Source organism: Heterodontus francisci, unplaced genomic scaffold, assembly GCF_036365525.1.
Source record: "Heterodontus francisci isolate sHetFra1 unplaced genomic scaffold, sHetFra1.hap1 HAP1_SCAFFOLD_261, whole genome shotgun sequence".
Classification (NCBI taxonomy): domain Eukaryota; kingdom Metazoa; phylum Chordata; class Chondrichthyes; order Heterodontiformes; family Heterodontidae; genus Heterodontus; species Heterodontus francisci.
The window spans coordinates 973611-1041216 of record NW_027141501.1 but is presented as its reverse complement, the minus strand read 5'-3'; the positions used below and the strand labels follow the sequence as shown (position 1 = coordinate 1041216).

The 67606-nt window shown below is 65.9% G+C and overlaps 2 protein-coding genes and 1 pseudogene across 2 annotated transcripts; all 3 read left to right on the top strand.

Annotated features, from left to right (window-relative positions):
• The first annotated feature begins 22868 nt into the window (after positions 1–22868).
• Positions 22869–30014, top strand: LOC137363904 (platelet binding protein GspB-like; annotated as a pseudogene).
• A 592-nt stretch (positions 30015–30606) lies between these two features.
• Positions 30607–53260, top strand: LOC137363903 (streptococcal hemagglutinin-like). The gene is made up of 8 exons (XM_068027411.1): positions 30607–32346; positions 34058–35234; positions 39907–40049; positions 41661–42422; positions 44726–44967; positions 46181–46712; positions 49129–49198; positions 52806–53260. Exons 1-8 carry the CDS (start codon positions 30607–30609, stop codon positions 53258–53260), a joined length of 5121 nt encoding a protein of 1706 aa, XP_067883512.1.
• Positions 53261–54334: 1074 nt separating this feature from the next.
• LOC137363902 (uncharacterized) lies at positions 54335–61299 on the top strand. The gene is given in 8 exon segments (XM_068027410.1): positions 54335–54481; positions 55975–56364; positions 56482–56604; positions 56686–56964; positions 57529–57860; positions 57893–58544; positions 60059–60538; positions 60748–61299. Coding segments are annotated over 8 exon segments (2955 nt in total).
• The last annotated feature ends 6307 nt before the right edge of the window (positions 61300–67606 follow it).

The window sequence follows — 67606 nt, the reverse complement described above, 5'->3', positions numbered from 1 at the left end:
GGACAGGTACAGCACGTGGGTTAGATACAGAGTAAAGCTCCCTCTGCACTGTCCCATCAAACACTCCTAGGACAGGTACAGCACTGGGTTAGATACAGAGTAAAGCTCCCTCTACACTGTCCCCATCAAACACTCTCAGGACAGGTACAGCACTGGGATTGGCTGCTCTCTGATTTGGGAGCCTGAGTGCATCAACGAGGTGCAGCTGACTGTTGCTGTGTGCAGAGGTTGGAGGCTGCAGGCTGTGTGACTGCTGCAAGAGGGAGAGACTGAGACTGAAAGAAGGGTTTTTCCACATTTTCAACAAAGGAAGGAAGGCAGTGAACTGGAAGAACTGGAAGCTCTTTTTGTGAGTTTGCTTGGTACTGAAAGTCTTTTTCATTGATTGTTGGGGGTGGGGAAAGAAGAGACCTGAAGACCTTGGGTGGGGCTGTATTGTTCAATAGGGAGCTCCTGTGTTTAACATCTTTGGATAGGGAGCTCCCTCCCCACCCCAACTATTAAGCCTGGGACAGCTGGAGCTGCCCAGGTGAAGAGACTTATTATCTGAACATCAAAGGAGGCGTGTGCCTGGGCAGCTTACAGCTGACCCAGGTGAAGACATCACCCCACCCCACCCTCCCAACTGGAAGACCAGCTACAAGAATTCTTTAAAATACCAACAAAGACTGATTCCTCTTGGCCTTCCTCTCCCTCAGCCTCTTCCCCTGTGCTACATCCTTTAAGTGTTACATTTTTGATTTATTGTATTTGCTCTTTTCTTTTTTTTTCTCTCAGCAAAGTGCCTGTAACTCTTCCACCCCATGACTTCTCAGTCCTCTCCGGTGGCGGGGCCCTCCTATGCTGCAGCAGCTGCGACAGCTGCTCCTGTGGCCCCGTCACCATTTAAAATCTTAACATCAAAGCATGGGGTGAAGAGTTACACCCATCCTAATATGACTATTGAGGCTTGTGTTAAGGCAATGGCCGTGGTTGTCGGCCCCTCGGCCATTGTTGCAGCCTCAAAGATGTATGGGAAGGCTGTGTTCTTCCTGAAGACCGAGCGGGCTGTGTCCCTCGCCCTAAGTACGGGGCTCACAGTGGGTGGGATTTTCCTGCCAGTGGACCCTCTGGGGGCCACTGCACATCGGGTAACCTTGTCGAACGTCCCACCCTTCATTCCTGATGAGCTCCTCCTCCCCCATCTACACCATCTGGGGGAGGTGAGGTCGGGGATCGCCCCAGTTCCGCTTGGTCTTCGGGAGCACAGCCTCCGACATATCTACTCCTTCCGCCGCCAGCTATTCATGCAGCTGGCGCGGGAGGAGGTCTTGGAGGGCCACTTCAGTATAGAGTTTCAGGGGACGGCCTACCGCGTCTTCTGGATCTCGGATGGAGCGCGGTGCCACGTCTGCAAGGGGGTGGGGCATGTTCGTAAGAACTGCCCCAACCTCCCGGCCGCCAGCTCCACCTCGGCGGCCCAGAGTGGTTCCACAGCACCTCCTCCCACTCCCCCCGCAGATCCAACAGACACCGCTCAGTCGGTTCCGGAGGCTGTGGTTTTCACAGCCTCTGGTGGGGAGGGGAGCGTCCGTCCGAGCAGAAGGAAGACGCGGGGAAAAAAGAAACATCATGAGGCGCGTCCCCTGGACACTTTGACACAACCCGAGCCTGAGCTCAGCCCAAAGCCCATTCCCATGGAATCCACCTGTCCCAGGGCTGGGCTCAGGCCCAGGGAGACTAAAAAGGGAAAAAAGGGTGCGGAGGCGGAGGCCTCTGATGACATGGAGGTCTCTGAGTCTCCGCGCCCAAGTGCGAAAAAGAGGAGAAGGCACCCCTCCACAGAAATAACACAGGGCCCTGAGGTGCAGGGCCCATCTGTTGGAGGGGAGCTGCCTCCTGTTTCTGGTCCTCAGGTTCCCCCTACCGCCACCACCAAGGCTGCAAAGTCCGGGCAGGAGCACTCTATTCCTCAGGATAGAGGGGAGGGGATGGCCCCGGTACATGAGGCCCCTCCTGAAGGAGTAAGTGGGGCCCTGCTTGTGGTGGGGGTGCCTGGGGAAACCGCCCATTCCGCCACTGCTACTGGGTCGGGTGCCCTGAATGAAGGGGAGGGCGAGGCCCCAGAGGGTCGGGCCTCCCAGCCGGAGTCCACCACCAACCAGGAGACACCCGACCCAGTTATAACTGAGAATGCTGCCCCATCTGCTGGGCCTGTGGGTGCTGGCGGAGCGGGAGATGGCCTCCTCTCGCCGCCTCCAGTCTCGGCTCCGGCTGGTTTCCCGGAGTCCGGAACTTCTGTCTCCCCTGGACCAGTCATTGGCCTGGGGATGGAGGTGGAGGGGGGTCCTGAACCGCTGGTGCCTAGAGGCTCCAGTTTCACAATAGAACCCAGAGAGGACTCCTCCGCCATCGATCCTGGGGGTGGGATCGTGACGGAGGCGGGACCAGCTGGCGCGGCCGGGACGTCCGCCCCACAGTGTGTGGTGGATGTGTCAGCCGCTGGCGGTGACGACCCGGAGGAGGATGGGGATTCGGTGCGGGGCACGGAGGATGATCTTGATTCCATCGCCAGTGAGGTGGTGGAGTCCCTCGTGCCTCCCACCGAATCTCCTCTCATCCCCACGGCGGAACTCCGGGATTTCCTCGCGGCTTGCAGAGGTTGCCGCAATAAAGTTCAGCTGGCCTTCGACCGTTGGTCGAATCTGGCGCTGATCATCCAGTCCGTCCGTGCCGCCCTTAAGATAGCGGGCAAGCGCGCGGACGTGAAACTGGTTGAGAGGCGCCGTTTTAATGTGTTCCTCAATGGGTTGCTGGGGGAGTGGAGGGCCAGGTGCACTTCCACTCCCTCCTCACAGTGAGGTGTTGGTGACGGGTTTTAAGTACCTTTGACATGAAGATAACCATAGCCAGCCTCAACATCAACGGCAGCAGAGGGGCTCACCGCAGATTTCACAATCTCTCAGTCCTTAGGGAAGGGAGATACGCGGTGAGCTTTCTGCAGGAAACCCACACCGTTCCGGGAGACGAAGCCACCTGGCTCCTGGAGTGGCAGGGTGGGGTCTACATGAGTCACCTCACCCCTATTTCTAGTGGGGTGGCTATCTTGTTGGCCCCGACTTTTCAGCCGGAGATCTTGGGGGTCAAGGAGCTAGTGCCGGGCCGCTTGCTCCACCTCGCCGTTTGCCTGGGTAGCGTGCCGCTCCACTTTGTGAACGTGTACGCGCCCAGGCCCGGCGCTTTGCAAGCGCGCTTCTTTGAAGAAGTGTCCGCTCTCTTGAGCTCCATCGATAGCGGCGAGTGCATCATCCTCGGGGGGGATTTTAACTGCACCCTCGAGGTGGGGGATCGCTCCGGTCCCCAGCGCGGCCAAGCGTCGGTGGAGAAGTTGAGGGGACTGATCAGCTCCCTTAACTTGGTGGACGTCTGGCGGAATCTCCATCCCGACTCCAGCGCCTTCACGTGGAGGTCTGGAGGAGGGGGGTCGCGAATCGACCGCCTCTACATTTCGCAGGCGTACGTCTCCCGTGTCTCGGCGGCCTCCATGCGGCTGGTGCCGTGCTCGGACCACCGCCTGGTGTGGGCGGAGTTCACTCCGCTCCGCACGCGGGCGGGGTCTGCGTACTGGCACTTTAACAACCGGCTGCTGGAGGACGTGCGATTTCGGGACTCGTTCTGTCGATTCTGGGCCGACTGGAGAAGGAAGCAGGGGGGCTTCCCCTCCTTGAGGCTATGGTGGGATGTGGGCAAGACTCACATCCGCGTCTTCTGTCAGGAGTACGCGAAGGGGTCGACCAAGAGGCGGGAAGCCGAGGTCGGGCGCCTTGAGAGGGAGGTGCTCGACTTGGAGTCCCGCCTCGGTCATGCCGTCGCGGACCCGGCCCTGTGGCAGGCGTACAAAGAGAAGAAGGGCGCGCTGAGGAACCTGCAGCTCATAGGGTCCCGAGGCGCGTACGTGAGGTCGCGGATCCAGATCCTGGAAGATTTGGACCGCGCCTCACCCTTCTTCTACTCGCTGGAAAAATGGCGGGGGGTCCGTAAGCAGCTCGTCGAGCTGCTGGCCGACGACGGATCCTCCATCACGGATCCGGAGGGAATGGGCCTCCTGGTCCGGACGTATTACAGTGCGTTGTTCTCTCCGGATCCGTCCAGCGAGGATGCGCGCAGAGTTTTGTGGGAGGATCTGCCGCAGGTCAGCCCGGAGGGCGCCGAAGGATTGGAGGCTCCGCTCACGTTGGCGGAGCTGACTGGCGCCCTCCACCAGCTCTCGAGGGGCAAATCCCCAGGGCTGGATGGGTTGACCGTGGAGTTCCTCAGGGCGTTCTGGGACGTCCTGGGGGACGATTACGCGCGGGTCCTGGGGGAAAGTCTGGCGACCGGGGAGATGCCCCTCTCGTGGCGCAGGGCGGTCATCGTCCTGCTGCCGAAGAGGGGCGATCTCCGCCTGCTTAAAAACTGGCGTCCGGTCTCCCTCCTCAGCACGGATTATAAGATCTTTGCCCGGGCTATGTCTACCCGCCTGGGCTCCGTGCTGGCCCACATGATCCACCCCGACCAGTCCTACACGGTCCCGGGCCGGTCCATCCAGGACAACATCCACCTGGTCCGGGACCTGATCCATCTTTCCCAGAGGACTGGTCAGTCGGTCGCCTTTCTCTCCCTCGATCAGGAGAAGGCGTTCGACAGGGTGGATCACGATTACCTTTTCGGGACTCTGCGCGCTTTCGGACTCGGGCCGCATTTTGTGGCCCGGGTCCGACTTTTATACGGCGCCGCAGAGTGTCTAGTCAAAGTTAACGGGTCCTTGACGGCGCCCCTTCGATTTGGGAGAGGAGTGCGTCAGGGGTGCCCCATGTCCGGCCAATTGTATACCATCTGCGTGGAGCCCTTCCTGTGCCTGCTTCGCAGGAGGTTGACGGGATTGGCTCTGCGCGAGCCGGCCATGCGGGTCGTCCTCTCGGCTTACGCCGACGACGTGCTCCTCGCAATCACAGATCCCGTTGACTTGCGGAGGATGCGCGACTGCCAGCAGACCTTTTCTGCCGCGTCCTCCGCGAGGATCAATTGGGAGAAATGTTCCGGACTCCTGGTTGGTCAGTGGCGGGTGGACTCCCTGCCGGAGGAGATGACACCTTTTGCGTGGAGCACCACGCACCTCCTCTATCTGGGAGTCCACCTTAGCCCCGCTGAGGAAGCCTGGCCGGCAAACTGGCAGGAGTTGGAGGCGAAAGTCACCGCTCGGCTGGGGCGCTGGACAGGACTGCTCCGAGTGCTTTCCTACAGGGGCCGAGCGTTGGTCATAAACCAACTGGTGGCCTCCATGCTGTGGTACCGGTTGGTCACTTTGGCCCCGCCCCCTGTATTTGCCACCAAGATCCAGAAGAAACTCGTCGATTTCTTCTGGGGCAAGAGGAAACACTGGGTCTCTGCCGCGGTCCTGAGTCTCCCGATCGAGGAGGGCGGTCAGTCGCTGGTGTGCGTCCGCACCCAGGCTGCGACTCTCCGCCTTCGGACCCTGCAGAGATACCTGTACGTCGAGCGTCCTCCCAGATGGTGTGCGCTGGCGACGTATTTTTTCCGCCGGTGTCACTGCCTTCAAGACGACACGCAGCTCCCGGTGGAGTCCGTTAGCCGCGCCTCTCTGAGGGAGTTGCCTGTCTTTTACCGGGATCTTTTCCGAGTCTGGAACATGGTCGCCTCCAGTCAGGGCGCTCCCCCGCCGGCGGAGGAGAGCGCCTCGGCTGTCCGGGCGGCCGACTCCGGGGACGGTCCGGCGGGCGGAGGAGTAGCCGAAACCCCCGGGACGCCCCTCACTGCGGGTGGCGAGGGGGCTCGGGAGTGCGGAGCGATCCCGGCCGAGCTGACCCCCGCTCAGCCGGAACTGCTCATCGGACCCAGGCCCCGAAACCCTCCTCGGGAGCCGGTCCCGCACAACCCGAGCCGCCTCTCGGAAATGCCCTCCGTGCCATTCCAATCGGCGCGGAGGGGTTTCCTGTACGGGCTGCTCCTGCACACTCTCCACTTCCTCGCCCTCGTCAGCCGGCCGGACACGCCTTGGCGGTCCGCGTTGCCATCTGGCGGCGAGGGGAAACCCCGATGGAGGTCTCTCTACGCGGGAGTCTTCCCCCTTTACATCGGGGACCTGGGGTGGAGGGTGCTGCACAGAGCAGTCCCGTGCAATAGGCTTTTAAGTAGGTTCACGGACTCCCAGGCCAGCTGTATTTTCTGCGGCCTGGACGAGTCCGTGTTCCACATTTATATGGAGTGTGCGAGGTTGCAGCCCCTATTTGAGTATCTGAAGGGGCTGCTCCTCAAATTCTGGCTGCACTTCAGTCCCACGCTCCTGATCTTTGGGCACCCGGTGCGGAGGGGCTCGGGCCGGGAGGAGGATCTCCTCGTCGGTCTGCTCCTGGGCCTGGCCAAGGTGGCAATTCACAGGTCCAGGTTGCGGGCCGTCGGGGGGTCCGTCCTCCCCGATTGCCTGCCCCTCTTCCGCGGTTACGTTCGCGCCCGGGTGTCCCTGGAAAAGGAGCATGCGGTGTCCGCCGGTACGCTTGAGGCCTTCCGCGACCGGTGGGCACCGCAGGGACTGGAGTGCATCGTCGACGCCGAGAATGGCATTTTAATTTGAGTTTTTTTTTAAAAAAAAAAGAAAAGAAAAAAAAAAAAAAAAAAAAAAAAAAAAAAAAAAAAACTGGGATTGGCAGCTCTCTGATTTGGGAGCCTGAGTGTTGAGAGTCTCAACGAGGTGCAGCTGAGAGTGCTGGTGGCAGTTGGAGGTTGCAGAGGTGGAGAGAGGAGCTGCACTGAGCAAGGGAGAGCAGCTACCAACAAGCAGAGGAAAACCCCAACAACAGTCTCCATTAAAGAGAAGAAAGAGACATTTTTTGGAAACAAGGCTTTGTCTGGAGGTGGGTGCTGAACACCAGTAATTTACTTTGGACTGTTGGGGGAGGAACAAGTGGCTGGAACAACAAGGGGTGGGGCTGCCAATTCAACAGGAATCTGTGCTGCTGCAAAAGCACACAGGGAATCTCCCTCCCCACCCCAATTGCCAAGCCTGGGTCAGCTGAAGCTGCCAAGCTAAACAGACGGAAGGGGATAGATAGTGCCTGGGCAGCTTCAGCTGACCCAGGTGAAGACGACTCCCCCAATAAGAAGACCAACTTCAAAGACTGTTTGTTTTAAGTGTACTGTGAGCACCACCTCCAGAAAGCAAGTCATCCCTTACAGCCTGTCTTTACCTCTCCTCTCTTACCTCAGCCTCTCCACTAACCTGTTGTTTGTTTGTTTGTCTTTTCAAATTTTTCTGTGAATCGCTGTTATTTAGTGTGCAAGTCCACAATTTGGGGTGGGTTTAGCTCTTAGACCCATGGCAATCCCTTCATCACCGGTGGCGGGGCCCTCTACTACCTCCGCAGCGGCAGCTTCTGTGGCTGCCCACGTGGCCCCGTCACCCATTAAATTATTGACATGCAGCCATGGGGTGAAGAGCTATCCCCACCCCAACATGTCTATTGAGGCCTGCGTTAAGGCAATGGCCGTGGTTGTCGGTCCCTCGGCCATTGTTGCGGCCTCAAAGATGTATGGGAAGGCTGTGTTCTTTTTGAAGACCGAGCGGGCGGTGTCCCTGGCCCTGAGTAAAGGGCTCACTGTGGGGGGGACCATCCTGCCAGTGGACCCTCTGGGGGCCACTGCGCATCGGATAATGTTGTCCAACGTCCCACCCTTCATTCCCAGTGAGCTCCTCCTCCCCCACCTGCACCATCTGGGGGAGGTGAGGTCGGGGATCACCCCAGTCCGGCTTGGTCTTCGGGAGCACAGCCTCCAACATGTCTACTCCTTCCGCCGCCAGTTATCTATGCAGCTGGCGCGGGAGGAGGACACGGAGGGCCAATTTTATGTGGAGTTCCAGGGGACGGCCTTCCGCATCTTCTGGACCTCGGATGGGGCGCGGTGCCACGTCTGCAAGGGGGTGGGGCATGTTCGTAAGAACTGCCCCAACCTCCCGGCCGCCAGCTCCACCTCGGCGGCACAGAGTGGTTCCACAGCACCTCCTCCCACTCCCCCCGCAGATCCAACAGACAACGCTCAGTCGGTTCCGGGGGCTGTGGTTTTCACAGCCTCTGGCGGGGAGGGGAGCGTCCGTCCGAGCGGAAGGAATACGCGGGGAAAAAAGAAACATTGTGAGGCGCGTCCCCTGGACACTTTGACTCAACCCGAGCCTGAGCTCAGCCCAAAGCCCATTCCCATGGAATCCACTTGTCCCAGGGCTGGGCTCAGGCCCAGGGTGACAAAAAGGGAAAAAAGGGTGCGGAGGCGGAGGCCTCTGATGACATGGAGGTCTCTGAGTCTCCGCGCCCAAGTGCAAAAAAGAGGAGAAGGCACCCCTCCACGGAAATAACACAGGGCCCTGAGGTGCAGGGCCCATCTGTTGGAGGGGAGTTGCCTCCTGTTTCTGGTCCTCAGGTTCCCCCTACCGCCACCACCAAGGCTGCAAAGTCCGGGCAGGAGCACTCTATTCCTCAGGATGGAGGGGAGGGGATGGCCCCGGTACTTGAGGCCCCTCCTGAAGGAGTAAGTGGGGCCCTGCTTGTGGTGGGGAAGCCTGGGGAAACCGCCCATTCCGCCACTGCTACTCGGTCGGGTGCCCTGAATGAAGGGGAGGGCGAGGCCCCAGAGGGTCGGGCCTCCCAGCCGGAGTCCACCACCAACCAGGAGACACCCGACCCAGTTATAACTGAGAATGCTGCCCCATCTGCTGGGCCTGTGGGTGCTGGCAGAGCGGGAGATGGCCTCCTCTCGCCGCCTCCAGTCTCGGCTCCGGCTGGTTTCCCGGAGTTCGGAACTTCTCTCTCCCCTGGACCACTCATTGGCCTGGGGATGGAGGTGGAGGGGAGTCCTGAACCGCTGGTGCCTACAGGCTCCAGTTTTACAATAGAACCCAGAGAGGACTCCTCCGCCATCGATCCTGGGGGTGGGATCGTGACGGAGGCGGGACCAGCTGGCGCGGCCGGGACGTCCACCCCACAGTGTGTGGTGGATGTGTCGACCGCTGGCGGTGGCGACCCGGAGGAGGATGGGGATTCGGTGCGGGGCACGGAGGATGATCTTGATTCCATCGCCAGTGAGGTGGTGGAGTCCCTCATGCCTCCCACCGAATCTCCTCTCATCCCCACGGCGGAACTCCGGGATTTCCTCGTGGCTTGCAGGGGTTGCCACAATAAAGTTCAGCTGGCCCTCGACCGTTGGTCGAATCTGGCGCTGATCATCCAGTCAGTCCGTGCCGCCCTTAAGATAGCGGGCAAGAGCGCGGACGTGAAACTGGTTGAGAGGCGCCGTTTTAATGTGGTCATCAATGGGTTGCTGGGGGAGTGGAGGGCCAAGTGCACTTCCACTCCCTCCTCACAGTGAGGTGTTTGTGACGGGTTTTAATTACCTTTGACATGAAGATAACCATAGCCAGCCTCAACATCAACGGCAGCAGAGGGGCTCACCGCAGATTTCACAATCTCTCAGTCCTCAGGGAAGGGAGATACACGGTGAGCTTTCTGAAGGAAACCCACACCGTTCCGGGAGACGAATCCACCTGGCTCCTGGAGTGGCAGGGTGGGGTCTACATGCGTAATCTCACCCCTATTTCTCGTGGGGTGGCTATCTTGTTGGCCCCGACTTTTCAGCCGGAGATCTTGGGGGTCAAGGAGCTAGTGCAGGGCCGCTTGCTCCACCTCGCCGTTCGCCTGGGTAGCGTGCCGCTCCACTTTGTGAACGTGTACGCGCCCAGGCCCGGCGCGTTGCAAGCGCGCTTCTTTGAAGAAGTGTCCGCTCTCTTGAGCTCCATCGATAGCGGCGAGTGCATCATCCTCGGGGGTGATTTTAACTGCACCCTCGAGGTGGGGGATCGCTCCGGTCCCCAGCTCGGTGGAGAAGTTGAGGGGACTGATCAGCTCCCTTAACTTTGTGGACGTCTGGCGGAATCTCCATCCCGACTCCAGCGCCTTCACGAGGAGGTCTGGAGGAGGGGGGTCGCGAATCGACCGCCTCTACATTTCGCAGGCGTACGTCTCCCGCGTTTCGGCAGCCTCCATGCGGCTGGTGCCGTGCTCGGACCATCACCTGGTGTGGGCGGAGTTCACTCCACTCCGCACGCGGGCGGGGTCCGCGTACTGGCACTTTTACAACCGGCTGCTGGAGGACGAGCGATTTCGGGACTCGTTCTGTCGATTCTGGGCCGACTGGAGAAGGAAGCAGGGGGGCTTCCCCTCCTTGAGGCTATGGTGGGATGTGGGCAAGACTCACATCCGCGTCTTCTGTCAGGAGTACGCGAAGGGGTCGACCAAGAGGCGGGAAGCCGAGATCGGGCGCCTTGAGAGGGAGGTGCTCGACTTGGAGTCCCGCCTCGGTCATGCCGTCGTGGACCCGGCTCTGTGGCAGGCGTACAAAGAGAAGAAGGGCGCGCTGAGGGACCTGCAGCTCATAGGGTCCCGAGGCGCGTACTTGAGGTCGCGGATCCAGATCCTGGAAGACTTGGACCGCGCCTCTCCCTTCTTATACTCGCTGGAAAAATGGCGGGGGGTCCGTAAGCAGCTCGTCGAGCTGTTGGCCGACGACGGATCCTCCATCACGGATCCGGAGGGAATGGGCCTCCTGGTCCGGACTTATTACAGTGCGTTGTTCTCTCCGGATCCGTCCAGCGAGGATGCGCGCAGAGTTTTGTGGGAGGACCTGCCGCAGGTCAGCCTGGAGGGCGCCGAAGGATTGGAGGCTCCGCTCACGTTGGCGGAGCTGACTGGCGCCCTCCACCAGCTCTCAAGTGGCAAATCCCCAGGGCTGGATGGGTTGACCGTGGAGTTCCTCAGGGCGTTCTGGGACGTCCTGGGGGACGATTACGCGCGGGTCCTGGGGGAAAGCCTGGCGACCGGGGAGATGCCCCTCTCGTGGCGCAGGGCGGTCATCGTCCTGCTGCCGATGAGGGGCGATCTCCGCCTGCTTAAAAACTGGCGTCCGGTCTCCCTCCTCAGCACGGATTATAAGATCTTTGCCCGGGCTATGTCCACCCGCCTGGGCTCCGTGCTGGCCCACATGATCCACCCCGACCAGTCCTACACGGTCCCGGGCCAGTCCATCCAGGACAACATCCACCTGGTCCGGGACCTGATCTATCTTTCCCAGAGGACTGGTCAATCGGTCGCCTTTCTCTCCCTCGATCAGGAGAAGGCGTTCGACAGGGTGGATCACGATTACCTTTTCGGGACTCTGCGCGCTTTCGGACTCGGGCCGCATTTTGTTGCCCGGGTCCGACTTTTATATGCCGCCGCAGAGTGTCTAGTCAAAGTTAACGGGTCCTTGACGGCGCCCCTTCGATTTGGGAGAGGAGTGCGTCAGGGGTGCCCCATGTCCTGCCAATTGTATACCATCTGCGTGGAGCCCTTCCTGTGCCTGCTTCGCAGGAGGTTGACGGGATGGGCTCTGCGCCAGTCGGCCATGCGGGTCGTCCTCTCGGCTTACGCCGACGACGTGCTCCTCGCAATCACAGATCCCGTTGACTTGCGGAGGATGTGCGAATGCCAGCAGACCTTTTCTGCCGCGTCCTCCGCGAGGATCAATTGGGAGAAATGTTCCGGACTCCTGGTTGGTCAGTGGCGGGTGGACTCCCTGCCGGAGGAGATGACACCTTTTGCGTGGAGCACCAGGCACCTCCTCTATCTGGGAGTCCACCTTCGCCCCGCTGAGGAAGCCTGGCCGGCAAACTGGCAGGAGTTGGAGGCGAAAGTCACCGCTCGGCTGGGGCGCTGGACAGGACTGCTCCGAGTGCTTTCTTACAGGGGCCGAGCGTTGGTCATAAACCAACTGGTGGCCTCCAAGTTGTGGTACCGGTTGGTCACTTTGGCCCCGCCCACTTTATTTGCCACCAAGATCCAGAAGAAACTCGTCGATTTCTTCTGGGGCAAGAGGAAACACTGGGTCTCTGCCGCGGTCCTGAGTCTCCCGATCGAGGAGGGCTGTCAGTCGCTGGTGTGCGTCCGCACCCAGGCAGCGACTCTCCGCCTTCGGACCCTGCAGAGATACCTGTACGTCGAGCGTCCTCCCAGATGGTGTGCGCTGGCGACGTATTTTTTCCGCCAGTGTCACTGCCTTCAAGACGACACGCAGCTCCCTGTGGAGTCCGTTAGCCGCGCCACTCTGAGGGTGTTGCCTGTCTTTTACCGGGATCTTTTCCGAGTCTGGAAAATGGTCGCCTCCAGTCAGGGCGCTCCCCCGCCGGCGGAGGTGAGCGCCTCGGCTGTCAGGGCGGCCGACTCCGGGACGGTCCAGCGGGCGGAGGAGTAGCCGAAACCCCCGGGACGCCCCTCACTGCGGGTGGCGAGGGGGCTCGGGAGTGCGGAGCGATCCCGGCCGAGCTGACCTCCGCTCGGCCGGAACTGCTCATCGGACCCAGGCCCCGAAACCCTCCTCGGGAGCTGGTCCCGCACAACCCGAGCCGCCTCTCGGAAATGCCCTCCATGCCATTCCAATCGGCGCGGAGGGGTTTCCTGTACGGGCTGCTCCTGCACACTCTCCACTTCCTCGCCCTCGTCAGCCGGCCGGACACGCCCTGACGGTCCGCGTTGCCATCTGGCGGCGAGGGGAAACCCCGATGGAGGTCTCTCTACGCGGGAGTCTTCCCCCTTTACATCGGGGACCTGGGGTGGAGGGTGCTGCACAGAGCAGTCCCGTGCAATAGGCTTTTAAGTAGGTTCACGGACTCCCAGGCCTGGATGAGTCCGTGTTCCACATTTATACGGAGTGTGCGAGGTTGCAGCCCCTATTTGAGTATCTGAAGGGGCTGCTCCTCAAATTCTGGCTGCACTTCAGTCCCACTCTCCTGATCTTTGGGCACCCGGTGCGGAGGGGCTTGGGCCGGGAGGAGGGTCTCCTCGTCGGTCTGCTCCTGGGCCTGGCCAAGGTGGCAATTCACAGGTCCAGGTTGCGGGCCGTCGGGGGGTCCGTGTTCCCCGATTGCCTGCCCCTCTTCCGCGGTTACGTTCGCGCCCGGGTGTCCCTGGAAAAGGAGCATGCGGTGTCTGCCGTTACGCTTGAGGCCTTCCGCGACCGTTGAGCACCGCAGGGACTGGAGTGCATTGTTGACGCCGAGAGTGGCATTTTAATTTGAGTTTTTTGTTTATTTATCTGGTTTTAATAAAGTTATTTTAAAAATATAAGTATTTATATAAAGGGGGCCTGAGGAATAAAGGCCCCCTCGACATAAAAAATATATGAAGGGGGCCTGAGGAATAAAGGCCCCCTCGACATAAAAAATATATAAAAGGGGCCTGGGGTATAAAGATCACCTTAAAAAAAAAGAAAAAAAAACGTGGGGAAAAAACAAAAAAACAAAACGGGGGTTGGCTGTTCTCTGATTGGGAAGCCTGAGTGTTGAGTGTCTCAACGAGGAGCAGCTGAGAGTGCTGGTGGCAGTTGGAGGTTGCAGAGGTGGAGAGAGGAGCTACAACTAAGCAGAGGTGAATCTTCAACAACAGTCTCCATTAAAGAGAAGAAAGAGACATTTTTTGGAAACTTTGTCTGGAGGTGGGTGCTGAACACCAGTAATTTACTTTGGACTGTTGGGGGAGGAACAAGTGGCTGGAACAACAAGGGGTGGGGCTGCCAATTCAACAGGAATCTGTGCTGCTGCAAAAGCACCCAGGGAAGCACCCTCCCCACCCCAATTGCCAAGCCTGGGTCAGCTGAAGCTGCCCAGCTAAACAGACGGAAGGGGATAGATAGTGCCTGGGCAGCTTCAGCTGACCCAGGTGAAGACGACTCCCCCAACCAGAAGACCGGAAGACCAACTTCAAAGACTGTTTTAAGTGTACTGTGAGCACCACCTCCAGAAAGCAAGTCATCCCTTCCAGCCTGCCTTTGCCTCTCCTCTATTACCTCAGCCTCTCCACTAATCTGTTGTTTGTTTGTTTGTCTTTAATATATATTCAATATTTTCAGTTAATCGCTGATGTTTGGTGTGCAAGTCCACAATTTGGGGTGGGTTTAGCTCTTCGACCCATGGCAAGCCCTTCATCACCGGTGGCGGGGCCCTCTACTACCTCCGCAGCGGCAGCTTCTGTGGCTGCCCACGTGGCCCCGTCACCCTTTAAATTGTTGACATGCAGCCATGGGGTGAAGAGCTATCCCCACCCCAACATGTCTATTGAGGCCTGCGTTAAGGCAATGGCCGTGGTTGTCGGCCCTTCGGCCATTGTTGCGGCCACAAAGATGTATGGGAAGGCTGTGTTCTTTTTGAAGACCGAGCGGGCGGTGTCCCTGGCCCTGAGTAAAGGGCTCACTGTGGGGGGGGATCTTCCTGCCAGTGGACTCTCTGGGGGCCACTGCGCATCGGATAATGTTGTCCAACGTCCCACCCTTCATTCCCAGTGAGCTCCTCCTCCCCCACCTGCACCATCTGGGGGAGGTGAGGTCCGGGATCACCCCAGTCCGGCTTGGTCTTCGGGAGCACAGCCTCCAACATGTCTACCCCTTCCGCCGCCAGTTATTTATGCAGCTGGCGCGGGAGGAGGACACGGAGGGCCAATTTAATCTGGAGTTCCAGGGGACGGCCAACCGCGTCTTTTGGACCTCGGACGGGGCGCGGTGCCACGTCTGCAAGGGGGTGGGGCATGTTCGGAAGAACTGCCCCAACCTCCCGGCCGCCAGCTCCACCTCGGCGGCCCAGAGTGGTTCCACAGTACCTCCTCCCACTCCCCCAACACAGCCAAGAGACACCGCTCAGTCGGTTCCGGAGACTGTGCCTTTCACAGCCTCCGGCGGGGAGGGGAGAGTCCGTCCGAGCGGAAAAACGACGCGGGGAAAAAAGAAACATCATGAGGCGCGTCCCCTGGACACTTTGACTCAACCCGAGCCTGAGCTCAGCCCAAAGCCCATTCCCATGGAATCCAAATGTCCCAGGGCTGGGCTCAGGCCCAGGGTGACTAAAAAGGGAAAAAAGGGTGTGGAGGCGGAGGCCTCTGATGACATGGAGGTCTCTGAGTCTCCGCGCCCAAGTGCGAAAAAGAGGAGAAGGCACCCCTCCACAGAAATAACACAGGGCCCTGAGGTGCAGGGCCCATCTGTTCAAGAGGAGCTGCATCCTGTTTCTGCTCCTCAGGTACCCCCTACCGCCACCACCAAGGCTACAAAGTCCGGGCAGGTGCTCCCTATTCCTCAGGATGGAGGGGAGGGGATGGCCCCGGTACATGAGGCCCCTCCTGAAGAAGTAAGTGGGGCCCTGCTTGTGGTGGGGGAGCCAAGGGAAGCCGCCCATTCCACCACTGCTACTGGGTCGGGTGCCCTGAATGAAGGGGAGGGCGAGGCCCCAGAGGGTCGGGTCTCCCAGCCGGAGTCCACCACCAACCAGGAGACACCCGACCCAGTTATAACTGAGAATGCTGCCCCATCTGCTGGGCCTGTGGGTGCTGGCGGAGCGGGAGATGGCCTCCTCTCGCCGCCTCCAGTCTCGGCTCCGGCTGGTTTCCCGGAGTCCGGAACTTCTGTCTCCCCTGGACCACTCATTGGCCTGGGGACGGAGGTGGAAGGGGGTCCTGAACCGCTGGTGCCTACAGACTCCAGTTTCACAATAGAACCCAGAGAGGACTCCTCCGCCATCGATCCTGGGGGTGGGATCGTGACGGAGGCGGGACCACCTGGCGCGGCCGGGACGTCCGCCCCACAGTGTGTGGTGGATGTGTCGGCCGCTGGCGGTGACAACCCGAAGGAGGATGGGGATTCGGTGCGGGGCACGGAAGATGATCTTGATTCCATCGCCAGTGAGGTGGTGGAGTCCCTCGTGCCTCCCACCGAATCTCCTCTCATCCCCACGGCGGAACTCCGGGATTTCCTCGCGGCTTGCAGAGGTTGCCGCAATTACGTTCAGCTGGCCCTCGACCGTTGGTCGAATCTGGCGCTGATCATACAGTCCGTCCGTGCCGCCCTTAGGATAGCGGGCAAGCGCGCGGAAGTGAAACTGGTTGAGAGGCGCCGTTTTAATGTGTTCCTCAATGGGTTGCTGGGGGAGTGGAGGGCAGGTGCACTTCCACTCCCTCCTCACAGTGAGGTGCTTGTGACAGGTTTTAATTACCTTTGACATGAAGATAACCATAGCCAGCCTCAACATCAACGGCAGCAGAGGGGCTCACCGCAGATTTCACAATCTCTCAGTCCTCAGGGAAGGGAGATACGCGGTGAGCTTTCTGCAGGAAACCCACTCCGTTCCGGGAGACGAAGCCACCTGGCTCCTGGAGTGGCAGGGTGGGGTCTACATGAGTCACCTCACCCCTATTTCTAGTGGGGTGGCTATCTTATTGGCCCCGACTTTTCAGCCGGAGATCTTGGGGGTCAAGGAGCTAGTGCCGGGCCGCTTGCTCCACCTCGCCGTTCGCCTGGGTAGCGTGCCGCTCCACTTTGTGAACGTGTACGCGCCCAGGCCCGGCGCGTTGCAAGCGCGCTTCTTTGAAGAAGTGTCCGCTCTCTTGAGCTCCATCGATAGCGGCGAGTGCATCATCCTCGGGGGGGATTTTAACTGCACCCTCGAGGTGGGGGATCGCTCCGGTCCTCAGCGCGGCCAAGCATCAGTGGAGAAGTTGAGGGGACTGATCAGCTCCCTTAACTTGATGGACGTCTGGCGGAATCTCCATCCCGACTCCAGCGCCTTCACGTGGAGGTCTGTAGGAGGGGGGTCGCGAATCGACCGCCTCTACATTTCGCAGGCGTACGTCTCCCGCGTTTCGGCGGCCTCCCTGCGGCTGGTGCCGTGCTCTGATCACCGCCTGGTGTGGGCGGAATTTACTCCACTCCGCACGCGGGCGGGGTCCGCGTACTGGCACTTTAACAACAGGCTGCTGGAGGACGTGCGATTTCGGGACTCGTTCTGTCGATTCTGGGCCGACTGGAGAAGGAAGCAGGGGGGCTTCCCCTCCTTGAGGCTATGGTGGGATGTGGGCAAGACTCACATCCGTATCTTCTGTCAGGAGTATGCGAAGGGGTCGACAAAGATCGGGAAGCCGAGATTGGGCGCCTTGAGAGGGAGGTGCTCGACTTGGAGTCCCGCCTCGGTCATGCCGTCGTGGACCCGGCCCTGTGGCAGGCGTACAAAGGGAAGAAGGGCGCGCTGAGGGACCTGCAGCTCATAGGGTCCCGAGGCGCATACGTGAGGTCGCGGATCCAGATCCTGGAAGATTTGGACCGCACCTCACCCTTCTTATACTCGCTGGGAAAATGGCAGGGGGTACGTAAGCAGCTCGTCGAGCTGCTGGCTGACGACGGATCCTCCATCACAGATCCGGAGGGAATGGGCCTCGTGGTCCGGACTTATTACAGTGCGTTGTTCTCTCCGGATCCGCCCAGCGAGGATGCGTACAGAGTTTTGTGGGAGGACCTGCTGCAGGTCAGCCCGGAGGGCGCCGAAGGATTGGAGGCTCCGCTCACGTTGGCGGAGCTGACTGGCGCCCTCCACCAGATCTCGAGGGACAAATCCCCAGGGCTGGATGGGTTGACCGTGGAGTTCCTCAGGGCGTTCTGGGACGTCCTGGGGGACGATTACGCGCGGCTCCTGGGGGAAAGCCTGGCGACCGGGGAGATGCCCCTCTCATGGCGCAGGGCGGTCATCGTCCTGCTGCCGAAGAGGGGCGATCTCCGCCTGCTTAAAAACTGGCGTTCGGTCTCCCTCCTCAGCACGGATTATAAGATCTTTGCCCGGGCTATGTCTACCCGCCTGGGCTCCGTGCTGGCCCACATGATCCACCCCGACCAGTCCTACACAGTCCCGGGCCAGTCCATCCAGGACAACATCCTCCTGGTCCGGGACCTTTTCCATCTTTCCCAGAGGACTGGTCAGTCGGTCGCCTTTCTCTCCCTCGATCAGGAGAAGGTGTTCGACAGGGTGGATCACGATTACCTTTTCGGGACTCTGCGCGCTTTCGGACTCGGGCCGCATTTTGTGGCCCGGGTCCGAATTTTATACGCCGCCGCAGAGTGTCTAGTCAAAGTTAACGGGTCCGTGACGCGCCTGTTCGATTTGGGAGAGGAGAGCGTCATGGGTGCCCCATGTCCGGCCAATTATATACCATCTGCGTGGAGCCCTTCCTGTGCCTGCTTCGCAGGAGGTTGACGGGATTGGCTCTGCGCGAGCCGGCCATGCGGGTCGTCTTCTCGGCTTACGCCGACGACGTGCTCCTCGCAATCACAGATCCCGTTGACTTGCGGAGGTTGCGCGACTGCCAGCAGACCTTTTCTGCCGCGTCCTCCGCGAGGATCAATTGGGAGAAATGTTCCGGACTCCTGGTTGGTCAGTGGCGGGTGGACTCCCTGCCGGAGGAGCTGACACCTTTTGCGTGGAGCACCAGGCACCTCCTCTATCTGGGAGTCCACCTTCGCCCCGCTGAGGAAGCCTGGCCGGCAAACTGGCAGGAGTTGGAGACGAAAGTCACCGCTCGGCTGGGGCGCTGGACAGGACTGCTCCGAGTGCTTTCCTACAGGGGCCGAGCGTTGGTCATAAACCAACTGGTGGCCTCCATGCTGTGGTACCGGTTGGTCACTTTGGCCCCGCCCCCTGTATTTGCCACCAAGATCCAGAAGAAACTCGTCGATTTCTTCTGGGGCAAGAGGAAACACTGGGTCTCTGCCGCGGTCCTGAGTCTCCCGATCGAGGAGGGCGGTCAGTCGCTGGTGTGCGTCCGCACCCAGGCTGCGACTCTCCGCCTTCGGACCCTGCAGAGATACCTGTACGTCGAGCGTTCTCCCAGATGGTGTGCGCTGGCGACGTATTTTTTCCGCCAGTGTCACTGCCTTCAAGGCGACACGCAGCTCCCTGTGGAGTCCGTTAGCCGCGCCTCTCTGAGGGAGTTGCCTGTCTTTTACCGGGATCTTTTCCGAGTCTGAAACATGGTCGCCTCCAGTCAGGGCGCTCCCCCGCCGGCGGAGGAGAGCGCCTCGCCTGTCCGGGCGGCCGACTCCGGGGACGGTCCGGCGGGTGGAGGTGTAGCCGAAACCCCCGGGACGCCCATCACTGCGGGTGGCGAGGGGGCTCGGGAGTGCGGAGCGATCCCGGCCAAGCTGACCCCGGCTCGGCCGGAACTGCTCATCGGACCCAGGCCCCGAAACCCTCCTCGGGAGCCGGTCCCGCACAACCCGAGCCGCCTCTCGGAAATGCCCTCCAAGCCATTCCAATCGGCGCGGAGGGGTTTCCTGTACGGGCTGCTCCTGCACACTCTCCACTTCCTCGCCCTCGTCAGCCGGCCGGACACGCCCTGGCGGTCCGCATTGCCATCTGGCGGCGAGGGGAAACCCCGATGGAGGTCTCTCTACGCGGGAGTCTTCCCCTTTACATCGGGGACCTGGGGTGGAGGGTGCTGCGCAGAGCAGTCCCGTGCAATAGGCTTTTAAGTAGGTTCACGGACTCCCAGGCCACCTGTACTTTCTGCGGCCAGGACGAGTCCGTGTTCCACATTTATACGGAGTGTGCGAAGTTGCAGCCCCGATTTGAGTATCTGAAGGGGCTGCTCCTCAAATTCTGGCTGCACTTCAGTCACATGCTCCTGATCTTTGGGCACCCGGTGCGGAGGGGCTTGGGCCGGGAGGAGGATCTCCTCGTCGGTCTGCTCCTGGGCCTGGCCAATGTGGCAATTCGCAGGTCCAGGTTGCGGGCCGTCGGGGGGTCCGTCCTCCCCGATTGCCTGCCCCTCTTCCGCGGTTACGTTCGCGCCCGGGTGTCCCTGGAAAAGGAGCATGCGGTGTCCGCCGGTACGCTTGAGGCCTTCCGCGACCGGTGGGCACCGCCGGGACTGGAGTGCATTGTAGAAGCCGAGAATGGCATTTTAATTTGAGTTTTTTGTTTATTTATCTGGTTTTAATAAAGTTATTTTAAAAATATAAGTGTGTACATGAAGGGGGCCTGAGGGATAAAGGCCCCCTCGACATATAAAATATATATAAAGGGGGCCTGAGGAATAAATGCCCTCTGGACATAAAAAAAATGAGTGAGTCGGCCGCCTCCGGCTCCACCGCCCAGAGTGAGTAGGCCACCTCTGGCTCCTCGAACGCCCAGAGTGAGTTGGCCCCCTCGGGCTCTACCGCCCAGAGTGAGTCGGCACCCTCCGGCTCGTCTACCGCCCAGAGTGTGTCGGCCCCCTCCGGCTCTACCTCCCAGAATGAGTCGGCCCCCATCGGCTCCTCTACCGCCCAGAGTGAGACGGCCCCATCCGGCTCTACCGCCCAGAGTGAGTCGCCCACCTCCGGCTCTACCGCCCAGAGTGAGTCGGCCCCCTCCGGCTCCTCTACCGCCCAGAGTGAGTCGGCCCCATCCGGCTCGACTGCCCGGTGTGAGTCCGCCCCCTCCGGCTCATCTCCCCCCCAGAGTGAGTCGGCCCAATCCGCCTCTCCCGCCCAGAGTGAGTCGGCCCCCTCCGGCTCCTCTCACGCCCAGAGAGACTCGGCCCCCTCCGGCACTTCTACCGCCCAGAGTGAGTCGGCCCCCTCCGGCTCTACCGCCCAGAGTGAGTCGGCCCCCTCGGGGTCAACCGCCCAGAGTGAGTCGGCCCCCTTCGGCTCCTCTACCGCCCAGAGTTGGTCGGCCCCCTCCGGCTCTGCCGCCCAGAATGAGTCGGCCCCCACCGGCTCCTCTACCGCCCAGAGTGAGACGGCCCCACCCGGCTCTACGGCCCAGAGTGAGTCGGCCCCGTCCGGCTCCTCTACCACCCAGAGTGAGTCGGCCCCCTCTGGCTCCGCCGCCCAGAGTGAGTCGGCCCCCTCCGGCACCTCGACCGCCGAGAGTGAGTCGGCTCCCTCCGGCTCTACCGCCCAGAGTGAGTCGGCCCCCTCCAGTTCCTCTACCGCCCAGAGTGAGACGGCCCCATCTGGCTCTACAGCCCAGAGTGAGTCGGCCGCCTCCGGCTCCTCTACCACCCAGAGTGAGACGGCCCCCTCCTGCTCAACCGCCCAGAGAGACTCGGCCCCCTCCGGCACTTCTACCGCCCAGAGTGAGTCGGCCCCCACCGGCTCTACCGCCCAAAGTGAGTCGCCCCCCTCCGGCTCCTCCACGGCCCAGAGTGAGTCGGCCCCCTCCAGCTCCTCTACCGCCCAGAGTGAGATGGCCCCATCCGGCTCTACCGCCTAGAGTGAAACGGCCGCCTCCGTCTCCTCTACCGCCCAGAGTGAGTCGGCCCCCTCCAGCTCTACCGGCCAAAGTGAGTCGGCCCCCTCCGGCTCCTCCACCGCCGAGAGTGAGTCAGACCCCTCCGGCTCCTCTACCGCCCAGAGTGAGTCGACCCCCTCCGGCTCTACCGCACTGGGTGAGTAGGCCCACTCCGGCTCCACTACCGCCCAGAGTGAGTCGGCCCCCTCCGGCTCCACCGGCCAGAGTGACTCGGCCCCCTCCGGCTCCTCTACCATCCAGAGTGAGTCGGCCCCCTCCGGCTCTACCGCCCAAAGTGAGTCGGCCCCCTCCGGCTCCTCTACCGCCCAGAGTGAGTCGGCCCCCTCCATCTCCACCACTGCCCAGAGTGAGACGGCCCCATCCGGCTCTACCGCCCAGAGTGAGTCCGCCGCGTCCATCTCCTCTACCGCCCAGAGTGAGACGGCCCCATCCGGCTCTAACGCCCAAAGTGAGTCGGCCCCCTCCGGCTCCTCTACCGCCCAGAGTGAGTCAGCCACCTCCGGCACCTCTGCCGCCCAGAGTGAGTCGGCCCCCTCCCAGAGTAAGACGCCCTTTTCGGCTCCTGTAGCGCCCAGAGTGAGTCGGCTCCCTCCGGCTCTACCGCCCAGAGTGAGTCGGCCCCGTCGGGGTCAGCCGCCCAGAGTGAGTAGGCCCCCTTCGGCTCCTCTACCGCCCAGAGTTTGTCGGCCCCCTCCGGCTCTACCGCCCAGAATGAGTCGGCCCCCACCGGCTCCTCTACCGCCCAGAGTGAGACGGCCCCACCCGGCTCTACGGCCCAGAGTAAGTCGGCCCCGTCCGTCTCCTCTACCGCCCAGAGTGAGTCGGCCCGCTCTGGCTCCACCGCCCAGAGTGAGTCGACCCCTCCGGCACCTCTACCGCCGAGAGTGAGTCGGCTCCCTCCGGCTCTACCGCCCAGAGTGAGTCTGCCCCCTCCAGTTCCTCTACCGCCCAGAGTGAGAAGGCCCCATCCGGCTCTACAGCCCAGAGTGAGTCGGCCCCCTCCGGCTCCTCTTCCACCCAGAGTGTGACGGCCCCCTCCTGCTCAACCGCCCAGAGAGACTCGGCACCCTCCGGCACTTCTACCACCCAGAGTGAGTCGGCCCCCTCCGGCTCTGCCGCCCAAAGTGAGTCGGCCCCCTCCGGCTCCTCCACCGCCCAGAGTGAGTCGGCCCCCTCCAGCTCCTCTACCGCCCAGAGTGAGATGGCCCCATCCGGCTCTACCGCCCAGAGTGAGTCGGCCACCTCCGTCTCCTCTACCGCTCAGAGTGAGACGGAACCATCCGGCTCTAACGCCCAGAGTGAGTCGGCCCCCACCGGCTCCTCTACCTCCCAGAGTGAGTCGGCCCCCTCCGGCTCTACCGCCCAGAGTGAGTCGGCCACCTCCGGCACCTCTGCCGCCCAGAGTGAGTCGGCCCCCTCCCAGAGTATGTCGGCCCCATTCGGCTCCTCTAGCGCCCAGAATGAGTCGGCTCCCTCCGGCTCTACCGCCCAGAGTGAGTCGGCACCCTCGGGCTCTATCGCCCAGAGTGTGTCGGCCCCCTTCGGCTCCTCTACCGCCCCGAGTGTGTCGGCCCCCTCCGGCTCTACCGCCCAGAGTGACTCGGCCCCCTCCGGCACTTCTACCGCCCAGAGTGAGTCGGCCCCCTCCAGCTCCGCTACCGCCCAGAGTGAGTCGGCCCCCTCCAGCTCCTCTACCGCCCAGAGTGAGATGGCCCCATCCGGCTCTACCGCCCAGAGTGAGTCGGCCACCTCCGTCTCCTCTACCGCTCAGAGTGAGACGGAACCATCCCAGAGTGAGTCGGCACCCTTCGGCTCCTCTACCACCCAGAGTGAGTCGGCTCCCTCCGGCTCTACCGCCCAGAGTGAGTCTGCCCCCTCCAGTTCCTCTACCGCCCAGAGTGAGTCGGCCCCCTCCGGCTCTACCACCCAGAGTGAGTAGGCCACCTTCGGCACCTCTGCCGCCCAGAGTGAGTCGGCCCCCTCCCAGAGTGAGTCGGCACCCTTCGGCTCCTCTACCACCCAGAGTGAGTCGGCTCCCTCCGGCTCTACTGCCCAGAATGAGTCTGCCCCCTCCAGTTCCTCTACCGCCCAGAGTGAGAAGGCCCCATCCGGCTCTACAGCCCAGAGTGAGTCGGCCCCCTCCGGCTCCTCTTCCACCCAGAGTGAGACGGCCCCCTCCTGCTCAACCGCCCAGAGAGACTCGGCACCCTCCGGCACTTCTACCGCCCAGAGTGAGTCGGCCCCCTCCGGCTCTGCCGCCCAAAGTGAGTCGGCCCCCTCCGGCTCCTCCACCGCCCAGAGTGAGTCGGCCCCCTCCAGCTCCTCTACCGCCCAGAGTGAGATGGCCCCATCCGGCTCTACCGCCCAGAGTGAGTCGGCCACCTCCGTCTCCTCTACCGCTCAGAGTGAGACGGAACCATCCGGCTCTAACGCCCAGAGTGAGTCGGCCCCCACCGGCTCCTCTACCTCCCAGAGTGAGTCGGCCCCCTCCGGCTCTACCGCCCAGAGTGAGTCGGCCACCTCCGGCACCTCTGCCGCCCAGAGTGAGTCGGCCCCCTCCCAGAGTATGTCGGCCCCATTCGGCTCCTCTAGCGCCCAGAGTGAGTCGGCTCCCTCCGGCTCTACCGCCCAGAGTGAGTTGGCCCCCTCGGGCTCTACCGCCCAGAGTGAGTCGGCCCCATTCGGCTCCTCTACCGCCCCGAGTGTGTCGGCCCCCTCCGGCTCTTACGCCCAGAGTGAGTCGGCCCCCTCCGGCTCTACCGCCCAAAGTGAGTCGGCCCCCTCCGGCTCCTCTACCGCCCAGAGTGAGTCTGCCCCCTCCAGCTCCGCTACCGCCCAGAGTGGGACGGCCCCATCCGGCTCTACCGCCCAGAGTGAGTCGGCCGCCTCCGTCTCCTCTACCGCCCAGTGTGAGTCGGCACCCTCCGGCACAACTACCGCCCATAGTTACTCGGCCCGCTCCGACTCCACCGCCCAGAGTGAGTCGGCCCCCTCCTGCTCCTCTAACCCCCTGAGTGAGTCGGCCCCCTCCAGCTCTACCACCCAGAGTGAGTAGGCCACCTTCGGCACCTCTGCCGCCCAGAGTGAGTCGGCCCCCTCCCAGAGTGAGTCGGCACCCTTCGGCTCCTCTACCACCCAGAGTGAGTCGGCTCCCTCCGGGTCTACCGCCCAGAGTGAGTCGGCCCCCTCCGGTTCCTCTACCGCCCAGAGTGAGGCGGCCCCCTCCGGCTCTACCGCCCAGAGTGAGTCGACCCCCTCCGGCTCTACCGCACTGAGTGAGTCGGCCCACTCCGGCTCCACTACCGCCCAGAGTGAGTCGGCCCCCTCCGGCTCCACCCGCCAGAGTGACCCGGCCCCCTCCGGCTCCTCTACCGTCCAGAGTGAGTCGGCCCCCTCTGGCTCCACCGGCCAGAGTGACTCGGCCCCCTCCGGCTCCTCTACCGTCCAGAGTGAGTCGGCCCCCTCTGGCTCCACCGCCCAGAGTGAGTCGGCCCCCTCCGGCACCTCTACCGCCCAGAGTGAGTCGGCCCCCTCCTGCTCAACCGCCCAGAGTGACTCGGCCACCTCCGGCACTTCTAACGCCCAGCGTGAGTCGGCCCCCTCCGGCTCTCCCGCCCAAAGTGAGTCGGCCCCCTCCGGCTCCTCTACCGCCCAGAGTGAGTCGGCCCCCTCCAGCTCCTCTCCCGCCCAGAGTGAGATGGCCCCATCCGGCTCTGCCGCCCAGAGTGAGTCGGCCCCTTCTGGCTCCTCTTCCGCCCAGAGTGAGTCGGCCCCCTCCGGCTCTACCGCCCAGAGTGAGTCGGCCACCTCCGGCACCTCTGCCGCCCAGAGTGAGTCGGCCCCCTCCCAGAGTAAGACGGCCCCCTTCGGGTCCTGTAGCGCCCAGAGTGAGTCGGCTCCCTCCGGCTCTACCGCCCAGAGAGAGTCGGCCCCCTCGGGGTCAACCGCCCAGAGTGAGTCGGCCCCCTTCGGCTCCTCTACCGCCCAGAGTGAGACGGCCCCACCCGGCTCTACGGCCCAGAGTGAGTCGGCCCCGTCCGGCTCCTCTACCGCCCAGAGTGAGTCGGCCCCCTCTGGCTCCGCCGCCCAGAGTGAGACGGCCCCCTCCGGCACCTCGACCGCCGAGAGTGAGTCGGCTCCCTCCGGCTCTACCGCCCAGAGTGAGTCGGCCCCCTCCAGTTCCTCTACCGCCCAGAGTGAGACGGCCCCATCCGGCTCTACAGCCCAGAGTGAGTCGGCCCCCTCCGGCTCCTCTACCACCCAGAGTGAGACGGCCCCCTCCTGCTCAACCGCCCAGAGAGACTCGGCCCCCTCCGGCACTTCTACCGCCCAGAGTGAGTCGGCCCCCTCCGGCTCTACCGCCCAAAGTGTGTCGCCCCCTCCGGCTCCTCCACGGCCCAGAGTGAGTCGGCCCCCTCCAGCTCCTCAACCGCCCAGAGTGAGATGGCCCCATCCGCCTCTACCGCCCAGAGTGAAACGGCCCCCTCCGGCTCTACCGCCCAAAGTGAGTCGGCCCCCTCCGGCTCCTCCACCGCCCAGAGTGAGTCAGACCCCTCCGGCTCCTCTACCGCCCAGAGTGAGTCGACCCCCTCCGGCTCTACCACACTGGGTGAGTCGGCCACCTCCGGCACCTCTGCCGCCCAGAGTGAGTCGGCCCCCTCCCAGAGTAAGACGGCCCCCTTCGGCTCCTGTAGCGCCCAGAGTGAGTCGGCTCCCTCCGGCTCTGCCGCCCAGAGTGAGTCGGCCCCCTCGGGGTCAACCGCCCAGAGTGAGTCGGCCCCCTTCGGCTCCTCTACCGCCCAGAGTTTGTCGGCCCCCTCCGGCTCTACCGCCCAGAATGAGTCGGCCCCCACCGGCTCCTCTACTGCCCAGAGTGAGACGGCCCCACCCAGCTCTACGGCCCAGAGTGAGTCGGCCCCGTCCGGCTCCTCTACCACCCAGAGTGAGTCGGCCCCCTCTGGCTCCGCCGCCCAGAGTGAGGCGGCCCCCTCCGGCTCCTCTACCACCCAGAGTGAGACGGCCCCCTCCTGCTCAACCGCCCAGAGAGACTCGGCCCCCTCCGGCACTTCTACCGCCCAGAGTGAGTCGGCCCCCTCCGGCTCTACCGCCCAGAGTGAGTCGGCCCCCTCGGGGTCAACCGCCCAGAGTGAGTCGGCCCCCTTCGGCTCCTCTACCGCCCAGAGTTGGTCGGCCCCCTCCGGCTCTGCCGCCCAGAATGAGTTGGCCCCCACCGGCTCCTCTACCGCCCAGAGTGAGACGGCCCCACCCGGCTCTACGGCCCAGAGTGAGTGGGCCCCGTCCGGCTCCTCTACCACCCAGAGTGAGTCGGCCCCCTCTGGCTCCGCCGCCCAGAGTGAGTCGGCCCCCTCCGGCACCTCGACCGCCGAGAGTGAGTCGGCTCCCTCCGGCTCTACCGCCCAGAGTGAGTCGGCCCCCTCCAGTTCCTCTACCGCCCAGAATGAGACGGCCCCATCTGGCTCTACAGCCCAGAGTGAGTCGGCCCCCTCCGGCTCCTCTACCACCCAGAGTGAGACGGCCCCCTCCTGCTCAACCGCCCAGAGAGACTCGGCCCCCTCCGGCACTTCTACCGCCCAGAGTGATTCGGCCCCCACCGGCTCTACCGCCCAAAGTGAGTCGCCCCCCTCCGGCTCCTCCACGGCCCAGATGAGTCGGCCCCCTCCAGCTCCTCTACCGCCCAGAGTGAGATGGCCCCATCCGGCTCTACTGCCTAGAGTGAAACGGCCGCCTCCGTCTCCTCTACCGCCCAGAGTGAGTCGGCCCCCTCCAGCTCTACCGGCCAAAGTGAGTCGGCCCCCTCCGGCTCCTCCACCGCCCAGAGTGAGTCAGACCCCTCCGGCTCCTCTACCGCCCAGAGTGAGTCGACCCCCTCCGGCTCTACCGCACTGGGTGAGTCAGCCCACTCCGGCTCCACTACCGCCCAGAGTGAGTCGGCCCCCTCCGGCTCCACCGGCCAGAGTGACTCGGCCCCCTCCGGCTCCTCTACCATCCAGAGTGAGTCGGCCCCCTCCGGCTCTACCGCCCAAAGTGAGTCGGCCCCCTCCGGCTCCTCTACCGCCCAGAGTGAGTCGGCCCCCTCCAGCTCCTCCACTGCCCAGAGTGAGACGGCCCCATCCGGCTCTACCGCCCAGAGTGAGTCGGCCGCGTCTGTCTCCTCTACCGCCCAGAGTGAGACGGCCCCATCCGGCTCTAACGCCCAAAGTGAGTCGGCCCCCTCCGGCTCCTCTACCGCCCAGAGTGAGTCAGCCACCTCCGGCACCTCTGCCGCCCAGAGTGAGTCGGCCCCCTCCCAGAGTAAGACGCCCTCTTGGGCTCCTGTAGCGCCCAGAGTGAGTCGGATCCCTCCGGGTCTACCGCCCAGAGTGAGTCGGCCCCGTCTTGGTCAGCCGCCCAGAGTGAGTCGGCCCCCTTCGGCTCCTCTACCGCCCAGAGTTTGTCGGCCCCCTCCGGCTCTACCGCCCAGAATGAGTCGGCCCCCACCGGCTCCTCTACCGCCCAGAGTGAGACGGCCCCACCCGGCTCTACGGCCCAGAGTGAGTCGGCCCCGTCCGTCTCCTCTACCGCCCAGAGTGAGTCGGCCCGCTCTGGCTCCACCGCCCAGAGTGAGTCGACCCCTCCGGCACCTCTACCGCCGAGAGTGAGTCGGCTCCCTCCGGCTCTACCGCCCAGAGTGAGTCTGCCCCCTCTAGTTCCTCTACCGCCCAGAGTGAGACGGCCCCATCCGGCTCTACAGCCCAGAGTGAGTCGGCCCCCTCCGGCTCCTCTTCCACCCAGAGTGAGACGGCCCCCTCCTGCTCAACCGCCCAGAGAGACTCGGCACCCTCCGGCACTTCTACCGCCCAGAGTGAGTCGGCCCCCTCCAGCTCTGCCGCCCAAAGTGAGTCGGCCCCCTCCGGCTCCTCCACCGCCCAGAGTGAGTCGGCCCCCTCCAGCTCCTCTGCCGCCCAGAGTGAGATGGCCCCATCCGGCTCTACCGCCCAGAGTGAGTCGGCCACCTCCGTCTCCTCTACCGCTCAGAGTGAGACGGAACCATCCGGCTCTAACGCCCAGATTGAGTCGGCCACCTCCGGCACCTCTGCCGCCCAGAGTGAGACGGCCCCCTCCCAGAGTATGTCGGCCCCCTTCGGCTCCTCTAGCGCCCAGAGTGAGTCGGCTCCCTCCGGCTCTACCGCCCAGAGTGAGTCGGCCCCCTCGGGCTCTACCGCCCAGAGTGAGTCGGCCCCCTTCGGCTCCTCTACCGCCCCGAGTGTGTCGGCCCCCTCCGGCTCTACCGCCCAGAGTGACTCGGCCCCCTCGGGCACTTTTACCGCCCAGAGTGAGTCGGCCCCCTCCGGCTCTACCGCCCAAAGTGAGTCGGCCCCCTCCGGCTCCTCTACCGCCCAGAGTGAGTCTGCCCCCTCCAGCTCCGCTACCGCACAGAGTGGGACGGCCTCATCCGGCTCTACCGCCCAGAGTGAGTCGGCCGCCTCCGTCTCCTCTACCGCCCAGTGTGAGTCGGCACCCTCCGGCACAACAACCGCCCATAGTTACTCGGCCCGCTCTGACTCCACCGCCCAGAGTGAGTCGGCCCCCTCCTGCTCCTCTAACCCATTGAGTGAGTCAGCCCCCACCAGCTCTACCGCCCAGAGTGAGTCGGCCCCGCCCGGCTCCACTACCGCCCAGAGTGAGTCGGCCCGCTCCGGCTCCATAACCGCCCAGAGTGAGTCGGCCCCCTCCGGCTCTACCGCCCAGAGTGAGTCGGCCCGCTCCGGCTCCATAACCGCCCACAGTGAGTCCGCCCCCTCCGAATCTACCACCCCGTGTGAGTCGGCACCCTCCGGCATATGTACCGCCCATAGTGAGTCGGCCCGCTCCGGCTCTACCGACCAGAGTGAGTCGGCCCCCTCCGGCTCCTATAACACCCAGAGTGAGTCGGCCCACACCAGCTCTACCGCCCAGAGTGAGTCGCCCCCCCCCGGCTCCACTACCGCCCATAGTGAGTCGGCCCCCTCCGGCTCTACCGACCAGAGTGAGTCGGCCCCCTCCGGCTCCTCTAACACCCAGAGTGAGTCGGCCCCCACCAGCTCTACCGACCAGAGTGAGTCGGCCCCCTCCGGCTCCTCTAACACCCAGAGTGAGTCGGCCCCCACCAGCTCTACCGCCCAGAGTGAGTCGGCCCCCCCCGGCACCACTAGCGCCCAGAGTGAGTCGGCCCCCTCCGGCTCTACTACCCACAGTGAGTCCGCCCCCTCCGAATCTACCGCCCTGTGTGAGTCGGCACACTCCGGCACATGCACCGCCCATACTGAGTCGGCCCCCTCCGGCTCTACCGCCCAGAGTGAATCGGCCCCCTCCGGTTCCTCTACCGCCCGGAGTGAGTCGGCCCCATCCGGCTCTACTGCCGAGAGTGAGTCGGCCATCTCTGGCTCTACCGCCCACAGTGAGTCGGCCCCCTCCGGCTCTACCGCCCAGAGTGAGTCGCCCCCCTCCGGCTCCTCTACCGCCCAGCGTGTGTCGGCCCCCTCCGGCACTACCGCCCATAGTGAGTCGGCCACCTCTGGCTCCTCTACAGCCCAGAGTTATTCGGCCCCATCCGGCTCTACCGCCCAGATTGAGTCGGCACCCTCCGGCACATCTACCGCCCAGAGTGAGTCGGCCCCCTCGGCTCTACCACCCAGAGTGATTCGGCCCCATCCGGCTCCTTTCCCGCCCAGAGTGAGTATGCCCCCTCCGGCTTTACCGCCTTTAGTGAGTCGGCCCCCTCCGGCTCCTCTACCGCCCAGAGTGTGTCGGCCCCCTCCCCCTCTTCCGCCCAGAGCGAGTCGGCCCACTCCGGCTCCTCTACCACCCAGAGTGAGTTGGCCACCTCTGGCTCCACCGCCCAGAGTGAGTTGGCCCCCTCCGGCTCCTCTACCGCCCAGAATGAGTCGGCCCCCTCCGGCTCTACCGCCCAGAGTGAGTCGGCCCCGTCCTGCACCTCCACCGCCCAGAGTGAGTCGGCCACCTCCGGCACCTCTACCGCCCAGAGTGAGTCGGCCCGGTCCGGCTCCTCTACTGCCCAGAGTGAGTCGGCTCCCTCTGTCTCCACCGCCCAGAGTGAGTCTGCCCCCTCCGGAACCTCTACCGCCGAGAGTGAGTCAGTTCCCTGCGGCTCTACCGCCCAGAGTGAGTAGGCCCCCTCCGGCTCCTCTACCGCCCAGAGTGAGACGGCCCCCTCCTGCTCAACCGCACAGAGTGAGTCGGCCCCCTCCGGCTCCTCTAACGCCCAGAGTGAGACGGCCCCCTCCTGCTCAACCGCCCAGAGAGACTCTGCCCCCTCCGTCACTTATACCGCCCAGAGTGAGTCGGCCCCCTCCGGCTCTACCACCCGAAGTGAGTCGGCCCCCTCCAGCTCCTCCACCGCCCAGAGTGAGTCGCCCCCCTCCAGCTCCTCTCCCGCCCAGAGTGAGATGGCCGCATCCGGCTCTACCGCCCAGAGTGAGTCGGCCGCCTCCGTCTCCTCTACCGCCCAGACTGAGACGGCACCATCCGGTTCGAACGCCCAGAGTGAGACGGCCCGCTCCGGCTCCTCTACCGCCCAGAGTGAGTCGGCCCCCTCCGGCTCTACCGCCCAGAGTAAGTCGGCCACCTCCGGCACCTCTGCCGCCAAGAGTGAGTCGGCCCCCTCTCAGAGTATGTCGGCCCCCTTCGGCTCCTCTAGCGCCCAGAGTGAGTCGGCTCCCTCCGGCTCTCCCGCCCAGAGTGAGTCGGCCCCCTCGGGCTCTGCCGCCCAGAGTGACTCTGCCCCCTCCGGCACTTCTACGGCCCTGAGTGAGTCGGCCCCATCCGGCTCTACCGCCCAGAGTGACTCTGCCCCCTCTGGCACTTCTACGGCCCTGAGTGAGTCGGCCCCATCCGGCTCTACCGCCCAGAGTGAGTCGGCCGCCTCCGTCTCCTCTACCGCCCAGTGTGAGTCGGCACCCTCCGGCACATGTAACGCCCATAGTGAGTCGGCCCGCTCCGGCTCCACCGACCAGAGTGAGTCGGCCCCCTCCGGCTCCTCTAACCCCCAGAGTGAGTCGGCCCCCAACAGCTCTACCGCCCAGAGTGAGTCGGCCCCGCCCGGCTCCACTACCGCGCAGAGTGAGTCGGCCCCCTCCGGCTCCATAACCGCCCAGAGTGAGTCAGCCCCCTCCGGCTCTACCGCCCACAGTGAGTCCGCCCCCTCCGAATCAACCGCCCAGTGTGAGTCGGCACCCTCCGGCACATGTACCGCCCATAGTGAGTCGGCCCGCTCCGGCTCTACCGACCAGAGTGAGTCGGCCCACTCTGGCTCCTCTAACACCCAGAGTGAGTCGGCCCCCACCAGCTCTACCGCCCAGAGTGAGTCGGCCCCCCCCGGCTCCACTACCGCCCAGAGTGAGTCGGCCCCCTCCGGCTCCATAAACGCCCAGAGTGAGTCGACCCCCTCCGACTCTACCACTCACAGTGAGTCCACTTCCTCCGAATCTGCCGCCCTGTGTGAGTCGGCACACTCCGGCACATGTACCGCCCATACTGAGTCGGCCCCCTCCGGCTCCTCTCCCGCCCAGAGTGAGTCGCCCTCTCCGGCTTTACCACCTAGAGTCAGTCGGCACCCTCCGGCTCCTCTACCGCCCAGATTGAGTCGGCCCCCTCCGGCTCTACCGCCCAGAGTGAATCGGCCCCCTCTGGTTCCTCTACCGCCCGGAGTGAGTCGGCCCCATCCGGCTCTACTGCCGAGAGTGAGTCGGCCAACTCCGGCTCTACCGCCCAGAGTGAGTCGGCCCCCTCCGGCTCTAACGCCCAGAGTGAGTCGCCTCCCTCCGGCTCCTCCACCGCCCAGCGTGTGTCGGCCCCCTCCGGCACTACCGCCCAGAGTGAGTCGACCACCTCTGGCTCCTCTACCGCCCAGAGTTATTCGTCCCCATCCGGCTCTACCGCCCAGATTGAGTCGGCACCCTCCGGCACATCTAACGCCCAGAGTGAGTCGGCCCCCTCCGGCTCTACCGCCCAGAGTGAGTCGGCCCCATCCGGCTCCTTTCCTGCCCAGAGTGAGTATGCCCCCTCCGGCTTTACCGCCTATAGTGAGTCGGACCCCTCCGGCTCCTCTACCGCCCAGAGTGAGTCGGCCACCTCCGGCTCTTCTGCCCAGAGTGAGTCGGCCCACTCCGGCTCCTCTACCGCCCAGAGTGAGTTGGCCACCTCTGGCTCCACCGCCCAGAGTGAGTTGGTTCCCTCCGGCTCCACTACCGCCCAGAATGAGACGGCCCCCTCCGGCTCTACTGCCCAGAGTGAGTCGGCCCCCTCCTGCACCTCCACCGCCCAGAGTGAGTCGGCCACCTCCGGCACCTCTACCGCCCAGAGTGAGTCGGCCCGGTCCGGCTCCTCTACTGCCCAGAGTGAGTCGGCCCCCTCTGGCTCCACCGCCCAGAGTGAGTCGGCCCCCTCCGGAACCTCTACCGTCGAGAGTGAGTCGGCTCCCTCCGGCTCTACCGCCCAGAGTGAGTCGGCCCCCTCCGGCTCCTCTACCGCCCAGAGTGAGACGGCCCCCTCCTGCTCAACCGCCCAGAGTGAGTCAGCCCCCTCCGGCTCCTCTACCGCCCAGAGTGAGACGGCCCCCTCCTGCTCAACCGCCCAGAGAGACTCGGCCCCCTCCTTCACTTCTACCGCCCAGAGTGACTCGGCCCCCTCCGGCTCTACCACCCGAAGTGAGTCAGCCCCCTCCGGCTCCTCCACCGCCCAGAGTGAGTCGGCCCCCTCCAGCTCCTCTACCGCCCAGAGTGAGTCGGCCGCCTCCGTCTCCTCTACCGCCCAGAGTGAGACGGCACCATCCGGCTCTAACGCCCAGAGTGAGTCGGCCCCCTCCGGCTCCTCTACCGCCCAGAGTGAGTCGGCCCCCTCCGGCTCTACCGCCCAGAGTGAGTCGGCCACCTCCGGCACCTCTGCCGCCCAGAGTGAGTCGGCCCCCTCTCAGAGTGAGTCGGCCCCCTCCGGCTCCTATCGCGCCCAGAGTGAGTCAGCCCCCTCCGGCTCTACCGCCCACAGTGAGTCCGCCCCCTCCGAATCTACCGCCCAGTGTGAGTCGGCACCCTCCGGCACATTTACCGCCCATAGTGAGTCGGCCCGCTCCGGCTCTACCGACCAGAGTGAGTCTGCACCCTCCGGCACTTCTACGGCCCAGAGTGAGTCGGCCCCATCCGGCTCTACCGCCCAGAGTGAGTCGGCCGCCTCCGTCTCTTCTACCGCCCAGTGTGAGTCGGCCCCATCCGGCTCTACTGCCGAGAGTGAGTCGGCCATCTCCGCCTCTACCGCCCAGAGTGAGTCGGCCCCCTCCGGCTCTACCGCCCAGAGTGAGTCGCCCCCCTCCGGCTCCTCTACCGCCCAGCGTGTGTCGGCCCCCTCCGGCAATACCGCCCAGAGTGAGTCAGCCACCTTTGGCTCCTCTACCACCTAGAGTTAGTCGGCCCCATCCGGCTCTACCGCCCAGATTGAGTCGGCACCCTCCGGCACATCTACCGCCCAGAGTGAGTCGGCCCCCTCCAGCTCTACCGCCCAGAGTGAGTCGGCCCACTCCGGCTCTAACGCCCAGAGTGAGTCGGCCCCCTCCGGCTCCTCTACCGCCCAGAGTGATTCGGCCCCCTCCGTCTCCTCCGTCCAGAGTGAGTCGGGCCCCTTCGGCTCCTCTACTGCCCAGAGTGAGTCGGCCCCTTCCGGCTCCACCGCCCAGAGTGGGTCAGCCCACTCCGGCTCCTCTAACGCCTAGACTGAGTCGGCTCCTTCCGGCTCTACTGCCCAGAGTGCGTCGGCCCCCTCCGGCTCCTCTACCACCCAGAGTGATTTGGCCCCCTCCGGCTCCTCTACCACCCAGAGTGAGTCGGCCCCCTCCGGCTCTACCACCAGAGTGAATCGGCCACCTACGGCTGCTCTACCGCCCAGAGTGAGTCGGCCCCCTCCGGCTCCACCGCCCAGAGTGAGTCGGCCCCCTCCGGCTCCTCTACCGCCCAGAGTGATTCGGCCCCCTCCGGCTCCACCACCCATACTGAGTCGGGCCCCTCCGGCTGCTCTACTGCCCAGAGTGAATCGGCCCCTTCCGGCACCACCGCCCAGTGTGGGTTGGCCCCATCCGGTTTCTCGACCGCCCAGAGTGATGCGGCCCCCTCCGGCTCCTCTACCACCCAGAGTGAGTCGGCCCCCACCGTCTCCTGTACCACCCAGAGTGAGTCGGCCCCCTCAGTCTCTACCGCCCAGAGTGAGTCGGCCCCCCACGGCTCAACCACCCAGAGCGAGTCGGCCCCCTCCGGCTCCACCGCCCAGAGTGATTCGGCCCCCTCCGGCTCCTCTACCGCCCAGAGTGATTCGGCCCCCTCCGGTTCCACCGTCCAGAGTGAGTCGGGCCCCTTCGGCTCCTCTACCGCCCAGAGTGAGTCGGCCCCTTCCGGCTACACCGCCCAGAGTGGGTCGGCCCACTCCGGCTCCTCTAAAGCCCAGACTGAGTCAGCTCCTTCCGGCTCTACCGCCCAGAGTGAGTCGGCCCCCTCCGGCTCCTCTACCACCCAGAGTGAGTCGGGCCCCTCCGGCTCCTCTACCGCCCAGAGTGATTCGGCCCATTCCGGCTCCACCGCCCAGAGTGGGTCGGCCCCATCCGGCTCCTCTAACCCCCAGAGTGAGTCGGCCCCCTCCGGCTCCACTACCGCCCAGAGTGAGTCGGCCCCCTCCGGCTCCATAACCGCCCAGAGTGAGTCGACCCAATCTGGCACTACCGCACACAGTGAGTCCACCCCCACCGAATCTACCGCCCAGTGTGAGTCGGCACCCTCCGGCACATGTACCGCCTATAGTGAGTCGGCCCGCTCCGGCTCTACCGCCCAGAGTGAGTCGGCCCCCTCCGGCTCCTCTGCCGCCCAGAGTAAGTCGGATCCCTCCGGCTCTACTGCCCGGAGTGAGTCGGCCGCCTCCGGCTCTACCGCCCAGAGTGAGTCTGCCCCCTCCGGCTCCTCTGCCGCCCAGAGCGAGCCGGCCTCCTCCGGCTCTACCGCCCGGAATGAGTCGGCCCCCTCCGGCTCCTCCACCGCCCAGAGTGAGTCGGCCCCCTCTGGCTCTACCGCCCAGACTGAGTCGGCACCCTCCGGAACATCTCCCGCCCAGAGTGAGTCGGCCCCCTCCGGCTTTACTGCCTAGAGTAAGTCGGCCCCCTCCGGCTCTACCGCCCAGAGTGAGTCGGCCCCCTCCGGCTCCTCTACCGGCCAGAGTGAGTCGACCCCCTCCGGCTCTACCGCCCAGAGTGAGTCGGCCCCCTCCGGCTCCTCTACCGCCCAGAGTGAGTCGGCCCATTCCGGCTCTACCGCCCAGAGTGAGTCGGCCCCCTCCGGCTCTAATGCCCAGAGTGAGTCGGCACCCTACGGCACCTCTACCGCCCAGAGTGAGTCGGCCCCCTCCGGATCTAACGCCCAGAGTGAGTCGGCCCCCTCCGGCTCCTCTATCGCTCAGAATGATTCGGCCACCTGCCGCTCTACCGCCCAGAGTGAGTCGGCCCCCTCCGGCTCCTTTACCGCCCAGCGTGAGTCGGCCCCCTCCGGCTCTACCGCCCAGAGTGAGTGGGCCAACTCCGGCTCCGCTACCGCCCTGAATGAGTCGGCCCCCTCCGGCTCTACCACCCAGAGTGAGTCGGCCCCCTTCGGCTCTACCGCCCAGAGTGAGTCGGCACCCTCCGGCACATCTACCGCCCAGAGTGAGTCGGCCCCCTCCGGCTCTCCCACCCAGAGTGAGTCGGCCCCCTCCGGCTCCTCTCCCGCTTCGAGTGAGTCGGCCCCCTCCGGCTTTACCGCCTGCCGTGTGTCGGCCCCCTCCGGCTCCTCTACCGCCCAGAGTGAGTCGGGCCCCTCCGGGTCTACCGCCCAGAGTGAGTCGGCTCCCTCCGGCACCACTGCCGCCCAAAGTGAGTCGGCCCCCTCCGGCTCTAAAGCCCAGAGTGAGTCGGCCCCCTACCTCTCCTCGAACGCCAAGAGTGAGTCGGCCCCCTCCGATCACTCTGGGCGGTGGAGCCGGTGGGGGCCGACTCACTCTGGGCGATAAAGGAGCTGGAGGGGGCTGACTCACCATGGGCGGTTGTGGAGCCGGAGGGGGCGGACTCACTCCACCGCCCAGAGTGAGTCGGCCCCCTCCGGCTCTGCTACCGCCCAGAGTGAGTCGGCCCCCTCCGGCTCTACCGCCCAGAGTGAGTCGGCCCCCTCCGTCTCTACCGCCCAGAGTGAGTAGGCCCCCTCCTACTCCTCTACCGCCTAGAGTGAGTCGGCCCCCTCCAGCTGTACAGCCCAGAGTGAGTCAGTCCCCTCCGGCTCCTCTAGCACCCAGAGTGAGTCGGCCCCCTCCGACTCTACCGCCCAGAGTGAGTCGGCCCCCTCCGGCTCTACCGCCCAGAGTTAGTCGGCCCCCTCCGGCTCTACCGCCCAGAGTGAGTCGGCCCCCTCCGGCTCCTATGCCGCCCACAGTGAGTCGGCCCCCTATGGTTCTACCGCCCAGAGTGAGTAGGCCCCCTACGGCTCCACCGCCCAGAGTGAGTCGGCCCCCTGCAGCTCCTCTACCACCCAGAGTGAGTCGGCCCCCTCCAGAATACCACCCAGAATGAGTCGGCACCCTCTGGCATGTCTACAGCCCAGAGTGAGTCGGACACCTCCGGCTCTACCGCCCAGAGTGAGTCGGCCCATTCCGGCTCTACCGCCCAGAGTGAGTCAGACCACTCCGGCTCCTCTACCGCCCAGAGTGAGTCGGCCCCCTCCGACTTTACCGCACAGAGTGAATAGGCCCCCTCCGGCTCCTCTACCGCCCTGAGTGTGTCGGCCCCCTCCGGCTCCTCTACCGCCCTGAGTGCATCGGCCCCCTCCGGCTCTAATGCCCAGAGTGAGTCGGCACCCTCCGGCACCTCTACGGCCCAGAGTGAGTCGGCCCCCTTCGGATCTAACGCCCAGAGTGAGTCGGCCCCCTCCGGCTCCTCTATTGCCCAGAATGAGTCGGCCACCTGCCGCACTACCGCCCAGAGTGAGTCGGCCCCCTTTGGCTCCTCTACCGCCCAGAGTGAGTCGGCCCCCTCCGTCTCTACCGCCCAGAGTGAGTCGGCCCCCTCCTACTCCTCTACCGCCTAGAGTGAGTCGGCCCCCTCCAGCTGTACAGCCCAGAGTGAGTCGGTCCCCTCCGGCTCCTCTAGCACCCAGAGTGAGTCGGCCCCCTCCGACTCTACCGCCCAGAGTGAGTCGACTCCCTCCGGCTCCTCTACCGCCCAGAGTGATTCGGCCCCTTCCGGCTCCACCGCCCTGAGTGGGTCGGCCCCATCCGGCTCCTCTAACCCCCAGCGTGATTCGGCCCCCTCCGGCTCTACCGCCCAGAGTGAGTCGGCCCCCTCCGGCTCCATAACTGCCCAGAGTGAGTCGGCCCCCTCCGGCTCCATAACCGCCCACAGTGAGTCGACCCAATCCGGCACTACCGCCCACAGTGAGTCCACCCCCACCGAATCTACCGCCCAGTGTGAGTCGGCACCCTCCGGCACATGTACCGACTATAGTGAGTCGGCCCGCTCCGGCTCTAACGCCCAGAGTGAGTCGGCCCCCTCCGGCTCCTCTGCAGCCCAGAGTGAGTGGGCCCCCTCCGGCTCTACCACCCAGAGTGAGTCGGCCCCCTCCGGCTCCTCTAACCCCCAGAGTGAGTCGGCCCCCTCCGGCTCTACCGCCCAGATTGAGTCGGCCCCGCCCGGCTCCACTACCGCCCAGAGTGAGTCGGCCCCCTCCGGCTCCATAACCGCGCAGATTGAGTCGGCCCAATCCGGCTCTACCGCCCACAGTGAGTCCACCCCCACTGAATCTGCCTCCCAGTGTGAGTCGACACCCTCCGGCACATGTAGCGCCCATAGTGAGTCGGCCCGCTCCGGCTCTACCGACCAGAGTGAGCCGGCCCCCTCCGGCTCCTCTCCCGCCCAGAGTGAGTCGGCCCCCTCCGGCTTTACCACACAGAGTGAGTCGGCCCCCTCCGGCTCCTCTGCCGCCCAGAGTGATTCGGCCCCCTGCTGGTCCTCTGCCGCCCAGAGTGAGTCGGCCCCCTCCAGCTGTACCGCCCAGAGTGATTCGGCCCCCTGCTGCTCCTCTACCGCCCAGAGTGAGTCGGCCCCCTCCAGCTGTACCGCCCAGAGTGAGTCGGACCCCTCCAGCTACTCTAGCACCCAGAGTGAGTCGGCCCCATCCAGCTCTACCGCCCAGAGTGAGTCGGCCCCCTCCGGCTCTTCCACCGCCCAGAGTGAGTCGGCCCCCTCCGGCTCTACCGCCCAGTGTGAGTCGGCCCCCTCCGGCTCTACCGCCCAGAGTGAGTCGGCCCCCTCCGGCTCCTACGCCTCCCAGAGTGAGTCGGCCCCATACGGCTCTACCGCCCAGATTGAGTAGGCCACCTCCGGCTCCACCGCCCAGAGTGAGTCGGCCCCCTCCGGCTCTACCGCCCAGAGTGAGTCGGCCCCCTCCGGCTCCTATACCGCCCAGTGTGAGTCGGCTCCCTCCGGCTCTTCCGCCCAGAGTCAGTTGTCCCTCTCCGGCTCTAACGCCCAGAGTTAGTCGGCCCCCTCCTGCTCCTCTACCGCCCTGAGTGAGTCGGCCCACTCCAGCTGTACCGCGCTGAGTGAGCCGGCCCCCCCCGGCTCCTCTAGCACCCAGAGTGAGTCAGCCCCCTCCGGCTCTACTGCCCAGAGTGAGTCGGCCCCCTCCGGCTCCTCCACCGCCCAGAGTGAGTCGGCCCCCTGCGGCTCTACCGGCCAGAGTGAGTCGGCCCCCTCCGGCTCCACCACCCAGAGTGAGTCGGCCCCCTCCCGCTCCTCTCCCGCCCAGAGTGAGTCCGCCCGCTCCGGCTTTTCCGCCTCGAGTGAGTCGGCCCCCTCCGGCTCGACCGCACAGAGTGAGTCGGCTCCCTCCGGCACCACTGCCGCCCAGAGTGAGTCGGCCCCCTCAGGCTCTACCGCACAGAATGTTTCGGCCCCCTCCGACTCTAAAGGCCAGAGTGAGTCGGCCCCCTCCGGCTCCTCTAACGCCCAGAGTGAGTCAGCTCCCTCTGGCACCACTGCCGCCCAGAGTGAGTCGGCCCCCTCAGGCTCTACCACACAGAATGTTTCGGCCCCCTCCGACTCTAAAGGCCAGAGTGAGTCGGCCCACTCAGGCTCTACCGCACAGAGTGAGTCGGCTCCCTCCGGCACCACTGCCGCCCAGAGTGAGTCGGCCCCCTCAGGCTCTACCGCACAGAATGTTTCGGCCCCCTCCGACTCTAAAGGCCAGAGAGAGTCGGCCCCCTCCGGCTCCTCTTACGCCCAGAGTGAGTCGGCCCCCTCCGACTCACTCTGGGCGGTAGAAGCCGGAGGGGGCCGATTCACTCTGTGCGGTCGAGGAGCCAGAGGGGGCCGAATCACCATGGGCGGTTGTGGAGCCGGAGGGGGCCGACTCACTCTACCGCCCAGAGTGAGTCGGCCCCCTCCGGCTCTTCTACCGCCCAGAGTGAGTCGGCACCCTCCAGTTCCTCTACCACCCACAGTGAGTCAGCCCCCTCCGGCTCAACCGCCCAGAGTGAGTCGGCCCCTCCTGCTCCTCTGCAGCCCAGAGACAGTCGGCCCCCTCCAGCTGTACCGCCCAGAGTGAGTCGGCCCCCTCCGGCTCCTCTAGCACCCAGAGTGAGTCGGTACCCTTCGGCTCTACCGACCAGAGTGAGTCAGCCCCCTCCGGCTCCTACAGCGCCCAGAGTGAGTCGGCCCCCTCAGGCTCTACCGCCCAGAGTGAGTAGGCCCCCTCCGGCTCTACCGCCCAGAGTGAGTCGGTCACCTCCGGCTCCTCTGCCGCCCAAAGTGAGTCGGCCCCCTACGGCTCTACCGCCCAGAGTGAGTCGGCCCCTCCGGCTCCACCGCCCAGAGTGAGTCGGCCCCCTCCGGCTCCTCTACCGCCCAGAGTGAGTCGGCCCCGCCTGGCTCCTCTACCGCCCATAGTGAGTCGGGCACCTCCGGCTCCATTACCGCCCAGTGTGTGTCGGCCCCCTCCGGATCTACCGCCCAGAGTGAGTCCGACCCCTCCAGCTCCTCTACCGCCCAGAGTGAGTCTGCCCCCTCTGGCTCTAACACACAGAGTGAGTCGGCCCCCTCCGTCTCCTCTACCGCCCAGAGTGAGACGGCCCCCTCTGGCTCTACCGCCCAGAGTGAGTCGGCCCCCTCCGTCTCTACAGCCCAGAGTGAGTCGGCACCCTCCGGCACCTCTACCGCCCAGAGTGAGTCGGCCCCTCCGGCTCTACCGCACAGAGTGAGTCGGCCCCTTCCGGCTCCTCTCCAGCCCAGAGTGAGTCGGCCCCCTCCGGCTCTACCGCCAAGTGTGAGTCGGCCACCTCCGGCTCTACCGCCCAGAGTGAGTCGGCCCCCTCCGGCTCCTCTCCCGCCCAGAGTGAGTTTGCCCCCTCCTGCTTTACCGCCTAGAGTGAGTCGGCCCCATCCGGCTCTACCGCCCAGAGTGAATCGGCCCCCTCCGGCACCTCTGCCGCCAAGAGTGAGTCGGCCCCCTCCGGCTCTAACACCCAGAGTGAGTCGGACCCCTCCAGCTCCTCTACCGCCCAGAGTGAGACGGACCCCTCCGGCTCTACCGCCCAGAGTGAGTCGTCACCCTCTGGCACCTCTACTGCCAAGAGTGAGTCAGCCCCCTCCGGATCTACTGCCCAGAGTGAGACGGCCCCCACCGGCTCCACTACCGCCCAGAGTGAGTCGGCCCACTCCAGCTCTACCGCCCAGAGTGAGTCGGCCCCCTCCGGCTCCTCTGCCGCCCAGAGTGATTCGGCCCCCTGCTGCTCCTCTACCGCCCAGAGTGAGTCGGCCCCCTCCAGCTGTACCGCCCAGAGTGATTCGGCCCCCTGCTGCTCCTCTACCGCCCAGAGTGAGTCGGCCCCCTCCAGCTGTACCGCCCAGAGTGAGTCGGCCCCCTCCGGCTACTCTAGCACCCAGAGTGAGTCGGCCCCCTCCAGCTCTACCGCCCAGAGTGAGTCGGCCCCCTCCGGCTCTTCCACCGCCCAGAGTGAGTCGGCCCCCTCCGGCTCTACCGCCCAGTGTGAGTCGGCCCCCTCCGGCTCTACCGCCCAGAGTGAGTCGGCCCCCTCCGGCTCCTACGCCTCCCAGAGTGAGTCGGCCCCATACGGCTCTACCGCCCAGATTGAGTAGGCCACCTCCGGCTCCACCGCCCAGAGTGAGTCGGCCCCCTCCGGCTCTACCGCCCAGAGTGAGTCGGCCCCCTCCGGCTCTTATACCGCCCAGAGTGAGTCGGCTCCCTCCGGCTCTTCCGCCCAGAGTCAGTTGTCCCTCTCCGGCTCTAACGCCCAGAGTTAGTCGGCCCCCTCCTGCTCCTCTACCGCCCTGAGTGAGTCGGCCCACTCCAGCTGTACCGCGCTGAGTGAGCCGGCCCCCCCCGGCTCCTCTAGCACCCAGAGTGTGTCAGCCCCCTCCGGCTCTACTGCCCAGAGTGAGTCGGCCCCCTCCGGCTCCTCCACCGCCCAGAGTGAGTCGGCCCCCTGCGGCTCTACCGGCCAGAGTGAGTCGGCCCCCTCCGGCTCCACCACCCAGAGTGAGTCGGCCCCCTCCCGCTCCTCTCCCGCCCAGAGTGAGTCCGCCCGCTCCGGCTTTTCCGCCTCGAGTGAGTCGGCCCCCTCCGGCTCGACCGCACAGAGTGAGTCGGCTCCCTCCGGCACCACTGCCGCCCAGAGTGAGTCGGCCCCCTCAGGCTCTACCGCACAGAATGTTTCGGCCCCCTCCGACTCTAAAGGCCAGAGTGAGTCGGCCCCCTCCGGCTCCTCTAACGCCCAGAGTGAGTCGGCTCCCTCTGGCACCACTGCCGCCCAGAGTGAGTCGGCCCCCTCCGACTCTAAAGGCCAGAGTGAGTCGGCCCCCTCAGGCTCTACCGCACAGAGTGAGTCGGCTCCCTCCGGCACCACTGCCGCCCAGAGTGAGTCGGCCCCCTCAGGCTCTACCGCACAGAATGTTTCGGCCCCCTCCGATTCTAAAGGCCAGAGTGAGTCGGCCCCCTCCGGCTCCTCTAACGCCCAGAGTGAGTCGGCCCCCTCCGACTCACTCTGGGCGGTAGAAGCCGGAGGGGGCCGATTCACTCTGTGCGGTAGAGGAGCCAGAGGGGGCCGACTCACCATGGGCGGTTGTGGAGCCGGAGGGGGCCGACTCACTCTACCGCCCAGAGTGAGTCGGCCCCCTCCGGCTCTTCTACCGCCCAGAGTGAGTCGTCACCCTCCAGTTCCTCTACCACCCACAGTGAGTCAGCCCCCTCCGGCTCAACCGCCCAGAGTGAGTCGGCCCCTCCTGCTCCTCTGCAGCCCAGAGAGAGTCGGCCCCCTCCAGCTGTACCGCCCAGAGTGAGTCGGCCCCCTCCGGCTCCTCTAGCACCCAGAGTGAGTCGGTACCCTTCGGCTCTACCGACCAGAGTGAGTCAGCCCCCTCCGGCTCCTCCACCGCCCAGAGTGAGTCGGCCCCCTCAGGCTCTACCGCCCAGAGTGAGTAGGCCCCCTCCGGCTCTACCGCCCAGAGTGAGTCGGTCACCTCCGGCTCCTCTGCCGCCCAGAGTGAGTCGGCCCCCTACGGCTCTACCGCCCAGAGTGAGTCGGCCCCTCCGGCTCCACCGCCCAGAGTGAGTCGGCCCCCTCCGGCTCCTCTACCGCCCAGAGTGAGTCGGCCCCGCCTGGCTCCTCTACCGCCCATAGTGAGTCGGGCACCTCCGGCTCCATTACCGCCCAGTGTGTGTCGGCCCACTCTGGATCTACCGCCCAGAGTGAGTCCGACCCCTCCAGCTCCTCTACCGCCCAGAGTGAGTCTGCCCCCTCTGGCTCTAACACACAGAGTGAGTCGGCCCTCTCCGACTCCACTACCGCCCAGAGTGATTCGGCCCCATCCGGCTCTACCGCCCAGAGTGAGTCGGCCCCCTCAGGCTCCTCTACCGCCCAGAGTGTGTCGGCCCCCTCCGGTTCTGCAGCCCAGAGTGAGTTGGAACCATCTGGCACCTCTACCGCCCAGAGTGAGTCGGCCCCTCCGGCTCTACCGCCCAAAGTGAGTCGGCCCCCTCCGGCTCCTCTCCAGCCCAGAGTGAGTCGGCCCCCTCCGTCCCTAACGCCTAGTGTGAGTCGGCCCCCTCCGGCTCTACCGCCCAGAGTGTCGGCCCCCTCCGGCTCCTCTCCCGCCCAGAGAGAGTCGGCCCCTTCCGGCTTTACCGCCGAGAGTGAGTCGGCCCCATCCGGCTCTACCTCCCAGAGTGAGTCGGCCCCCTCCGGCACCTCGGCCGCTCAGAGTGAGTCGGCCCCCTCCGGCTCTAACACCCAGAGTGTGTCGCCGCTCTCCAGCTCCTCTACCGCCCTGAGTGAGATGGCCCCCTCCGGCTCTACCGCCCAGAGTGAGTCGGGCCCCTCCGGCTCCATATCCGCCCAGTGTGAGTCGGCCCCCTCCGGATCTACCGCCCAGAGTGAGTCCGACCCCTCCGGCTCCTCTACCGCCCAGAGTGAGTCGGCCCCCTCCGGCTCTAACACCCAGACTGAGTCGGCCCCCTCCGGCTCCTCCACCGGCCATCGTGGAACGGCCCCCTCAGCCTCCACCGCCCAGAGTGAGTCGGCCCCTTCTGGCACCTCTACCGCCCAGAGTGAGTCGGCCCCTACGGATCTACCGCCCAGAGTGAGTCGGCCCCCTCCGGCTCCACTACCGCACAGAGTGAGTCGGCCCCCTCCGGCTCTACAGCCCAGAGTGAGTCGGCACCCTCCGGCACCGCTACTGCCCAGAGTGAGTCGGCCCATCCGGCTCTACCGCCCAGACTGAGTTGGCCCCCTCTGGCTCTACTGCCTAGAGTGAATCGGCCCCCTTCCGGCACCTCTGCCGCCAAGAGTGAGTCGGCCCCCTCCGGCTCTAACACCCAGATTGAGGCGGACCCCTCCAGCTCCTCTACCGCCCAGAGTGAGACGGACCCCTCCGGCTCTACCACCCAGAGTGAGACGTCACGCTCTGGCACCTCTACTGCCAAGAGTGAGTCAGCCCCCTCCGGATCTACTGCCCAGAGTGAGACGGCCCCCACCGGTTCCACTACCGCCCAGAGTGAGTCGGCCCACTCCAGCTCTACCGCCCAGAGTGAGTCAGCCTCCTCCGGCTCCTCTACCGCCCAGAGTGAGTCGGCCCACTGCTGCTCCTCTACTGCCCAGAGTGTGTCGGCCCCCTCCGGCTACTCTAGCACCCAGAGTGAGTCGGCCCCCTCCGGCTCTACCGCCCAGAGTGAGTCGGCCCCCTCCGGCTCCTCCACCGCCCAGAGTGAGTCGGCCATCTCCGGCTCTACCGCCCAGTGTGAGTCGGCCCCCTCCGGCTCTACCGCCCAGAGTGAGTCGGCCCCCTCCGGCTCCTATGCCACCCAGAGTGAGTCGGCCCCCTACGGCTCTACCGCCCAGATTGAGTAGGCCCCCTCCGGCTCCACCGCCCAGAGTGATTCGGCCCCCTCCGGCTCCTATACCACCCAGAGTGAGTCAGCCCCCTCCGGCTCATATGCCACCCAGAGTGAGTCGGCCCACTACGGCTCTGCCGCCCAGATTGAGTCAGCCCCCTCCGGCTCTGCTGCCCAGAGTGAGTTGGCACGCTCCGGCTCCTCCACCGCCCAGAGTGATTCGGCCCCCTGCGGCTCTACCGCCCAGAGTGAGTCGGCCCCCTCCGGCTCCACCGCCCAGAGTGAGTCGGCCCCCTCCGGCACCTATGCCGCCCAGAGTGAGTCGGCACCCTACGGATCAACCGCCCAGATTGAGTAGGCCCCCTCCGGCTCCACCGCCCAGAGTAAGTCGGCCCCCTCCGGCTCTACCGCCCAGAGTGAGTCGGCACCCTCCGGCTCCTATGCCGCCCAGAGTGAGTCGGCCCCCTCCGGCTCCTCTAGCACCCAGAGTGAGTCGGTACCCTTCGGCTCTACCGACCAGAGTGAGTCAGCCCCCTCCGGCTCCTCCATCGCCCAGAGTGAGTCGGCCCCCTCAGGCTCTACCGCCCAGAGTGAGTAGGCCCCCTCCGGCTCTACCGCCCAGAGTGAGTCGGTCACCTCCGGCTCCTCTGCCGCCCAGAGTGAGTCGGCCCCCTACGGCTCTACCGCCCAGCGTGAGTCGGCCCCTCCGGCTCCACCGCCCAGAGTGAGTCGGCCCCCTCCGGCTCCTCTACTGCCCAGAGTGAGTCGGCCCCGCCTGGCTCCTCTACCGCCCATAGTGAGTCGGGCACCTCCGGCTCCATTACCGCCCAGTGTGTGTCGGCCCCCTCCGGATCTACCGCCCAGAGTGAGTCCGACCCCTCCAGCTCCTCTACCGCCCAGAGTGAGTCTGCCCCCTCCGGCTCTAACACACAGAGTGAGTCGGCCCCCTCCGTCTCCTCTACCGCCCAGAGTGAGACGGCCCCCTCCGGCTCTACCGCACAGAGTGAGTCGGCACCCTCTGGCACCTCTACCGCCCAGAGTGAGTCGGACCCCTCCGGATCTACCACCCAGAGTGAGTTGGCCCTCTCCGACTCCACTACCGCCCAGAGTGATTCGGCCCCATCCGGCTCTACCGCTCAGAGTGAGTCGGCCCCCTCAGGCTCCTCTACCGCCCAGAGTGTGTCGGCCCCCTCCGGTTCTGCAGCCCAGAGTGAGTTGGAACCATCCGGCACCTCTACCGCCCAGAGTGAGTCGGCCCCTCCGGCTCTACCGCCCAATGTGAGTCAGCCCCCTCCGGCTCCTCCCAGCCCAGAGTGAGTCGGCCCCCTCCGTCCCTAACGCCTAGTGTGAGTCGGCCCCCTCCGGCTCTACCGCCCAGAGTGTCGGCCCCCTCCGGCTCCTCTCCCGCCCAGAGAGAGTCAGCCCCTTCCGGCTTTACCGCCGAGAGTGAGTCGGCCCCATCCGGCTCTACCGCCCAGAGTGAGTCGGCCCCCTCCGGCACCTCTGCCGCTCAGAGTGAGTCGGCCCCCTCCGGCTCTAACACCCAGAGTGTGTCGCCCCTCTCCAGCTCCTCTACCGCCCTGAGTGAGACGGCCCCCTCCGGCTCTACCACCCAGAGTGAGTCGGGCCCCTCCGGCTCCATATCCGCCCAGTGTGAGTCGGCCCCCTCCGGATCTACCGCCAAGAGTGAGTCCGACCCCTCCGGCTCCTCTACCGCCCAGAGTGAGTCGGCCCCCTCCGGCTCTAACACCCAGACTGAGTCGGACCCCTCCGGCTCCTCCACCGGCCATCGTGAAACGGCCCCCTCAGGCTCCACCGCCCAGAGTGAGTCGGCCCCTTCTGGCACCTCTACCGCCCAGAGTGAGTCCGCCCCCTACGGATCTACCGCCCAGAGTGAGTCGGCCCCCTCCGGCTCCACTACCGCACAGAGTGAGTCGGCCCCCTCCGGCTCTACAGCCCAGAGTGAGTCGGCACCCTCCGGCACCGCTACCGCCCAGAGTGAGTCGGCCCATCCGGCTCTACCCCCCAGAGTGAGTCGGCCCCCTCCGGCTCTACCGCCTAGAGTGAATCGGCCCCCTCCGGCAACTCTGCCGCCAAGAGTGAGTCAGCCCCCTCCGGCTCTAACACCCAGATTGAGGCGGACCCCTCCAGCTCCTCTACCGCCCAGAGTGAGACGGACCCCTCCGGCTCTACCACCCAGAGTGAGTCGTCACGCTCTGGCACCTCTACTGCCAAGAGTGAGTCAGCCCCCTCCGGATCTACTGCCCAGAGTGAGACGGCCCCCACCGGTTCCACTACCGCCCAGAGTGAGTCGGCCCACTCCAGCTCTACCGCCCAGAGTGAGTCGGCCTCCTCCGGCTCCTCTACCGCCCAGAGTGAGTCGGCCCCCTGCTGCTCCTCTACTGCCCAGAGTGAGTCGGCCCCCTCCAGCTGTACCGCCCAGAGTGTGTCGGCCCCCTCCGGCTACACTTGCACCCAGAGTGAGTCGGCCCCCTCCGGCTCTACCGCCCAGAGTGAGTCGGCCCCCTCCGGCTCCTCCACCGCCCAGAGTGAGTCGGCCATCTCCGGCTCTACCGCCCAGTGTGAGTCGGCCCCCTCCGGCTCTACCGCCCAGAGTGAGACGGCCCCCTCCGGCTCCTATGCCACCCAGAGTGAGTCGGCCCCCTACGGCTCTACCGCCCAGATTGAGTAGGCCCCCTCCGGCTCCACCGCCCAGAGTGAGTCAGCCCCCTCCGGCTCCTATACCGCCCAGAGTGAGTCAGCCCCCTCCGGCTCCTATGCCACCCAGAGTGAGTCAGCCCCCTCCGGCTCTGCTGCCCAGAGTGAGTTGGCACGCTCCGGCTCCTCCACCGCCCAGAGTGATACGGCCCCCTGCGGCTCTACCGCCCAGAGTGAGTCGGCCTTTTCCGGCTCCACCGCCCAGAGTGAGTCGGCCCCCTCCGGCACCTATGCCGCCCAGAGTGAGTCGGCACCCTACGGATCAACCGCCCAGATTGAGTAGGACCCTCCGGCTCCACCGCCCAGAGTAAGTCGGCCCCCTCCGGCTCTACCGCCCAGAGTGAGTCGGCACCCTCCGGCTCCTATGCCGCCCAGAGTGAGTCGGCCCCCTACGGCTCTACCGCCCAGAGTGAGTCGGCCCCCTCCGGCTCCACTGCCCAGAGTGAGTCGGCCCCCTCCGGCTCCTCTACCGCCCAGAGTGAGTCGGCCCCCTCCGGCTCCACCGCCCAGAGTGAGTTGGCCCCCTCCGGCTCCTCTACCACCCAGAGTGAGTCGACCCCCTCCGGCTCTACCGCCCAGAGTGAGTCAGCCCCCTCCGGCTCCTCTACCGCCCAGAGTGAGTCGGCCCCCTCCGGCTCAACCGCCCAGAGTGAGTCGGCATCCTCCGGCTCCTCTACCGCCCAGAGTGAGTGGGCCCCCTCCGGTTCTACCGCCCAGAGTGAGTCGGCCCCGTCCGGCTCCTCTACCGCCCAGAGTTAGTCCGCCCCCACCGGATCCATAACCGCCCAGAGTGAGTCGGCCCCCTCCGGCTATACCGCCAACAGTGAGTCCGCCCCCTCCTGCTCCTCTACCGCCCAGAGTGAGTCGGCCCCCTCCGGCTCTAAAGCCCAGAGTGAGTCTGCCCACTCCGGCTCCGCTACCGCCCAGAGTGAGTCGGCCCCGTCGGCTCTACCACCCAGAATGAGTCGGCACCCTATGGCACATCTACCGCCCAGAGTGAGTCGGCACCCTCATGCACATCTACCGCCAAGAGTGAGTCGGCACCCTCCGGCACATCTAGCACCCAGAGTGAGTCGGCCCCCTCCGTCTCTAAAGCCCAGAGTGAGTCGGCCCACTCCCGCTCCTCTCCCGCCCAGAGTGAGTCGGCCCCCTCAGGCTTTACCGCCTAGAGTGAGTCGGCCACCTCCGGCTCCTCTACCGCCCAGAGTGTTTCGGCCCCGTCAGGCTCTACCGCCCAGAAAGAGTCGGCTCTCTCCTGCACCACTGCCGCCCAGAGTGAGTCGGCCTCCTCCGGCTCTAAAGCCCAGAGTGATACGGCCTCCTCCGGCTCCTCTAACGCCCAGAGTGAGTCGCCCCCTCCCACTCACTCTGGGTGGTAGAAGCCGGAAGGGGCCGACTCACTCGGTGCGGTAGAGGAGCCGGAGGGGTCCGACTCACCATGGGCGGTTGTGGAGCCGGAGGGGGCCGACTCACTGTACTGCCCAGAGTGAGTCGGCCCCCTCCGGCTCTTCTACCGCCCAGAGTGAGTCGGCCCCCTCCGGTTCCTCTACCGCCCAGAGTGAGTCTGCCCACTCCGGCTCTACGGCCCAGAGTGAGTCGGCCCCATCCGGCTCTACCGCCCAGAGTGAGTCGGCCCCCTCCTGCTCCTCTACCGCCCAGAGTGAGTCGGCCCCCTCCAGATGTACCGCCCAGAGTGAGTCGGTCCCCTCCGACTCCTCTAGCACCCAGAGTGAGTCGGCCCCCTCCGGCTCTACGGCCCAGAGTGAGTCGGCCCCCTCCGGCTCCTCTACCGCCCAGATTGAGTCGGCCACCTCCGGCTCTACCGCGCAGAGTGAGTCGGCCCACACCGGCTCCTCTACGCCCCAGAGTAAGTCGGCCCCCTCAGTCTCTAGCCGAGAGTGAGTCGGCCCCGTCCGGCTCCTCTACCGCCCAGAGTGTGTCGGCCCCTCCTGCTCCATAACCGCCCAGAGTGAGTCAGCCCCCTCCGGCTCTACCCCCCAGAGTGACTCCGACCCCGCCGGATCCTCTGCCGCCCAGAGTGAGTCGGCCCCCTCCGGCTCGTCTGCCGCCCAGTGTGAGACGGCCCCCACCGTCTCTACCGCCCAGAGCGAGTCGGCACACTCTGGTACCTCTACCGCCCAGAGTGAGTCGGCCCCCTCCGGATCTATCGTCCAGAATAGGTCGGCCCCCTCCTGCTCCTCCACCGCCCAGAGTGAGTCGGCCCCCTCCGGCTCTACAGCCCAGAGTGAGTCGGCCCCCTCCGGCTCTACCGCCCAGAGTGAGTCGGCCACCTCCGGCTCCTCTGCCGCCCAGAGTGAGTCGTCCACTTACGGCTCTACCGCCCAGAGTGAGTCGGCCCCCTCCGGCTCCACCGCCCAGAGTGAGTCGGCCCCCTCCGGCTCCACTACACCCAGAGTGAATCGGCCCCCTCCGGCTCCACCGCCCAGAGTGAGTCGGCCCACTCCGGCTCCTCTACCGCCCAGATTGAGTCGGCCCCCTCCGGCTCTACTGCGCAGAGTGAGTCGGCCCACACCGGCTCCTCTACGCCCCAGAGTGAGTCGGCCCCCTCAGTCTCTAGCCGAGAGTGAGTCGGCCCAGTCCGGGTCCTCTACAGCCCAGAGTGTGTTGGCCCCTCCTGCTCCATAACCGCCCAGAGTGAGTCAGCCCCTTCCGGCTCTACCGCCCAGAGTGACTCCGACCCCGCCGGATCCTCTGACGCCCAGAGTGAGTCGGACCCTCCGGCTCCTCTACCGCCCAGAGTGAGACGGCACACTCTGGCACCTCTACCGCCCAGAGTGAGACGGCCCCCTCCGGATCTACCGCCCAGAGTGAGTCGGCCCCCTCCGGCTCCACTGCCGCCCAGAGTGAGTCGGCCCCATCCGGCTCCTGTCCCGCCCAGAGTGAGTCGGCCCCCTCCGGCTTTACCGCCTAGAGTGAGTCGGCCCCCTCCGGCTCTACCGCCCAGAGTGAGTCGGCCCCCTCTGGCTCCTCTACCACCCAGAGTGAGTCGGCCCCCTCCGGCTCTACCGCCCAGAGTCAGTCGGCACCCTACGGCACCTCTACCGCCCAGAGTGAGTCGGCCCCCTCCGGCTCTACCGCCCAGAGTGAGTCGGCCCCCTCTGGCTCCTCTCCAACCCTGAGTGAGTAGGCCCCCTCCGGCTCTACCGCCTAGTTTGAGTCGGCAATCTCCGGCTCTACCGCCCAGAGTGAGTCGGGCCCCTCTGGATCCTCTACCGCCCAGAATGATTTGGCCCCTTCCGGCTCTACCGCCCAGAGTGAGGCGACACCCTCCGGAACATCTACCGCCTAGAGTGAGTCGGCCCTATCCGGCTCAACCGCCCAGAGTGAGTCGGCCCCCTCCGGCTCCTCTCCCGCCCAGAGTGAAACAGCCCCCTCCGGCTTTACCGCCTAGAGTGACTCGGCCCCCTCCGGCTCCACCGCCCAGAGTTAGGCGGCCCCCTCCGGCTCCTCTACCGCCCAGAGTGAGTCGGCCCCCACCGGCTCTACCGCCCAGAGTGAGTCGGCCCCCTCCGTCTCCTCTACCGCTCAGAGTGAGTCGGCCCCCTCCTGCTCTACCGCCCAGAGTGTGTCGGCCCCCCGCGGCTCCTCTACCGCCCAGAATGAGTCGGCCCACTCCGGCCCTACCGCCTAGAGTCAGTCGGCCTCCTCCGGCTCCTGTACCGCCCAGAGTGAGTCAGCCCCCTCCGACACTACCGCCCAGAGTGAGTCGGAACACTCCGGCTCCTCTACCGCCCAGAGTGTGTCGGCCCCTTCCGGCTCTACCGCCCTTCGTGAGTCGGCCCCCTCCGGCACCTCTCCCGCCCAGAGTGATTCGACCCCCTCCGGCTCTAACGCCCAGAGTGAGTCGGCACCCTCCAGCATCTCTACCGCCCAGAGTGAGTCGGCCCCCTCCGGCACTACCGCCCAAAGTGTGTCGGCCCCCTCCGACTCCTCTCCAGCCCAGAGTGAGTCGGCCCCTCTCCGGCTCTACCGCCCAGAGTGATTCGGCCCCCTCCGGCTCTACTGCCCAGAGTGAGTCGGCCGCCTCCGGCTCCTTCACCGCCCAGAGTGAGACGGCACCCACCGGCTCTACCGCCCAGAGTGAGTCGGCCCCCTCCGGCTCCTCTACCTCCCAGAGTGAGTCGGCCCCCTCCGGCTCGACCGCCCGGTGTGAGTCGGCACCCTCCGGCTCCTCTCCCCCCCAGAGTGAGTCGGCCATCTCCAGCTCTACTGCCCATAGTGAGTTGGCCCCCTCCGGCTCCTCCACCGCCCAGAGTGAGTCGGCCCCCTCCGGCTCTACCGCCCAGAGTCAGTCGGCACCCTACGGCACCTCTACCGCCCAGAGTGAGTCGGCCCCCTCCGGCTCTACCGCCCAGAGTGAGTCAGCCCCCTCCGGCTCCTCACCAACCCTGAGTGAGTAGGCCCCCTCCGGCTCTACCGCCTAGTTTGAGTCGGCAACCTCCGGCTCTACCGCCCAGAGTGAGTCGGGCCCCTCTGGCTCCTCTACCGCCCAGAATGATTTGGCCCCTTCCGGCTCTACCGCCCAGAGTGAGGCGACACCCTCCGGAACATCTATCGCCCAGAGTGAGTCGGCCCTATCCGGCTCAACCGCCCAGAGTGAGTCGGCCCCCTCCGGCTCCTCTCCGGCCCAGAGTGAGTCAGCCCCCTCCGGCTTTACCGCCTAGAGTGACTCGGCCCCCTCCGGCTCCACCGCCCAGAGTTAGGCGGCCCCCTCCGGCTCCTCTACCGCCCAGAGTGAGTCGGCCCCCACCGGATCTGCCGCCCAGAGTGAGTCGGCCCCCTCCGTCTCCTCTACCGCTCAGAGTGAGTCGGCCCCCTCCTGCTCTACCGCCCAGAGTGTGTCGGCCCCCTGCGGCTCCTCTACCGCCCAGAATGAGTCGGCCCCCTCCGGCCCTACCGCCTAGAGTGAGTCGGCCTACTCCGGCTCCTGTACCGCCCAGAGTGAGTCAGCCCCCTCCGACACTACCGCCCAGAGTGAGTCGGAACACTCCGGCTCCTCTACCGCCCAGAGTGATTCGACCCCCTCCGGCTCTAACGCCCAGAGTGAGTCGGCACCCTCCAGCATCTCTACCGCCCAGAGTGAGTCGGCCCCCTCCGGCTCTACCGCCCAAAGTGTGTCGGCCCCCTCCGACTCCTCTCCAGCCCAGAGTGAGTCGGCCCCCTCCGGCTCTACCGCCTAGTGTGAGTCGGCCCCCTCCGGCTCTACCGCCCAGAGTGAGTCGGCCCCCTCCGGCTCCTCTACCGCCCAGAATTATTCGGCCCCTTCCGGCTCAACCGCCCAGAGTGAGATGGCACCCTCCGGAACATCTACCGCCCAGAGTGAGTCGCCCCTATCCGGCTCTACCGCCCATAGTGAGTCGGCCCCCTCTGGGTCCACTCCCGCCTAGAGTGAGTCGGCCCCCTCCGGCTTTACCGTCTAGAGTGAGTCGGCCCCATCCGGCTCTACCGCACAGATTGTGTCGGCCCCCAAGGCACCTCTGCCGCCCAGAGTGATTCGGCCCCCTCCGGCTCTACTGCCCAGAGTGAGTCGGCCGCTTCCGGCTCCTTCACCGCCCAGAGTGAGTCGGCACCCACCGGCTCTACCGCCCAGAGTGAGTCGGCCCACTCCGGCTCCTCTACCGCCCAGAGTGAGTCGGCCCCCTCCGGCTCGACCGCCCGGTGTGAGTCGGCACCCTCCGGCTCCTCTCCATCCCAGAGTGAGTCGGCCCTCTCCAGCTCTACTGCCCATAGTGAGTCGGCCCCCTCCGGCTCCTCCACCGCCCAGAGTGAGTCGGCCCCCTGCGGCTCTACCGCCCAGAGTGAGTCGGCCCCCTCCGGCTCCACCGCCCAGAGTGAGGCGGTCCCCTCCGGCTCCTATGCCGCCCAGAGTGAGTCGGCCCCCTACGGATCAACCGCCCAGATTGAGTAGGCCCCCTCCGGCACCACCGCCCAGAGTGAGTCGGCCCCCTCCAGCTCTACCGCCCAGAGTGAGTCGGCACCCTCCGGCTCCTATGCCGCCCAGAGTGAGTTGGCCCCCTACGGCTCTACCGCCCAGAGTGTGTCGGCCCCCTCCGGCTCCACTGCCCAGAGTGAGTCGGCCCCCTCCGGCTCTTCTACCGCCAAGAGTGAGTCGGCCCCCTCCGGCTCCACCGCCCAGATTGAGTCGGCCCCCTCCGGCTCTACCGCCCTTAGTGAGTTGGCCCCCTCCGGCTCCACTCCCGCCCAGCGTGATTCGACCCCCTCCGGCTCTAACGCCCAGAGTGAGTCGGCACCCTCCGGCTCTACCGCCCAAAGTGTGTCGGCCCCCTCCGACTCCTCTCCAGCCCAGAGTGAGTCGGCCCCCTCCGGCTCTACCGCCTAGTGTGAGTCGGCCCCCTCCGGCTCTACCGCCCAGAGTGAGTCGGCCCCCTCCGGCTCCTCTACCGCCCAGAATTATTCGGCCCCTTCCGGCTCTACCGCCCAGAGTGAGATGGCACCCTCCGGAACATCTACCGCCCAGAGTGAGTCGCCCCTATCCGGCTCTTCCGCCCATAGTGAGTCGGCCCCCTCTGGGTCCACTCCCGCCTAGAGTGAGTCGGCCCCCTCCGGCTTTACCGTGTAGAGTGAGTCGGCACCATCCGGCTCTACCGCACAGATTGTGTCGGCCCCCAAGGCACCTCTGCCGCCCAGAGTGATTTGGCCCCCTCCGGCTCGACTGCCCAGAGTGAGTCGGCCGCCTCCGGCTCCTTCACCGCCCAGAGTGAGTCGGCACCCACCGGCTCTACCGCCCAGAGTGAGTCGGCCCCCTCCGGCTTCTCTACCGCCCAGAGTGAGTCGGCCCCCTCCGGCTCTACCGCCCAGAGTGAGTCGGCCCCCTCCGGCTTCTCTACCGCCCAGTGTGAGTCGGCCCCCTCCGGCTCGACCGCCCGGTGTGAGTCGGCACCCTCCGGCTCCTCTCCATCCCAGAGTGAGTCGGCCATCTCCAGCTCTACTGCCCATAGTGAGTCGGTCCCCTCCGGCTCCTATGCCGCCCAGAATGAGTCGGCCCCCTACGGATCAACCGCCCAGATTGAGTAGGCCCCCTCCGGCTCCACCGCCCAGTGTGAGTCGGCCCCCTCCGGCTCTACCGCCCAGAGTGAGTCGGCACCCTCCGGCTCCTATGCCGCCCAGAGTGAGTTAGCCCCCTACGGCTCTACCGCCCAGAGTGTGTCGGCCCCCTCCGGCTCCACTGCCCAGAGTGAGTCGGCCCCCTCCAACTCTTCTACCGCCAAGAGTGAATCGGCCCCCTCCGGCTCCACCGCCCAGATTGAGTCGGCCCCCTCCGGCTCCTCTACCGCCCAGAGTGAGTTGGCCCCCTCCGGCTCTACCGCCCAGAGTGAGTCAGCCCCCTCCGGCTCCTCTACCGCCCAGAGTGAGTCGGCCCCCTCCGGCTCTTCCACCCAGAGTGAGTGGGCCCCCTCCGGTTCTACCGCCCAGAGTGAGTCGGCCCCCTCCGACTCCTCTCCAGCCCTGAGTGAGTCGGCCCCCTTCGGCTCTACCGCCCAGAGTGAGCCGGCCCCCTCCGGCTCCTCTACTGCCCAGAATGATTCAGCCCCTTCCGGCTCTACCGCCCAGAGTGTGACGGCACCCTCCGGAACATCTACCGCCCTGAGTGAGTCGGCCCGATCCGGCTCAACCGCCCAGAGTGAGTCGGCCCCCTCCGGCTCCTGACCCGCCCAGAGTGAGTCGGCCCCCTCCGGCTTTACCGCCTAGAGTGAATCGGCCCCCTCCGGCTCTACCGCACAGAGTGAGTCGGCCCCCTCCGGCTCCTATACCGCCCAGAGTGAGTCGGCCCCCTCCGGCTCTACCGCCCAGAGTCAGTCGGCACCCTACGGCACCTCTACCGCCCAGAGTGAGTCGGCCCCCTCCGGCTCTACCGCCCAGAGTGAGTCAGCCCCCTCCGGCTCCTCTCCAACCCTGAGTGAGTAGGCCCCCTCCGGCTCTACCGCCTAGTTTGAGTCGGCAACCTCCGGCTCTACCGCCCAGAGTGAGTCGGGCCCCTCTGGCTCCTCTACCGCCCAGAATGATTTGGCCCCTTCCGGCTCTACCGCCCAGAGTGAGGCGACACCCTCCGGAACAACTACCACCCAGAGTGAGTCGGCCCTATCCGGCTCAACCGCCCAGAGTGAGTCGGCCCCCTCCGGCTTTACCGCCTAGAGTGACTCGGCCCCCTCCGGCTCCACCGCCCAGAGTTAGGCGGCCCCCTCCGGCTCCTCTACCGCCCAGAGTGAGTCGACCCCCTCCGTCTCCTCTACCGCTCAGAGTGAGTCGGCCCCCTCCTGCTCTACCGCCCAGAGTGTGTCGGCCCCCTGCGGCTCCTCTACCGCCCAGAATGAGTCGGCCCCCTCCGGCCCTACCGCCTAGAGTGAGTCGGCCTCCTCCGGCTCCTGTACCGCCCAGAGTGAGTCAGCCCCCTCCGACACTACCGCCCAGAGTGAGTCGGAACTCTCCGGCTCCTCTACCGCCCAGAGTGTGTCGGCCCCCTCCGGCTCTACCGCCCTTTGTGAGTCGGCCCCCTCCGGCTCTTCTCCCGCCCAGAGTGATTCGTCCCCCTCCGGCTCTAACGTCCAGAGTGAGTCGGCACCCTCTGGCACCTCTACCGCCCAGAGTGAGTCGGCGCCCTCCGGCTCTACCGCCCAGAGTGAGTCGGCCCCCTTCGGCTCCTCTACCGCCCAGAGTGAGTCGGCCCCCTCCGGCTCTACCGCCCAGAGTGAGTCGGCACCCTCCGGCTCCTCTACCGCCCATAGTGAGTCGGCCCCCTCCGGCTCTACCGCCCAGAGTGAGTCGGTACCCTCCGGCTCCTCTCCAGCCCTGAGTGAGTCGGCCCCCTCTGGCTCTGACGCCCAGAGTGAGTCGGCACCCTCTGGCACCTCTACCGCCCAGAGTGAGTCGGCGCCCTCTGGCTCTACCGCCCAGAGTGAGTCGGCCCCCTGCGGCTCCTCTACCTCCCAGAGTGAGTCGGCCCCCTCCGGCTCTACCGACCAGAGTGAGTCGGCACCCTCCGGCTCCTCTACCGTCCATAGAGAGTCGGCCCCCTCCGGCTCTACCGCCCAGAGTGAGTCGGCCACCTCCTGCTCTACCGCCCAGAGTGAGTGGGCCCCCTGCGGCTCCTCTACCACCCAGAGTGAGTAGGCCCCCTCCAGCGCAACCGCCCAGAATGAGTCGGCCCCCTCCGGCTCCTCTACCGCCCAGGGTGAGTCAGCCCCCTCCGACACTACCGCCCAGAGTGAGTCGGAAGTCTCCGGCTCCTCTACCGCCCAGAGTGAGTCAGCCCCCTCCGGCTCTACCGCCCTGAGTGAGTCGGCCCTCTCCGGCTCCTCTACCACCCAGAATGAGTCGGCCCCCTCCGGCTCTACCACCCAGAGTGAGAGTGCACCCACTGGCACCTCTACCGCCCAGAGTGAGTCGGCCCCCTCCGGCTCCACTACCGCCCAGAGTGAGTCGGCCCCCTCCGGCTCTACGGCCCAGAGTGAGTCGGCCCCCTCCAGATTCTCTACTGCCCAGAGTGAGTCGGCGCCCTCCGGCTCTGCAGCCCAGAGTGAGTCGGCCCCCTCCGGCTCCTCTACCGCCCAGAGTGAGTCGGCCCCCTCCGGCTCTACCGCCCAGAGTGAGTCAGCACCCTCCGGCTCCTCTACCGCCCATAGTGAGTCGGCCCCCTCCGGCTCTACCGCCCAGAGTGAGTCGGTCCCCTCCGGCTCCTCTCCAGCCCTGAGTGAGTCGGCCCCCTCTGGCTCTGACGCCCAGAGTGAGTCGGCACCCTCTGGCTCCTCTACCGCCCCGAGTGAGTCGGCGACCTCCGGCTCTACCGCCCAGAGTGAGTCGGCCCCCTGCGGCTCCTCTACCTCCCAGAGTGAGTCGGCCCCCTCCGGCTCTACCGCCCAGAGTGAGTCGGCACCCACCGGCTCCTCTACCGTCCATAGTGAGTGGGCCCTCTGCGGCTCCTCTACCACCCAGAGTGAGTCGGCCCCCTCCGGCACAACTGCCCAGAATGAGTCGGCCCCCTCCGGCTCCTCTACCGCCCAGAGTGAGTCAGCCCCCTCTGACACTACCGCCCAGAGTGAGTCGGAACCCTCCGGCTCCTCTACCGCCCAGAGTGAGTCAGCCACCTCCGGCTCTACCGCCCTGAGTGAGTCGGCCCCCTCCGGCTCCTCTACCACCCAGAATGAGTCGGCCCCCTCCGGCTCTACCACCCAGAGTGAGAGTGCACCCACTGGCACCTCTACCGCCCAGAGTGAGTCGGCCCCCTCCGGCTCCACTACCGCCCAGAGTGAGTCGGCCCCCTCCGGCTCTACCGCCCAGAGTGAGTCGGCCCCCTCCAGATTCTCTACTGCCCAGAGTGAGTCGGCGCCCTCCGGCTCTACAGCCCAGAGTGAGTCGGCCCCCTCCGGCTCCTCTGCAGCCCAGAATGAGTCGGCCCCCTCCGGCTCTACCGCCCAGAGTGAGTCGGCCCCCTCTGGCTCCTCTACCGCCCAGAGTGAGTGGGCCCCCTCCGGCTCTACCGCCAAGAGTGAGTCGGAACCCACTGGCTCCTCTACCCTCAAAGTGAGTCGGCCCCCTCCTGCTCTACCGCCCAGAGTGAGTCGGCCCCCTCCGGCTCCTCTACCGCCCAGAGTGAGTCGGCCCCCTCCGGCTCAACCGCCCAAAGTGAGTCGGCCCCCTCGCGCTCCTCTACCGCCCAGAATATGTCGGCCCCCTCCGGCTCTACCGCCCAGAGTCAGTCGGCACCCTACGGCACCTCTACCACCCAGAGTGAGTCGGCCCCCTCCGGCTCTACCGCCCAGAGTGAGTCGGCCCCCTCAGGCTCCTCTCCAGCGCTGAGTGAGTCGGCCCCCTCTGGCTCTACCGCCTAGTGTGAGTAGGCCCCCTCCGGCTCTACCGCCCAGAGTGAGTCAGCCCCCTGCGGCTCCTCTACCGCCCAGAGTGAGTCGGCCCCATCCGGCTCTACCGGCCAAAGTGAGTCGGCCCCCTCCGGCTCCTCTACCGCCCAGAGTGAGTGGGCCCCCTCCGGCTCTACCGCCCAGAGTGAGTCGGAACCCACCTGCTCCTCTACCCCCAAAGTGAGTCAGCCCCCTCCTGCTCTACCGCCCAAAGTGAGTCGGCCCCCTCCGGCTCCTCTACCGCCCAGAATGAGACAGCCCTCTCCGGCTCTACCGCCCAGAGTCAGTCGGCACCCTACGGCACCTCTACCGCCCAGAGTGAGTCAGACCCCTCCGGCTCTACCGCCCTGAGTGAGTCGGCCCCCTCCGGCTCTCCCACCCAGAGTGAGAGTGCACCCTCTGGCACCTCTACCGCCCAGAGTGAGTCGGCCCCCTCCGGCTCCACTACCGTCCAGAGTGAGTCGGCCCCCTCCGGCTCTACCGCCCAGAGTGAGTCTTCCCCCTCCAGCTTCTCTACTGCCCAGAGTGAGTCGGCCCCCTCCGGCTCTACAGCCCAGAGTGAGTCGGCCCCCTCCGGCTCCTCTACAACCCAGAATGTGTCGGCCCCCTCCGGCTCTACAGCCCAGAGTGTGTCGGCAGCCTCCGGCACCTCTACCTCCCAGAGAGTGTCGGCCCCCTCCGGCTCTACCGCCCAGAGTGAGTCGGCCCCCTCCTGCTCCTCTCCAGCCCTGAGTGAGTCGGACCCCTCCGGCTCTACAGCCTAGTGTGAGTCCACCCCCTCCGTCTCTACCGCCCAGAGTGAGTCGGCCCCCTCCGGCTCCTCTACCGCCCAGAATGATTGGGCCCCATCCGGCTCTATCGCCCAGAGAGAGCGGCACCCTCCGGAACATCTACCGCCCAGAGTGAGTCGGCCCTATCCGGCTCAACCGCCCAGAGTGAGTCGGCCCCCTCCGGCTCCTCTACCGCCGAGAATGATTCGACCCCTTCCGGCTCTATTGCCCAGAGTGAGCGGCACCCTCCAGAACATCTACCGCCCAGAGTGATTCGGCCCTATCCGGCTCTACCACCCAGAGTGATTCGGCCCCCTCCTTCTCCTCTACCGCTCAGAGTGATTCGGCCCCCTCCTGCTCTACCGCCCAGAGTGAGTGGGCCCCCTGCGGCTCCTCTACCACCCAGAGTGAGTCGGCCCCCTCCGGCACAACCGCCCAGAATGAGTCGGCCCCCTCCGGCTCCTCTACCGCCCAGAGTGAGTCAGCCCCCTCCGACACTACCGCCCAGAGTGAGTCGGAACCCTCCGGCTCCTCTACCGCCCAGAGTGAGTCAGCCACCTCCGGCTCTACCGCCCTGAGTGAGTCGGCCCCCTCCGGCTCCTCTACCACCCAGAATGAGTCGGCCCCCTCCGGCTCTACCACCCAGAGTGAGAGTGCACCCACTGGCACCTCTACCGCCCAGAGTGAGTCGGCCCCCTCCGGCTCCACTACCGCCCAGAGTGAGTCGGCCCCCTCCGGCTCTACCGCCCAGAGTGAGTCGGCCCCCTCCAGATTCTCTACTGCCCAGAGTGAGTCGGCGCCCTCCGGCTCTACAGCCCAGAGTGAGTCGGCCCCCTTCGGCTCCTCTACAGTCCAGAATGAGTCGGCCCCCTCCGGCTCTACCGCCCAGAGTGAGTCGGCCCCCTCCGGCTCCTCTACCACCCAGAGTGAGTGGGCCCCCTCCGGCTCTACCGCCAAGAGTGAGTCGGAACCCACTGGCTCCTCTACCCTCAAAGTGAGTCGGCCCCCTCCTGCTCTACTGCCCAGAGTGAGTCGGCCCCCTCCGGCTCCTCCTCTGCCTAGAATATGTCGGCCCTCTCCGGCTCTACCGCCCAGAGTCAGTCGGCACCCTACGGCACCTCTACCGCCCAGAGTGAGACGGCCCCCTCCGGCTCTACCGCCCAGAGTGAGTCGGCCCCCTCAGGCTCCTCACCAGCCCTGAGTGAGTCGGCCCCCTCTGGCTCTGCCGCCTCGTGTGAGTCGGCCCCCTCCGGCTCTACCGCCCAGAGTGAGTCAGCCCCCTGCGGCTCCTCTACTGCCCAGAGTGAGTCGGCCCCATCCGGCTCTCCCGCCCAAAGTGAGTGGGCCCCCTCCGGCTCCTCTTCCGCCCAGAGTGAGTGGGCCCCCTCCGGCTCTACCGCCCAGAGTGAGTCGGAACCCACCGGCTCCTCTACCCCCAAAGTGAGTCAGCCACCTCCTGCTCTGCCGCCCAAAGTGAGTCGGCCCCCTCCGGCTCCTCTACCGCCCAGAATGAGACGGCCCCCTCCGGCTCTACCGCCCAGAGTCAGTCGGCACCCTACGGCACCTCTACCGCCCAGAGTGAGTCAGCCCCTTCCGGCTCTACCGCCCTGAGTGAGTCGGCCCACTCCGACTGCTCTACCGCCCAGAATGAGTCGGCCCCCTCCGGCTCTACCACCCAGAGTGAGAGTGCACCCTCTGGCACCTCTACCGCCCAGAGTGAGTCGGCCCCCTCCGGCTCCACTACCGTCCAGAGTGAGTCGGCCCCCTCCGGCTCTACCGCCCAGAGTGAGTCGGCCCCCTCCAGCTTCTCTACTGCCCAGAATGTGTCGGCGCCCTCCGGCTGCACAGCCCAGAGTGAGTCGGCCCCCTTCGGCTCCTCTACAGCCCAGAATGAGTCGGCCCCCTCCGGCACTACCGCCCAGAGTGAGTCGGCCCCCTCCGGCTCCTCTACCACCCAGAGTGAGTCGGCCCCCTCCGGCTCTACCGCCAAGAGTGAGTCGGAACCCACTGGCTCCTCTACCCTCAAAGTGAGTCGGCCCCCTCCTGCTCTACTGCCCAGAGTGAGTCGGCCCCCTCCGGCTCCTCTACCGCCCAGAGTGAGTCGGCCCCCTCCGGCTCAACCGCCCAAAGTGAGACGGCCCCCTCCGGCTCCTCTACTGCCCAGAATATGTCGGCCCCCTCCGGCTCTACCGCCCAGAGTCAGTCGGCACCCTACGGCACCTCTACCGCCCAGAGTGAGACGGCCCCCTCCGGCTCTACCGCCCAGAGTGAGTCGGCCCCCTCAGGCTCCTCACCAGCCCTGAGTGAGTCGGCCCCCTCTGGCTCTGCCGCCTCGTGTGAGTCGGCCCCCTCCGGCTCTACCGCCCAGAGTGAGTCAGCCCCCTGCGGCTCCTCTACTGCCCAGAGTGAGTCGGCCCCATCCGGCTCTCCCGCCCAAAGTGAGTCGGCCCCCTCCGGCTCCTCTTCTGCCCAGAGTGAGTGGGCCCCCTCCGGCTCTACCGCCCAGAGTGAGTCGGAACCCACCGGCTCCTCTACCCCCAAAGTGAGTCAGCCACCTCCTGCTCTGCCGCCCAAAGTGAGTCGGCCCCCTCCGGCTCCTCTACCGCCCAGAATGAGACGGCCCCCTCCGGCTCTACCGCCCAGAGTCAGTCGGCACCCTACGGCACCTCTACCGCCCAGAGTGAGTCAGCCCCTTCCGGCTCTACCGCCCTGAGTGAGTCGGCCCACTCCGATTCCTCTACCGCCCAGAATGAGTCGGCCCCCTCCGGCTCTACCACCCAGCCTGAGAGTGCACCCTCTGGCACCTCTACCGCCCAGAGTGAGTCGGCCCCCTCCGGCTCCACTACCGTCCAGAGTGAGTCGGCCCCCTCCGGCTCTACCGCCCAGAGTGAGTCGGCCCCCTCCAGCTTCTCTGCTGCCCAGAATGTGTCGGCCCCCTCCGGCTCTACAGCCCAGAGTGTGACGGCACCCTCCGGCACCTCTACCTCCCAGAGAGAGTCGGCCCCCTCCGGCTCTACCGCCCAGAGTGAGTCGGCCCCCTCCTGCTCCTCTCCAGCCCTGAGTGAGACGGACCCCTCCGGCTCTACCGCCTAGTGTGAGTCCACCCCCTCCGTCTCTACCGCCCAGAGTGAGTCGGCCCCTTTCCGGCTCCTCTACCGCCCAGAATGATTCGGCCCCTTCCGGCTCTATCGCCCAGGGAGAGCGGCACCCTCCGGAACATCTACTGCTCAGAGTGAGTCGGCCCTATCCGGCTCGACCGCCCAGAGTGAGTCGGCCCCCTCCGGCTCCTCTACCGCCCTGAGTGAGTCGGACCCCTCCGGCTCTACCGCCTAGTGAGTCCACCCCCTCCATCTCTACCGCCCAGAGTGAGTCGGCCCCCTCCGGCTCCTCTACCGCCCAGAATGAGACGGCCCCCTCCGGCTCTACCGCCCAGAGTCAGTCGGCACCCTACGGCACCTCTACCGCCCAGAGTGAGTCAGCCCCTTCCGGCTCTACCGCCCTGAGTGAGTCGGCCCACTCCGGCTCCTCTACCGCCCAGAATGAGTCGGCCCCCTCCGGCTCTACCACCCAGAGTGAGAGTGCACCGTCTGGCACCTCTACCGCCCAGAGTGAGTCGGCCCCCTCCGGCTCCACTACCGTCCAGAGTGAGTCGGCCCCCTCCGGCTCTACCGCCCAGAGTGAGTCGGCCCCCTCCAGCTTCTCTACTGCCCAGAATGTGTCGGCCCCCTCCGGCTCTACAGCCCAGAGTTTGACGGCACCCTCCGGCACCTCTACCTCCCAGAGAGAGTCGGCCCCCTCCGGCTCTACCGCCCAGAGTGAGTCGGCCCCCTCCTGCTCCTCTCCAGCCCTGAGTGAGTCGGACCCCTCCGGCTCTACCGCCTAGTGTGAGTCCACCCCCTCCGTCTCTACCGCCCAGAGTGAGTCGGCCCCTTTCCGGCTCCTCTACCGCCCAGAATGATTCGGCCCCTTCCGGCTCTATCGCCCAGAGAGAGCGGCACCCTCCAGAACATCTACTGCTCAGAGTGAGTCGGCCCTATCCGGCTCGACCGCCCAGAGTGAGTCGGCCCCCTCCGGCTCCTCTACCGCCCTGAGTGAGTCGGACCCCTCCGGCTCTACCGCCTAGTGTGAGTCCACCCCCTCCATCTCGACCGCCCAGAGTGAGTCGGCCCCCTCCGGGCTCCTCTACCACCCAGAGTGAGACGGCCCCCTCCGGCACTACTGCCTAGAGTGAGTCGGCCCACTCCGGCTCCTCTACCGCCCAGAGTGAGTCGGCACCCACCGGCTCTACCGCCCAGAGTAAGTCAGCCCACTGCGGCTCCTCTACCGCCCAGAGTGAGTCGGCCCCCTCCGGCTCTACCGCCCAGAGTGAGTCGGCCCCCTCCGGCTCCTCTACCGCCCAGAGTGAGTGGGCCCCCTCCGGCTCTACCGCCCAGAGTGAGTTGGAACACACTGGCTCCTCTATCCCCAAAGTGAGTCGGCCCCCTCCTGCTCTACCGCCCAGAGTGAGTCGGCCCCCTCCGGCTCCTCTACCGCCCAGAGTGAGTCGGCCCCCTCCGGCTCAACCGCCCAAAGTGAGTCGGCCCCCTCGGGCTGCTCTACCGCCCAGAATATGTCGGCCCCCTCCGGCTCTACCGCCCAGAGTCAGTCGGCACCCTACGGCACCTCTACCGCCCAGAGTGAGTCGGCCCCCTCCGGCTCTACCGCCCAGAGTGAGTCGGCCCCCTCAGGCTCCTCTCCAGCCCTGAGTGAGTCGGCCCCCTCTGGCTCTACCGCCTAGTGTGAGTCGGCCCCCTCCGGCTCTACCGCCCAGAGTGAATCAGCCCCCTGCGGCTCCTCTACCGCCCAGAGTGAGTCGGCCCCATCCGGCTCTACCGCCCAAAGTGAGTCGGCCCCCTCCGGCTCCTCTACCGCCCAGAGTGAGTGGGCCCCCTCCGACTCTACCGCCCAGAGTGAGTCGGAACCCACTGGCTCCTCTACCTTAAAGTGAGTCAGCCCCCTTCTGCTCTACCGCCCAAAGTGAGTCGGCCCCCTCCGGCTCCTCTACCGCACAGAATGAGACGGCCCCCTCCGGCTCTACAGCCCAGAGTTTGACGGCACCCTCCGGCACCTCTACCTCCCAGAGAGAGTCGGCCCCCTCCGGCTCTACCGCCCAGAGTGAGTCGGCCCCCTCCTGCTCCTCTCCAGCCCTGAGTGAGTCGGACCCCTCCGGCTCTACCGCCTAGTGTGAGTCCACCCCCTCCGTCTCTACCGCCCAGAGTGAGTCGGCCCCTTTCCGGCTCCTCTACCGCCCAGAATGATTCGGCCCCTTCCGGCTCTATCGCCCAGAGAGAGCGGCACCCTCCAGAACATCTACTGCTCAGAGTGAGTCGGCCCTATCCGGCTCGACCGCCCAGAGTGAGTCGGCCCCCTCCGGCTCCTCTACCGCCCTGAGTGAGTCGGACCCCTCCGGCTCTACCGCCTAGTGTGAGTCCACCCCCTCCATCTCGACCGCCCAGAGTGAGTCGGCCCCCTCCGGGCTCCTCTACCACCCAGAGTGAGACGGCCCCCTCCGGCACTACTGCCTAGAGTGAGTCGGCCCACTCCGGCTCCTCTACCGCCCAGAGTGAGTCGGCACCCACCGGCTCTACCGCCCAGAGTAAGTCAGCCCACTGCGGCTCCTCTACCGCCCAGAGTGAGTCGGCCCCCTCCGGCTCTACCGCCCAGAGTGAGTCGGCCCCCTCCGGCTCCTCTACCGCCCAGAGTGAGTGGGCCCCCTCCGGCTCTACCGCCCAGAGTGAGTTGGAACACACTGGCTCCTCTATCCCCAAAGTGAGTCGGCCCCCTCCTGCTCTACCGCCCAGAGTGAGTCGGCCCCCTCCGGCTCCTCTACCGCCCAGAGTGAGTCGGCCCCCTCCGGCTCAACCGCCCAAAGTGAGTCGGCCCCCTCGGGCTGCTCTACCGCCCAGAATATGTCGGCCCCCTCCGGCTCTACCGCCCAGAGTCAGTCGGCACCCTACGGCACCTCTACCGCCCAGAGTGAGTCGGCCCCCTCCGGCTCTACCGCCCAGAGTGAGTCGGCCCCCTCAGGCTCCTCTCCAGCCCTGAGTGAGTCGGCCCCCTCTGGCTCTACCGCCTAGTGTGAGTCGGCCCCCTCCGGCTCTACCGCCCAGAGTGAATCAGCCCCCTGCGGCTCCTCTACCGCCCAGAGTGAGTCGGCCCCATCCGGCTCTACCGCCCAAAGTGAGTCGGCCCCCTCCGGCTCCTCTACCGCCCAGAGTGAGTGGGCCCCCTCCGACTCTACCGCCCAGAGTGAGTCGGAACCCACTGGCTCCTCTACCTTAAAGTGAGTCAGCCCCCTTCTGCTCTACCGCCCAAAGTGAGTCGGCCCCCTCCGGCTCCTCTACCGCACAGAATGAGACGGCCCCCTCCGGCTCTACCGCCCAGAGTCAGTCGGCACCCTACGGCACCTCTACCGCCCAGAGTGAGTCAGCCCCCTCCGGCTCTACCGCCCTGAGTGAGTCGGCCCCCTCCGGCTCTACCACCCAGAGTGAGAGTGCACCCTCTGGCACCTCTACCGCCCAGAGTGAGTCGGCCCCCTCCGGCTCCACTACCGTCCAGAGTGAGTCGGCCCCCTCCGGCTCTACCGCCCAGAGTGAGTCGGCCCCCTCCAGCTTCTCTACTGCCCAGAGTGAGTCGGCGCCCTCCGGCTCTACAGCCCAGAGTGAGTCGGCCCCCTCCGGCTCCTCTACAACCCAGAATGCGTCGGCCCCCTCCGACTCGACAGCCCAGAGTGTGTCGGCACCCTCCGGCACCTCTACCTCCCAGAGAGAGTCGGCCCCCTCCTGCTCTACCGCCCAGAGTGAGTCGGCCCCCTCCTGCTCCTCTCCAGCCCTGAGTGAGTCGGACCCCTCCGGCTCTACCGCCTAGTGTGAGTCCACCCCCTCCTTCTCTACCGCCCAGAGTGAGTCAGCCCCCTCCGGCTCCTCTACCGCCCAGAATGATTCGGCCCCTTCCGGCTCTATCGCCCAGAGAGAGTGGCACCCTCCGGAACATCTACCGCCCAGAGTGAGTCGGCCCTATCCGGCTCAACCGCCCAGAGAGAGTCGGCCCCCTCCGGCTCCTCTACCGCCGAGAATGATTCGGCCCCTTCCGGCTCTATCGCCCAGAGTGAGCGGCACTCTCCGGAACATCTACCGCCCAGAGTGAGTCGGCCCTATCCGGCTCTACCACCCACAGTGAGTCGGCCCCCTCCGGCTCCTCTACCGCCCTGAGTGAGTCGGACCCCTCCGGCTCTACCGCCTAGTGTGAGTCCACCCCCTCCGTCTCTACCGCCCAGAGTGAGTCGGCCCCCTCCGGGCTCCTCTACCACCCAGAGTGAGACGGCCCCCTCCGGCACTACTGCCTAGAGTGAGTCGGCCCCCTCCGGCTCCTCTACCGCCCAGAGTAAGTCAGCCCACTGCGGCTCCTCTACCGCCCAGAGTGAGTCGGCCCCCTCCGGCTCTACCGCCCAGAGTGAGTCGGCCCCCTCCGGCTCCTCTACCGCCCAGAGTGAGTGGGCCCCCTCCGGCTCTACCGCCAAGAGTGAGTCGGAACCCACTGGCTACTCTATCCCCAAAGTGAGTCGGCCCCCTCCTGCTCTACCGCCCAGAGTGAGTCGGCCCCCTCCGGCTCCTCTACCGCCCAGAGTGAGTCGGCCCCCTCCGGCTCAACCGCCCAAAGTGAGTCGGCCCCCTCGGGCTCCTCTACCGCCCAGAATATGTCGGCCCCCTCCGGCTCTACCGCCCAGAGTCAGTCGGCACCCTACGGCACCTCTACCGCCCAGAGTGAGTCGGCCCCCTCCGGCTCTACCGCCCAGAGTGAGTCGGCCCCCTCAGGCTCCTCTCCACCCTGAGTGAGTCGGCCCCCTCTGGCTCTACCACCTAGTGTGAGTCGGCCCCCTCCGGCTCTACCGCCCAGAGTGAATCAGCCCCCTGCGGCTCCTCTACCGCCCAGAGTGAGTCGGCCCCATCCGGCTCTACAGCCCAAAGTGAGTCGGCCCCCTCCGGCTCTACCGCCCAGAGTGAGTCGGAACCCACCGGCTCCTCTACCCCCAAAGTGAGTCAGCCCCTTCCTGCTCTACCGCCCAAAGTGAGTAGGCCCCCTCCGGCTCCACCGCCCAGTGTGAGTCGGCCCCCTCCGGCTCTACCGCCCAGAGTGAGTCGGCACCCTCCGGCTCCTATGCCGCCCAGAGTGAGTTAGCCCCCTACGGCTCTACCGCCCAGAGTGTGTCGGCCCCCTCCGGCTCCACTGCCCAGAGTGAGTCGGCCCCCTCCAACTCTTCTACCGCCAAGAGTGAATCGGCCCCCTCCGGCTCCACCGCCCAGATTGAGTCGGCCCCCTCCGGCTCCTCTACCGCCCAGAGTGAGTTGGCCCCCTCCGGCTCTACCGCCCAGAGTGAGTCAGCCCCCTCCGGCTCCTCTACCGCCCAGAGTGAGTCGGCCCCCTCCGGCTCTTCCACCCAGAGTGAGTGGGCCCCCTCCGGTTCTACCGCCCAGAGTGAGTCGGCCCCGTCCGGCTCCTCTACCGCCCAATGTTAGTCGGCCCCCTCCGGCTCCTCTACCGCCCAGAGTGAGTCGGCCCCCTCCGACTCCT

What these genes read in the sequence shown, in the direction of transcription:
- LOC137363903 (XM_068027411.1), top strand. Translation starts at nt 30,607, where the DNA reads ATGGCCGCATCCGGCTCTACCGCCCAGAGTGAGTCGGCCGCCTCCGTC. An exon ending in CGGCAACTCTGCCGCCAAGA is followed by an intron (nt 46,713 to 49,128) that starts GTGAGTCAGCCC and finishes TCTACCGCCCAG; the next exon opens with ATTGAGTCGGCCACCTCCGG. An exon ending in CGGCTCCTCTACGCCCCAGA is followed by an intron (nt 49,199 to 52,805) that starts GTAAGTCGGCCC and finishes TCTACCGCACAG; the next exon opens with ATTGTGTCGGCCCCCAAGGC.